The sequence below is a fragment of the Dermacentor albipictus genome, chromosome 1 (assembly GCF_038994185.2).
Source record: "Dermacentor albipictus isolate Rhodes 1998 colony chromosome 1, USDA_Dalb.pri_finalv2, whole genome shotgun sequence".
Classification (NCBI taxonomy): domain Eukaryota; kingdom Metazoa; phylum Arthropoda; class Arachnida; order Ixodida; family Ixodidae; genus Dermacentor; species Dermacentor albipictus.
In genome coordinates, this window is record NC_091821.1 from 374400712 (window position 1) to 374465892 (window position 65181).

The 65181-nt window shown below is 44.3% G+C and overlaps 4 protein-coding genes across 6 annotated transcripts in view; 3 read left to right on the forward strand and 1 right to left on the reverse strand.

Moving 5' to 3' along the window:
• LOC135901770 (pyridoxal phosphate phosphatase PHOSPHO2-like) overlaps positions 1–4563 on the forward strand; it is a 15252-nt gene extending 10689 nt beyond the window's left edge. For all 3 annotated transcript variants that reach the window (XM_065431622.2, XM_065431621.2, XM_065431620.2), the window contains exon 4: positions 3219–4563. In XM_065431622.2, the coding sequence (XP_065287694.1) occupies positions 3219–3623 (405 nt within the window). In that variant the 3' untranslated portion in view covers positions 3624–4563. The remainder of the gene's footprint in view (positions 1–3218) is intronic.
• Positions 4564–10653: 6090 nt separating this feature from the next.
• LOC135901769 (D-3-phosphoglycerate dehydrogenase) lies at positions 10654–37427 on the forward strand. Its single transcript, XM_065431619.2, has 11 exons — positions 10654–11304; positions 11696–11847; positions 12402–12467; positions 14604–14757; positions 17594–17726; positions 19637–19785; positions 23416–23568; positions 26398–26536; positions 26686–26813; positions 29703–29928; positions 37128–37427. Exons 1-11 carry the CDS (start codon positions 11170–11172, stop codon positions 37283–37285), a joined length of 1593 nt encoding a protein of 530 aa, XP_065287691.1. The 5' UTR covers positions 10654–11169; the 3' UTR covers positions 37286–37427.
• Positions 37428–38035: 608 nt separating this feature from the next.
• On the forward strand, positions 38036–59846 carry LOC135901768 (ras-related protein M-Ras-like). The gene is made up of 4 exons (XM_065431618.2): positions 38036–38636; positions 46973–47226; positions 49972–50051; positions 51939–59846. The coding sequence occupies exons 1-4, from the start codon at positions 38450–38452 to the stop codon at positions 52009–52011; spliced, it is 594 nt and encodes a 197-aa protein (XP_065287690.1). The 5' UTR covers positions 38036–38449; the 3' UTR covers positions 52012–59846.
• Positions 59847–64710: 4864 nt separating this feature from the next.
• Positions 64711–65181, reverse strand: part of LOC135901767 (protein disulfide-isomerase A4-like) — a 23799-nt gene continuing 23328 nt past the window's right edge. The window contains exon 11 of the mRNA XM_065431617.2: positions 64711–65101. Coding sequence (XP_065287689.1) covers positions 64841–65101 — 261 coding nt within the window. The 3' untranslated portion in view covers positions 64711–64840. The remainder of the gene's footprint in view (positions 65102–65181) is intronic.

Consider the following 65181-nt stretch of genomic DNA (forward strand, 5'->3'; position numbering starts at 1 on the left):
ATGAAGTGCCGCCAGCAGGAGCCGAAGTTGCATTGGCGACGTAAGTCGGGGCTGTGAAGCTCCATGACGGGTACGGGGAACGTCCACCTCCACCAAATTTGTACATTTGCATGGTGCTGTAATAAATCTAACTCTCAATATTCTGATTCTCAATATTATTGGCTCAAAGAACAAATGTGTAAGCCAGGCAAGACACCTCGTCGAGACTGTTGGTGTAAGCTGTCAATCTGCAAGACTAAATGCCCTGGCATCACGGTTCCCAATCATGCCAATGATTTAGTACTGGGCACAGCTTTTGAGAACAGATGCACTTTTATCATAAGATTATTCTGTTAGTTACTTGTTTCATGTCAGAAATTGTAGCCAATTTCTGTGCCTCCATGAGTGGCAATAGACACGAATACCTCAGTTGTGGTGATGGACCAGCAAACAATCGACTTGCTGTCAGTGCCAGCTCTGTCGCTCATCTCGTGCAAACTGTATGAGTTGGTTGTTTGTATGCTGTCGTTCCAATGCTGCATTCCATCGTAGCTTTGGAAATTGGTCAGGTGCAGTAGTTGGTAAAAGTCGGATGCTGGATCATGCCACATGCCTCTTCAGATGTGAGCAGATGACCAGCCCAACATCGATGTGAGTAAGCAGCATCCTGTCGTGCTCTGTGCAAGTATCCCTATCCAGGACATTGACAATATTTGTGGAGCTGGCAAAGCGTCGCAGAGAGCCAAGCAGCTACTAAACATGTTATATTGATGATGTCGAGAGGTGGTGCAGTTTGAGATGAGCCACGCATGCTGACTTTAACACCAAATTAAAATATGTTCACGCTATGTTTTCCATTAATACTTGGTCAGAGGAACCTGTGTATACCGGGGAATCAAACAACATACACATCTTGAGTTTGAAATTTTGTGTCATTGGTCCTTTAAAGGGGCCCTCAAACACTTTTCAAGCCACTGGTTTTTGGTTGCGGGTTGTGCAGATTTATCATTGGAGAGATGAATGGCAGCGATAGGTGTATGCAGTACAAAGTTATTCAGCCAAGAAAGTTCAAAAGACACGAAAAAAAATGCATGCCTTAAATCGGATCGTCATTCCCCATTTCTTTCACCCACTGATGTAACTTTTCGCTGCCATTGGTAAGAGCCTGAAGCACCTACGGAGCAGAAGTTTGCACTCTGTGGTTGCCTACATGTTCTGTGTTTACGGATTCCGGTTGCTTCACTGTTCTGATGACGCTGGTCGAGCAACCTGGGGCTGCGTGACGTCTTTTCTTCAGTTGCTCATAGTTCAATGCAGCACTGCAAGCAATAAAAATGGTGCGAAAACAATTATGCACTGAGCTGAGAAATCTGCACCACGTGGGCAAAATGCAAAATGAGGCAGCAAGGCGACAAGGCTGCGCACGAGTGTACAAAAGTGAGAAACTTTTGTGCTCAGAGGCCAGAGGTATGCCACTATACCAAGGGCGAAAGAACAGCCAGCGCCCCTACCTAGTTTCGTGGCTGCAGTGATTTCTTTTATAGCTGTATCTATTCGGATCAATATAAAGATTACAGCAAACAAAAATATAATCTATTCATATTGGATTACGTCTCATTCAATGGTCATCTGCATAATTTTGTCTTTTCTTCTCCAACTACGTGAGGCTGCAGCCGGCGTACTGCATGCATGCTCATTCAAACGTTGCATGCCTGAGTTGGTAACTTGCCTTGTACTGAGTGTGCTACAACAGTACTCAACAATGCATATTGTCTCCTAGACTGCACTTGCCTGCACGTTCTAGCTGTACATGCCTTGTGCCTGCCACGTCTCACAGGTGGCCAGACACCTTGGTAGACATCAGTTTGTATTGAGCTATTGATAGTGCTTCAAAATGCACAATCTGGATTTGGCTACTACCCGTCAGTCAAGCTGGTGAAGGACAAAGCCAGTCCGCACTGCAAAGCACGGTCAGACTGGAGCACATGAGCATGCACTCCAGCCCTGCTGTGCGCATCGAAAATATTCCGCGTTTCCCTATACTACACATGACAGTTGCACGCAGCGTAGATACGATGGTCACCATGAGGTGGTGCAGCGGGCCCTCTCGCTGGTGGAATGCTCTGACAACCACATGCTCTGATTGGTCTCTCTGGGTGGCAGGTGTGTGGCGATGCAGGGCAGCTGAAGCCACTGATCTCTCCTATAGTGAGCAAAACACAGTAGAGATCAGTGACTGGAGCGCCCGCCTTGTGCCGAGGAAGCGCCGCACATGCCTGAATCGGAAGTAGCATTGTGAAGAAAGACAAAAGAAAGTGCCCAACTTTTGCACTGGGCCGTGCCTCCTTGCCATCTTTCTTGTGTAGCTTCCAGTGTGTTAGTAGAGATGAAATGAGAGGGGAAGCTGTGCATCGATGTGATAACTACCTTTAACTCCACTTAAACTTAAAGGAGTAGACAAAATTTTATGGCAGGAGATTTATAAGGCGACATCATTTAATAGTGGTGAGGCTGTTCTATAGTTATTTAGGAAAGTGTTTCAGCACTCTTTTAAGGCAACAGTTCACGCACATTTTAGAAAGGCTAATTGGAAAACTAAAATTAAAGGAACCCTAAGCACTTCTTACGAGTTGTGAATGCAAAAGCATTAATGTCCTATTGAACGGCACTGAGCAGTCAGAGTTTTGTACTGTGAGCAATGTACCATAACGGTATGTGCTGCCCGAGCCAGTAAGCAGCGCTTCATGCCACCGACATGGTGATGCCCTCTCCCCTCACGGAACACCTAACGCACTACTGCCACAGCAGGTGTTCCCTCTCGCCCGCTATGCTCTGCCGAGGAGCACTCGTGCCGAGAGCGAGAGCAACGTGGCATCATGTAGATGCCCTCTCCCCTCACGCAACACCTGGCGCACTACTGTGGCAGCAGGTGTTCCCGTTCAATCGCTCTGCTCCATCAAGGCACAGCTCGTGACCCAGCATCGCAGCCAATGGCAATGCTAATTTAGGTTCCCTTTCTTTGCTGTAGATGAAACATGCTGGCTTTTTTGCTCAATAGGCCACTTGATGCTTTTGCATCGAAAGCGGCTGTAAAGGTTGTGCCTCACATGATGGCAACTCAAGAGCCACCACAGGACTGCTTCTCAGGGCCTGTGCAGTTCGTTGGTTTACTATAGTCAGATTCTATAACATGCTTCTCTTCTGCACCCACAATCCATTGCTCCTCCTCCTTCTCACAGGCCTCTGGAGTGCGGCCCCTGGTGCACGAAATCTTCACCAACTACGCAGTTTTTGATGCCAACGGCTGTCTTCAAATCAGCGAGTACCACATGCAGAACTGGTGCAAACTTAGTTCGGTGAACCTCTGCAAGGGCTCAATCATGGAGGAGTACCTGGAGCGACGGCGAAAGCAGGGCGTAAACTTTGACACGGTCTCATATGTTGGCGATGGCAACAATGACCTCTGCCCATGCCTACGGCTACGGCCCTGCGACCTCATTTTCCCCCGTGCTGACTACCCACTTGCCAAGCAACTTGCCAAGGACCCCGAACAGGCCAAGGCCAAGGTGCACCCTTGGAGGACAGGATTGGACATTGCAAATGTTCTTCTCAAAAACTGTGTCGTCAACAATGTGACTGAGTAGTATGAAGCAGCAAGGAAGTACCATTGCGCCGTCCTCTTCCCCTATGCACTTACCTGTGTGTGTGCTTTGAAACATTAATCCTTTTCTATCAGCTGTCATTCCTGTTCCCGGATTTTTACTGTGCCTGTTTGGAGTCGCTGCTTTGGCCAAGCAGTGTTAGGGAGGTTAGTTACGCAAAAGGGAGGAAGTACCAAAGATAACTTCCTTCGTGCACATAAATGCCGAGGCATGTTACATGCATCACAGGTCACGAGAGATTCGTAGTTGGGGCACAGCTTTACATAGCAGCGAGCAAAAGGTGGGCCCACTTGTGGGCAGTAACTACATTTTAGCTCATGCTAAACAGCCATGATTAGGGAGACATTTTCACTGTTCTTGCAACGAAATCTTAAGTTAAAGTCTGTCTGACATTGTGTGCATTAACAAGCTTACTTCAGTAATTCTTTGTAAAAATGTACATTGCCCTGAAAATTTTTGGTCAATCAACTACTTATGCCACTAATAGTGTGGCTGGCAGACTGTTTTGCCCACTTCAGAACAAAAGCAGCACATTGCATGTGTCAAAATTTTTGCACATTAAATTACTATGTGACGCACATTAGTTTGATAAAAGCCATCAAACATGATGCCATCAAACAGGCTGTGAGCATGTCTTATTTTGTAGTAAACCTAATTAAGCTGCAGTCAGATATTTGTAAACCTTTGCGCAGCCATGTTCATTTATTTGAAGGAGTCTTAAGTCCTTTAGAGACAAGGTAGTAGCATAGTGCTTTACCTCGACAAAATCATTGTCCACTGCATTACTCTCTTGGTGTTCGCTGCAGTGCGCAATGGCCACCTTGATTTCGTGATTTTTCTTGCGTGCTGTATCCAACATGTTCAATGGCTATGTCAGTCTGCATAAATTTGAACCTATGCAAGGGTTCAAAATTGCACTTAACAGTTCGCGTTATTTATCACCATCAACATGCCCATGGCAACTAGTTTGAGCATCTGTGTCATGGCGTCATATCTCTCCTCAAAATGATCGCACAGAATGTGCGAGTAATGCTGTTTAGTGTTTTGATCAAGTGCGTGTTACGTCTAAACAGTCTCTATTGGAAATGCCATTTTCAGTTTTAGGGGGATGAGCAGTCTCATCGTGAATTCCAGTTGTTTCAGAGGAGCTACCATAGTACTCAAGTAAGCGGTGCAGTCACTTGGATTTTGCTAATCTAACATTCTCATTGAAGCTCCACACTGGGCTTGAGTGGAATTTGTTACCTGTAACCGACATAAATGACTGCGACTTGCAATACCATCCCTGCAGTGCGGTCAGAGAGAGCTATTTCAGTCAGGTTGGCGTGAGAGGGTTGCATAAGGCTACAGGCATTCAAAGTGGTAGGTGAGCCTTAAATAAATAAACAGAGTATTTTCCACCACGGACAAATAAAGGTGCTCCAGATTGACCAGTGAAATTCTGTGTTGGCGGGTGCAAGGAAGTACAGCGCTTGTTCTAACTTCTAAATTCGAAATGTTGGTAGGACCTTCTTTCTTGCTGCTCAAATCTTAGCTGAGGGCTCAGTGCAAATTGGAGAATTTCGTGCAAGGAATGCTACTCAAGGGAGAGAGGCCCAAGAACCATTGGCGCTCTTGCTCGCACTGTGTTTTTGGTGGCCCCTTCCTGCTCGGTACCTGTGGTTTGGATGACACTTTGAATGCAAGTGCTTGTGTGTGTGAGTGTAAGAATCCTGGGCTGTTTCTACTCCCAGTGGTGAAGAAGGATGCCTTACAGGCACTTGTTTGCTAACAGTGTTTTCTTTTTTTAAAGATTTGTGCGTTTATCTTTCAGATCTGGGACAATCCCTGTGACTGGTCAAGTAGCCTGCCCCCTCATTTTAGGAGTGGTGCACTAACAAAATAGCTAAACCCTTTAAGTGTGTCACATTGTATGTCATGAACTCATTCTGTTTGTGAGAAGCAAAATTGAAAGGGGAAGGGGGGCTTTTTAGTTGAGCTTGAACAAAATGGCCTTTTACAAGTTTGCTTCCAAAGATCTACACTTTTTTTTCCTAACCTATGCACATTTGTGAAAATGCAGCTCACATGTCAGCGTTTTTGCAATGTTAAAGGCATGTAGTGAGTATGTGTAAGAAGCGTGTATTTTGGGATGGTGCACATTTGTGCATTTTGTTGCCAACAGTGGCAGGTCTGGTTTGAACTGTATGTGGTTTGGATGTGACAACTTGCTGCAGCTGATCATTGCAGAAGCATGTAAGAAAAGGCAAGGCAGGAGGCAATGAGGATACATCATTCTGTATAATGCCTATTCGCTTCCAACAGATTCCTGCAATCAAAGATATAGCTGCACCGGTCGTGTCACTGCCAGATGCACATGATTGGAAAAACGTTTGTAGGCTTGATTGTGCATTGGTTCAGCAAAAATGTACGCCAAAGAAGAGCTTGTTGATGATCTCTTTATCTAGTTTAGCCTGAACAATCTACCTCCTTCTGCAACCAGTTGTTGCAGAGGGAGAGAGAATAATGCTAGGTCATGTGAATTACCATAGTTGTGAGTTTATGGTTGGCAAATCCAACACAAGTTTGTCAAAGGAGCTTGTCACGGCAGGGTTGGCATATAGTATTGCTTAGGCTTGTCTTTCGAGCAGCTATCTTTTTATACAAGTTTTAGAAGCTTATGTATGAAATCGAGTTGGTGGTGTTAACACTTATTGTATGTGCATATTGCTTGACGTATGCACCCTGCCTATTCATGTCTGTTCAGAATGCAAGTGAGAAAATAAAAACATTCCTTTACAAAGTTTGCTTTTGAATGCTGCTATCCAGCTCAGTGAAAGAAAAAAAAACAAAAAACAAGGGAATTAATATGAGCCGCAATTTCGCAATGACACGCATCGCTGATAAAACACTAAAATTGTTCTAGCCAGTGCTCTAGCTTAATATGAAACCTGTGTTATAAGAAAGGTGCAGTAGCCGCTGAACACGAATTTGTGTATATGTGCATTTGTTAAAATGTGCGTCTGATGCCACTGTCAGGGCCATGACACCACGCATTTATGTATGAATTGTAGAGAAGATTGAGCAAGCCGCACAATATTGCGCTAGTGGAACTACAGAGTGCTATCCGTAGGCGCCGACTACAGGGGGGGCTTCGGGGCCTGAGCCCCCTCCGGAGTTTTTTTTCTGAGGAGGGGCTGAGACCCCCCTCCCCACACACACACTTAAAGTGCCGTTACCAGAGCTTTGTCACCCACATCATTTCAGGTTTCTTCAGACTTCCCTCGACCTTTTCACTTGAAATTTTACTGGGGCTAATAACTTACAGCATTAGTGTTGGTGCGGACGTCCACGGCATTAAATTCATACTTTCGCTTTATTTCTGCAAATCCTGACAACAGGAGGACACGTGCATAAGGAGCACTAGCGGCAGCTGCCTCATCCGTATTTTCTCACTTCAACATGCTTTTAAATTTCCACTGTAAACACCATGTTCATACACAATATATTTAAATATGCACACAGGACAAATTTCATTACATTTTTGAAAGAGAAGGAGGTAGCCAATTAACAATTATTTCTAAAGGTATGGATAGCCTATGCCTAGAGAATGAATATGTTGCTGTATGTTCACCACACTTCAGATTGCTTTGCGTGCTTTTTTGACCATGAAAAACTATAGACGTCAGTGACCCCTTCGGCAGAGACAATGCACGTGAACATTTTGTGTCTCGCTATTGCTTCTCTTTCCAGTAAGCAATGGTCACGACTCATTACAAAAAATTCTAATTTACAACATTTATAAGGTATGGAAACATCGTCGGTTGCATGTGAAGGTCGTAAATATATATAAGGTGTCCTAATTAACTATCCTGCACCAGGCTTTTTAAAAAGAGCAATGCTTTACTCGAAGAAAACCTAGTGCATATTGTTTACAGTACAGTGGAGTAGCTGCCAGTAACTTTTTCGTTATTGAGATTTAATTTGGTCATCATATTTAATTATCTAACTGGAGACATACTATCATAATTATCAATGTGTCACTGAGCATTTGAGTGCACAGCCAAGGGACATCTAACTGCGGTATTTTCAGTGATGTACTAGCTGCGTACTCATTTTTTTCCGACCGATAAACCCCACAAAATATGGAGAATACCATGTGATTGCGCTCCCACCCGGATCGTAAAGCAGTGCCCTCAAACAGGCTCCAACTGAATTATCCAGAACGAAATAAAGGAAATGAAAACATCATGATCAAGCCAGTGCTTCATCTGCCGTGTCTCAGCCGAAGTAACACGTCACGTTTTGGTGTTGGAAACAAGCTGCGATAGCTGTTTCCTTAGCGGAGTTAAAGTGCATGGATGTTCTTCTTTCTTTTTCCCCACAATACCTACCACCACAAAAGCGAATTGACAATGTCAGTGCAAAGGTTTAAAGGTGCGTTTTGTTTCGTCCCAGTCGCCATGTGTTTCTCTAATGAGCAGAAGATAAACATGAGCCTCGCCTTGGGATCTGCAAATGGCAACAAGAGCAAGGCCGCAGATATATATATCAGTCATGTAAGTGTGGCAATAGACAAAATGCATTGACTATCATCAGAAATCATGAAAACCTGAGACAAACGAGCAGCTTCAAGAAACAGCGGCAGAGGACTCCAGTTTTGAGTCCTAGCCTACACACGGGTGTTCTAGCATTTATGGCCTCAAACCCTCATGCTAGCGTGCGGAATGTGGCCGCCCAGGTACCAATTTCAAAGTCATCAGTTTTGAGGATCCTAAATGACGGCGTTTCACCAGTACCACCTTAAGTAGCACCAATGCTTGGCAGATATGGACCTGTAGAATTGTCTAGATTTCTCTAATTAGGTCCTCACAAAAGCTGATGAGTCACCGGACTTTTTGAGCAACATCATATGCACAGAAGCTAATTGTTGCAGAAACACCTAGGTAAATTTGCATAATGCACATTATTGGAGGGACACCAATCTACACTTGGTAAAGCACAATCGGCACCAGTACCAATGGTTGCTGAATGTGTGGTTTGGAATTTACGCCGGTGCTATAATGGGTTCCATCTTCTTCGATCACATGCTGACTGGACAGCGTCACATGGACGAAACCCTTGGAGGAATGGTGGATGAGTTTCTCAGCAAAGTCCCACTGTCCCGTCTTCCACTTCTGTGGTATCAGTAAGATGGGGCACCCGCACACAGCTGCAGCCGAGCACAAAACTGGCTGGATGTGACTTTTCATACGCAATAGATCGGAAGGCACTGGCTTGTAAATTGGCCCGCTAGGTCATCTGACCTCTCTCCACTTTATTTCTTTCGTTGGCGTTATGTGAAAGATTGTGCTTACATGATCGAGATGAACATCAGATTAAGGCAAGGATAACGATTGCCTGCTGTATAATTCCAGTGTCGGTCACCAAGAAAGCCACTGAAAATGTGATAAAACGGACACAGTACTGCATAGCTGCAAAAAAGGAGACCTATTCGAACATGTCCTCTAGGCTGGTATTCAAGCGGAGCTTATGAATTCATAGATAATATGGGCACACTGCAATCTGATGTCCCCCCCCCCTCCCACATCTGATTGCCATTTCGGCTCATTTAGAAGTGGTATACTCGCTTTCTTGAACGCATCGGTTTTGCCTTTTCTATGCACATTGGTTGCTTCCCGGTCTGTTTATTCCGCTTTTATTTTTTTACATGAACCTGTTCTTGCAGCACGTATACACTTTCATGAAAAATCAAACGGTCACTTTAATTTGGCTTTGGTGCAAAGCAAGTTTGTGTCACGAAATATAGATTCACGCACAATTTTTTGATGTGGTGTGAGCAAAGCCAGGATTTTGAAAGATGCTGTGCCTAACACATTTCTTTTCACATTTCGTGCGTGGTCAGAGCGGTGCTTCGGCCACGTTATCAAGGGGCTTTTGTTATCGATGTGATCAATCGACCTTGAGAGACGGATAATAAGTGTGACATAGAAATGAAAGGAAGGAATAGCTGCGAAACCTGCTGTTGCTGCTCCTTCCATACCATTATCAAAGTGATGCACGGTCTCTTGGGGTTTGTGACAGGCAATGCAGTTGCTTTCAATCAGTTTATTTGAGGACACTGCTTTATGATGGGGGTGGGAGCGCACTCGCGTGATATTTTTCATACTTCGCGAGATTTCTTTGCCAGTCAAAAAAAATTGTACGTAATTAGTACGTCACTGGAAATACTGCAGTTAGATGTCATTTTGGGGTGCCTACAAATGCCTCATTTTCAAAGCTTCAATGAGGCATTTGTAGGCACCCCAAAATGACATCTAACGGCAGAATTTTCAGTGACGTACTAATTGCGTACAATTGAGTTACAAAATTGTGTACAAAATGAGTTAGATAATCCATTGCAATTACCAAATTAAATCTCAGTGACGAAAGAATTGCTGGTGGCTACTAAACTGTACTGGAAACAATATGCACTAGGTTTTCTTTGCATAACACAACTACTCCTTTTTTAAGTCTTGGTGCATGATAGTTGGGGAACACTGTAATTCACTCAGTAACCGAAATGCGGCCAAGCCGGACTCACTCGAAATAAGAATCAACAGCAGTAGATCATGCGCAGCAGCGCTTCACAGAAAACGAAAAAGGAGAGAGAAAGGTTGCGGTTTTGCCAAAAAGGCAAAGCAGTATTAGTGATGGCGAAGTCTAAGACAATTACACAAAGGAAGGTTATACCACCTAGAGGACTCGGGCTGTGAAGTTAAACTGTCTCCTACTATGAGGTCTTGTATATACTCGTATAACGCTGTCACTTAAGCGCTCAAATTATATATATATATATATATATATATATATATATATATATAGCACTTGCATATAGAGCTTATATATAGTAGAACTTCTATAAAGCTGGTGGAGCCCCAGCCCCCCTCCTCGGAAAAATGAAAACTCCGCCTATGATGCTATCGGTCAGCCGACTGTCTGATCAACAGGATGACGCAGCATAAGCAGTGTGCAAGTGACCGCTTTTCGCCTCCTTACAGTAGTGATAACGCGTTTTTTATGTGCGAGTGCGAGCCGCGCCGAGATAAAATGCAGTGCGCTAGGCATCCGATGCTCTTATCGCGAGCCATCCTTTCTCGCTGTCCGCCGTCTCTAGTGATAAGCACGATTAAGTAAGCGAGCCGTCTCTCCGGTCGACCGCGTGCCTGAGGAAACGGAAGGCACAATCAGTGGGTCTGTGACGCGCCTAAACTGCGGGTGCCCATAGACACTGCCTTCTGTAGCTCTCTCGCCTCTGTCGTGTCGAATATTCGTGTCGTGGTTGGCTGCTTGGCGAAGGGCCGCTCGCTCGGACCGGTCCTTCCCCACTCTGCCCATTCGCCCCGGCAAACGTCACCCGCAGACCCGCACGCAACGAAAGCAGTCTATTGTATCTTTGGGGCTCGCATACACGCGTTCATCCGCTTTCCGTAAGACCACGTCGCACGCACGTACGTACTCTCCGACTTTTCGCGTCGTTACCGGGAGTGGAACACTACAGAGCGGCAGCATGGCGTTAGCAATTAAGAAGGTCCTCATCAGCGACGCGGTCGATGCTTCCTGCGTCAAGATCCTCGAAAACCACGGCGTCCAAGTGACGCTCAAGACCGACCACACCAAGCCCGAGCTGCTGGAGGCGATCCAGGTACAGTGTACTGGAATAATCCGGGTAATCAACAAAACTGCAAGCGCATGCACGCTGGGGCAACGCCCCATACGTAAATCGCACAAGCTAATGCCGACTGCTTTTATCGAAAGTATACAAATAAAAAAAAATCCGTGCGCCACGTTGTCTTTAACACGTGCCACGAACTCGTAGGGAGTCGTTCAGTTTAGTGTTATCGTTGTCTTTTGCGCAAGTTATCGGCCTGTTTCAAACAGGCCCCGCGAAGTTAAGTGCACAGAACATGAAGGCGTGCGGCACGCGTGGCATCTTGTATGACAGCAAAAGCAAATAAGCTGGAAAGTTTTGCAGCTCACGAACGCAGTTGTTGCTGGCTCTGTTATTGTTTTGTTTTGTTTTTTTCGCCACGAAGGGGTACGACGGTATCATCGTACGATCGGCCACGAAAGTGACGAGCGATGTTATCAAAGCCGCGCAATCACTCAAGGTCATTGGACGCGCCGGCACGGGTGTCGACAACATCGACTGCGATGCTGCTACAAGACGGGGAATTCTTGTGATCAAGTGAGTAAACTACACAGGGCCAACACAGATCACAAATGGACACAGATAAGGACGAAAGGCCTCGGAGATGGGTTGATGAAAGGGCGAACCATACGCAATAACCACGAGGGCAATGTCCGGCAGTATTTTGCTATTTGCTTCACCAAATACCGTTTTTGCGGTCCGTGCCGCACATCCGAACTGCCCTTGGGAAAGCTTTGAAAATGATGATTAGCATATGCATAAGGGCCATATTAGTGTTGCTTTGTATTATGAAAAACATATTATATTAAATGGCGTACACAGCGTTGCTCACAGTAGTACCTCCGCACTCGCAAAAGGTAACATGATATATGTGATCTTTATAAATTTTCACCCAGGTCTAGCTGTATACACAGTATAGCCAATTAAGGGATACAAGAGAATGCCACTGGTGATGCAGCTGTAGGCAACAACAACAAAAAAAGACACAATGGGCAACATACCTTATTGTGTCAGAGTTGGTGCCCTGTAACTGCCATGGTAATTGAGTTAAGCAAACCAAATAGTCACCGCGTCTGATCGCTTTTTTGCAGTGCTCCTGGCGGCAATACTCTCAGTGCGGCTGAACTGACATGCGCCATGATCATCACTCTCTCTAGGTAACTATAAGGCCATTTACACAAGCATTTCTTCTTCATAGGATTGCTTTTTTCTGCAGTGTTTTGAGTACAGCCCTTGAGCTTGCAGTCATATGGGTCCTGCTTATTTAAGAACTTGTACTGTGCAGGTTGGTTTCAATCCTTGAAAAAAAAAAAAGTGTACGATCATTGCATTCTACAGGTACTAATATATGGGGCAGGAACTTGGAGCTTAACTAGGAAGCTTGAGAAGAAATTAAGGATCGTGCAGCAACAGGTTAGGTGTAACTTTAACTGACAGGAAGAGAGCGGAGCGGTGTGGGTCGGAGAGTAAAAGGGGTAAGCCAATATTCTAGTTTACATTAAGAGGGAAAAAAATGGAGCTGGGCCAGCCAAGTAATGCGGCGTGAGGCACCATTGGTCTATAGTTACAGAGTGGAAGCCAAGGGAACAGAAGTGCAGTCAAGAGCAGCAGAGAATTAAGTGGTGTGATGAAATTGGGAAATTTGAAAGTTTAAGATTTATTTTTATTCTTATTTTTTATACAATGCTACGGACAAGAAGTCCAAGCAAGGTGAGCAAAATACAAAAGATTATACGCACAGAAGAACAAGATGAAACAACATTTTTAGGCTTGTAGCGCAGCTCAGAACGAGCAAAAAGGAAGGTGGAAGAGGTAATGAATAGGAAGTTCTCCGTTCCTATTCATTACCTCTTCCACCTTCCCTTTTTGCTCGTTCTGAGCTGCGCTACAAGCCTAAAAAAGTCCTGACGTACCAACTCGTCCAAACTCCCACGCTTTTGAAGATGAAACAAGTATGTAACACATTTTTCACACAAATTGTTTGGTCATAAGGTAGACGATTAAGAAAAATTTTGACTTGATTACAATACAACTATAATTAATACACGAAATAACAAGATTATTTACACAAATTATATACAGCTCACGGGCGCTGGGGGTATGCTTCAGTTAGTTTATTCCAGTCATGTATTGTTTGTGGGAAAAAAGAGTGCCAAAAAGTATCAGTCATTGCGAAAATTGGTGTTAGAGAATAAAGGTAGTGGTGTCAAGTGGGTCTGCTTATCAAGGGGGATATGTATATTGCGGTGTCTAAGGCTAGCCTATGATTAATTAAGTTTGAAAGAAACTTTAGCCGACTTTTGTTTCTTTGAATTTGTAATAGTTTAATGCCGTTATCGGTTCGTAATGCAGTGGGGGAATCAGTAGCCTTGAACTTACTGTAAATATATCGTACTGGTTTTCTTTGAATTCTTTCTAGGTTCTTAATGTTAATTTTTGTGTGAGGGTCCCAAACTATGGAAGCATACCCAAGTTCTGGCTTGATTAAAAAAAAAGTAAGAGAGTAGTTTAACACTAGGCGGAGCAGTCTTGAGTTTGTGGCACAGAAGGCATAGTTTTCGGAAAGCGATGATATGTGATATTTATGTGAAAGTTCCATGATAAGTCACTCATTAATATTAAGCCTAAATATTTATAGCAGGCTACTTTCAGTAAAAGTGCTGCAGCCAAATTGGAAGTGTAGCCTAAGGGGTTTTTTTTGTGCGTTATAAGGAGATAGACGCACTTAGTGGCATTAAGAAGCATTCCCCATTGCTCACACCATTTTAACACATTGCCTAAGTTAGAGTTAAGGTCACATTGGTCAGTAATGAAATGAAAATGAAAGTTTATTTCCATCTTGTAAGGTAAGGTACAAGGTACAGATGGGGGGTGGTGGAGAAAGGCTGTCCACTGGACAGCTCGACAAGTCCACCATCCCTCATTTGGGCAGGGTCAGCATCACATTCTTTCATTCATTCAAAATATACACATGTATACCGTACATACATAATATTGCACATCATATTGCAATGCAGGTAACTTCTCTAAACAAAACACAATCATCAGCAAATAGACGAATTTAGTCTATAGTCTCGGATGGCTCAAGACAGGGCTAATTGGAGATCGCTGGGGGAGGCGTTCATCCTGCAGTAGACATAAATAGGCTGCTGATGATGACTGTTCAATCAATGTCAATGAAGCCACTTGATTTATTGCTTGATAATGAATTCCACTTATGTGTCACATATTCTGTAGGCCATATTATCATCACTAGTTTGTAAATTTCTTCATCTTTCTCTTTGTCCTAACAGAGAAATTCCAGCTGCCACAATGTCTCTCAAAGGAGGCAAATGGGACAGAAAGACCTTTATGGGTAACGAGTTGTACGGGAAGACACTTGCTATCATTGGACTTGGAAGGATTGGCAAGGAAGTGGCATTGAGGATGCAGTCATTTGGAATGAAGGCAAGCATGAAGTTTCGGACTTGTCATTGTTTTGCATTGGTGCGCGCCCACTGTGCATCTTGCATGACCTGCAGTGGCAGCAACTGGTCACTTTTAACGGATAAAATTTATGCATTATGTGGGTGTCGCAACCTTCATAGATACCTGCATATGCTTTGTCTTCTGAACACCAACTTTAGGCTTTATTCTGAATTTAATGTTACTTACTTTTACTTGTTTTTTAAGTAATTGCATGTGAAACAGATGGACATGGCATTTGCTTTACGTTACTTGTGTGATGAACTTGGAGGTTAACAAAGAGTGATGGAACAAAAAATGTTAGGCGTAACGTTAACAGACAGGAAGAAAGGTGTGGATGAGAGAGCAAATGGAGGTAGCCAATATCCTAGTTGACATTTCAAGAAAAAAAATAGAGCTAAGCAGGCCGTGTAATGCGTAGGCCAGATAACCAGTACAGAAATTGGGTGGGGTGATGAAATTGGGAAATTTACAGGTGCATGTTGGAACTTTGTAGCACAAGAGAGGGGTCATTGGAGATCACTGGTAGAGGCCTTCATCCTGCAGGGTACATAGGATAGGCTGCTGCTGCTGCTGCTGCTGCTGATGATGATGATGATGACTTGTGTGATATCACTCTCCTCTGATATCTCCTCTTACAGTGCTTTCAAAGGAAAGTCAATCGCATATCAAACTTTCATGTCCTCCGTTCCTGCTGTAATCGAACAAATGGCGCTTTCTTATTAAATGTTGGCCAAAGACATTTAGCCAGAAACTCCATACACAATCCCCCTTTTGCGATGCATTGTGGTGCCATCATGCGGTGGTCACGAGAAACAATTTGGTAGGCACCGCTGCACGCCGCGATAGCAGCCCCACGCAAGACTCGTGACCAAACAAGCAGCGTGCGTGACAAAACTGAAGCAACGTGTATGTGCCGTCATATTTTTCCATCGTCAGCTAGCCATGGAACCCGCTGGGGAATGCGTTGTACCCGGAGGTTTCTTCAGCGTGACGAACGGACTAAAAAAAGCGCTTCGGCAATGCTTTACAAGCTCCTTCTTGACCTGAAACCACTGCACCTGCGGTGTAAAGTGAATAAGCAATAAAACAGTATGAGTGCGCACAAAAACGTATGACTCGAATAGGGCATGAGGTGTAGTTCCTAGGGCAAATATCATGTTTTACCACTGCGTTTCTTGCTTTATGGTGTGCCATACTGCTAGGCATACATACACACACAGGCAGTGGGGAGGCCAAAAGAATGCCAATTTGCATACATTATTTACCCACATAAAGTATGTGCAAATCTACAGAAATGCCAAAAATGGTCATAATGCCCAGAATCGGTGATACCTCTTGTTTGTGGGGCACCTGTCTACCTCTTAGAATGTGCCATGGTACAAACATAGCAGTCGACCACGTCCATTCTTCTTCTTCTTCTTTCTTTTAACTGGTACGTATACACAAACAGCATCGGTATGAAGCCCAGATATCCGGGCGACAGTGAAGGTGCCCCAGAAATGTGTCGCTTACACAATAAGACGCGCTACTCGACTGCAGAAGACGCCGCACGGGAACATGAGCCTTAGTACATACGGTACTACATCACAATTCGCTAAACGAACATAAGCCTGTTCTGCAAGTAAATATCAGTAAGTGCCGACAAGAATGACGAAATGACAACTAGCAACAATTGCTAACTAGCACCATCAGCTACTTCCACAGTGCACACTTTCACACGTCAACCCGGCAGTGCAGGCCCGCTTGGGTCCGACAGATAACTACGCCGACATTATGAGTGTTCGTATGCTATAAGTGTGCACGGTGTGAAGTTGTGAAATGACGCCGTTCTAGTGGCGGCTCCACAGAGACGATAGAAAGAAAAAAAAGAAAAGAACAAACAGTTCGTGTCTCATTCAGCTGGCTAGCGTGAGCTCAGAGATCGTTTGTTTCACTAGCTCAAACATACATTTGTGTCTTTTTCTAGGTTATTCGCATGAGTCAGTAATGACAAAAACAGAGCATCTTGCCGCTTCGCAGCCCTAATACACGCTTCATGGCGTTGTCGATTGCGCTTTACCAATGGAAATTTGAAAAACCGCATTGTCCTGCTGGAATGGTCACAGGAGGTGCAACCGTAAGCGACACAAGACATTGGCATCGCGCCAAATTTTGATGGCAATAATGTTCGAAAGGCGTTCCGTGCACATGGCAGCGAGAATGGCGAGGCTGACAAGTGAGCGAAAGAACTTTATTAGAGGTCTGGAAAGGGATGTGAGCTCGTCGCGCACTCGGCTAGTCCCATGTCAGGACCAGCAGGTCTAGCCCAGCAGCCTGGTCGCGGGCACACCAGACAGCCAGGATTTGCTTGTTTACAGCAGGGCTATGCATAAGCGAGTCCCACTCCTCCTTGCTAAACTTGGGGTATCTCGACCCACACTCCCAAAGCATGTGTGCTAGAGTGGAGGTCTGCAGGACGGGCAAGCATTGTCGTGATATAAGTCGGGGTAAACTTCATGTAGAACGGCCAGACACAGATATGTGCCAGTTTGTAAGAGTCTAAGAGAAACAGCTTGTCAGCGCCTGCCACAACCGGCCTCGACTCATTCGGAGGAGAGACTCGAGTCTGGCCGTGCAGCGCACCTTCTAAATCGCTTCGGTCCTCAGCTACTAGGGCACTACGCATGCGCAGTTCGGCGTCGCAAAAGGTGGGTTCTGAAACATGGCAAGAAAAAAGATTTTCTGGTGTCTTGCCTGTGGGCAACACTCATACATAATGGTTTAACAGTGATCAATATTTTAGTGATGTAAGCGGCCGTATTTTTATCCTTTTCAGACCATTGGTTTTGACCCCATTGTTCCCAAGGAAGTCTCCAGGGAGTTCGGAGTGGAGAGCTTAAGTCTTGATGAGATCTGGCCTCTGGCTGACTACATAACCGTTCACACGCCTCTCATACCTCAAACTAAGGGTGAACAATTCAACTTCTTTGGAGAGGGAGGGAAATGAGGGTGCTGAACTTGTTGAATACGTATGCTGTAATGGTGGGTACAAAAATTGTCCCTTTGTGCATATATATGCACGCACATGCATGCATATGCACGCACCTACCAGATGTTCTTTCTTATGCGGGACACTTCAAAATGAAACTGTCATATGTGGGCCCCTGCCGTTTTTGCATTAGGCTACGTGGCTAGGCAGACATTAGCCGCTAGAAAATGTTCAATGTTAATTTGCTAATTACATGAAACGTGCTAGTTAAGTTCTTATTTACTGACCTCAGGGCACATGTTTCAATTGCAAAATTGAAAGCAGGTGTGAAATCACGTCTGCTTAGCAGGAATTCTAAGACTAGCACCACTTTCAAGATATCCATCCCCAAAGCCTTTTAAACAATGTCTTGGGGTTTTACCTAAGATCATCTTGAACTGTTAAAAGTACGTTTTTGTGTAACTGTTAATTGGGATGCCAATGTATTTCATAGTACATTTTAAGATCACCTCTCAGAAATTGTGCTAGTTTTAGGATTTATTCTACGCAGACATGACTTGCCTGCTCCTTCACTATAATTTGGAGATTACATGTGCCCTAAGGTAAACAATTAAAATGTTAATTAGCTTGTATTACTTAATTAGCAGAATTATTGAAGTTTTTTTTGCTGCTAGTGCTTGCCCAGCCACGTAGCCTATCTGCAAAAATGGCAAGAGAATACATATGGCATATAAAAGTGATCTGCATAAGAAACAACGCTTTGCATATTATGAACTGTGGCCATTTAGAACATCTATGAGAATGAGAATGAGCATGTCAGTTGATTAAGTGGATTTAGCGTGGATAGGTGACGTGTAAAAAAAGGTACTTGAGTCACCTAAAAACTGGCCATTTTGGACCTCTACAGAGGTTGTTTAACACAGAAACTAAGCTTTATATTCAGCTGTCACAAAACCTACAAGGCTGCTTTTCAGCCTTGCAAAATTTTATTCACAGTGGGGATGCAGCCCATCCTCTCTGCGTTAGTTACGTGCAGCATGTAGCGTCTTGTCTGTTTGGCTTTCGCAAATGCCTGTGCCGTATGCCAGAATCGTCTTGCGATGGTGCTATTCAAATGAAAATAATAAAATCTGCAAATTTATCAATACAGGGGCTACAAAATGATTGAACCTCAGTATGTAGGTCTTCCCACAAGCTGAATGTGCACTAGCACATGCTACATTGCACGTAACATTTGCAATGAGAACGGGTGGCACCTGTATTGCTATTTAAATTTTGCATTGCAGAAAAGCTGCCTTGTAGGTTTTTGCATGGTATATAGAGCTTAGTTTCTGTGTTACACAACCTTTGCAAGTCTGATGGAAGGCTTTTAAATGGCCAGTTGGACGTCCCACAAGTACCTTTTTCACATCTGGCCAGTCCAACTTGCCTATTGTGGTAATTAATGGGCTTCACTAGAGTAACGAAGCCTAATTATAGCTATCATAGCCTGGTTATTCTTGCAATGTAGGTTGAAGGCTGTGTTAAATTACCTTTGTGGCATTGCCAACGCAGCTTGAAACAACTGTGTGAAGATACTAGTAGTGGTTCGACTAACAAAATGCATATCAAAGGAGAGGACACCACATCAAGAGCAACAAAGTATCAAATGAAGTGACCAGCAGATTCACAGGCATATAGGTTACGTGCAGTGCACCCAACAGAGGGTACACAAAATGTAGTTTCAACACATATTTTGTTGATTGCGCATGAACAGTAGTTTCGTCAAAGTAAAATTTAGTCTGCTCATACCTTTCTTTCAGAGAAAGAGAAGCCAGTGCAGTGGTTATATTCTCATGTGGCATTTGAAGCAGTACCTCATGCCAACCCTTCATTTTCCTGTTATTGCAGATCTCATTGGCAAAGCTAGCTTGCAGAAGTGCAAGAAAGGCGTGAAGGTCGTGAATGTTGCCAGAGGTGGTATTGTCAATGAGGATGACCTCCTGGCTGCCTTGGAGTCTGGTCATTGTAGCGGAGCTGGGCTGGATGTCTTCACTGAAGTAAGGCCTTTCGCACAATGCTTACCCAAATGTACTAATCCTTAAAGCAGTTCAAATTGGTTCAGGACAGAGCATCTGATGCTGTAATATTTGTTGATCGGAAGCAGAGACCTGCTAATATAGCATGAAGCCTGTTTCTAATACTGCAGGCACTCCTACCAAAAAGTGCTTGCATTGACTGAGAAGTTTTAGCTTAGATCGTTGATTTACTTATATACAGTCTTGGCATCATAGTGATTTTCATTGGTAGCACAATATTTGCATTTGATGATTTGATTGCTTTCCAATTATTTATTTTTCTTTTCCCCCCTTTGTTTAAACATTTTATTAATGCACCTCTTAAAATTTCACTTGCCTTTCGAGACATCTAAATAGTTACGCAGCTATGGTGGTCACTGGCAGAGTCTGTCTTTGATGCAAATACCAGTAGCTCTTGTCGCAGTCGTTACTGTCGCCACTCTTACCTCTGCCTTCTTTTTTCTTTAAGTAACACCATTTTTTTTTTCTGAAGAAAGAACTGCACTGAAAATTTTTTGAAATACATGAAAGCAAAGCAAAAGGAATCTGGTTTTCAGGCATAAAACATTTATTAACGAGATTTATATAATTAAAAAATATAATTTGCCAAAACAACATTGTAGAAAAACATCGAACAGAACTTGTAAAGATGCACTTGTATATAAAAAGAAAAGGAAATGCTAAAAAAATGTTTGAAATATACAGAATGTTTCGCTATTTTATAGCCACTATCTGCAAAGAAATCAAAATGTTTTCTTGAAAACTACTTCTGTACAAAAATTCACTGGAAGCCCTACAGTTGCACTTGCCATGCAGCAAAGCAGCTCCTTGGTGTGAAAAACAGGGGAACATTGCAATTCTTGCAATAGACTGTTGTTATCTGCTGCATTTTGCTGTAGGTAACATTTTTTGCAGTTTCGATATGGCTCCATATAGCTGACTAGTGCTGAATGGCTTCAGTTGGTAGAAATCCAGGGAAAACATGGGGAAGGCTGGAGATGGAAATCCAAAACAATGAGAACAGCGAGAACAATGTGAAAGCTGAAGCCAGCATTTCAACAAGTGGACTTGTCTTTTTCAAGGCGACATATGCTTTCCTCGGCACATTATATATAGGTATGGTTGTTCTAAAGGGGAGAGCTCGGAGATAAGAAGGGTGGGCGAGGCTATGACCAAGGGTGTGTTAGCGGCGAGGGTGTAGAATTGGAAAGGAAGGGGTGCTATTTGATGTCGGTGGAGGAATGTGTGGTATCGTCATGTGTCAGCCACTTGACGTGTCAATGTAGGTTCCGTTTTTCATGGAAGGGACCTCGACAACAAGAGGGGGGGGGGATTATCTGTTCTATGGGAGGTCAGTGAGCTTATCGTCTCTCTGGAAGAGAGAATAAAAGTAGCAGCAGAAAATGGTGCTCGCGGAAAAAAATTAATGAATATATATAAACAAAGAAATGAAAGAAAGGAAGAATAAAAAAAGAAACGAAGCTGAGAAACCTAATTAGAAATAAAAATAAACAGGTGCTGTTGCCCATAACTTGAAATTTAGCATAGTGAATAGATTCTAAAGCTTCCTTTGAAACATTTATGCCTATTGGTTGCAATGTCTTTAACTTATGGTCTAGGTATTATTCTCTGTATATTGTCTCGCACAGCACGGAAATTTGACTGCAGGATGTCAAGTTTAAGTTCATCAAAGTTATAACCTGGTTAGTTTAAATGCTTGGCGACGATGGCTTTGAGAAGCATTTTAGCTGTGTTGGCGCGATGTCTATTTAACCTGATGTTCATTGATTGTCCCGTTTCACCTATATATATTTTCTTTCAGAACGAACATTAAAGCATATAAATTACATTGGAACTAGGGCAAGTAAAGCTAGTTTTCATTTTGTGTGTAAGCTATTTGCAGTGCTATTAATTTTAAGGTCACCTTGAAGGTGCCTGTAGGTTTTTTTACCTGGAGCAAGAACATGCTTTTATTACGGGGAAATGATGTTGACTGTTTTTTGCGTGCACTAACATGTCTTTAAAGTTTTTGTCAAGGCGATAGGTCACAGTTGGCAGAGGAGCATGAACTAGCAGTGCACCTTAAGTGCTGGGTTGATTTCCATTGTCGTCACTCTCAGGATCAAAGTCGCATGAAAAGGCAGTAGCCTCTTGCTCGCTGTTGCTTGACCTGTCAATTAAATCTGCTGCAGACGCAGGGGAATCACAAGAGCTCCAATGTTTCGAAGTGCACACACATCTTCAGAGCTCGTTCAAAAATCGCCACAATAAGGGAAAAAACTAGATCTATGAAAAACTAAACTTTACTTTTCCTGCTATATGTGCAGCGTGTTCATGCGCGGCGCAGAGGTCTCGAAAAGTGCAGTGTCCAATGGATGTGATAGGGAAAACGTTCAGCTACAGTAGAAGGCCGAAGGCATGATCTGCAAGGACCAAGGAGTAAAAGGGCTTGCGTGTGCTTTGAAGCACTCAGTTGTTGAAAGCAGCTGGGGAGTACTCCTCGGGAACGCCATTGAGCTGAATTATGCAGAGCACTGTTGCTGCATAACATTTCTGAACATTCATGATTGGCAGTGTAGGAAAATGTATAGCGAAATGTAGACTCTAAATAGTATTATTCAGTCTTTATATGAATAATTCTGCTTAGGTTGTGCACCTACACGTTATCTATGACTGAGCACAGATCAGAAATTATAATCTAGCATTTATGTAACAGTTTACCTTGGAAAAAAACGCAGTAAACTTGTCAGAACATTGAATCAATAATCTTTTTAACTTGAGCCAGTATTTGCACACATATAGTTCATTCAACTTTTTGGAGTGTACGGAGTAGAAGGGTTTTAAGTTTCTGAGTTTATATTTTGGAGCTTGTGTCTGCTTTGCATGTGCCTTTACTTCTATCCTCATCTTTGTTCCGTACCATTTAAGTACCTATCTCTCCTCACACTTTATGTAATATGGCTATACTCTTTTTTCCTTCTTCCTTATAACTAAGTGAATATGTGATGTGGACAGATTTATCTTATAAGCCACCATGACAAGCTACCTGCAGCTAGCCAAGAGCACCTGCCTAGGTGCAGTTTTTGTATTTTTTCTAAGTTTCATTTTGGAGCTAAATTTAAGGTTGTTTTTTTTTTTGGGGGGGGGGGTGGATATGCAAGGCAAGAAACAGTGCAAGAAAGTGGTGAGGACAGGAAGGGATATTTCATGCTTGAGTTGCCTGCAGCAGCTTTTACTTGAAACATACTTTATGCAATGTATTCTGAGAGCATAAGCAAAAGAGTTTTATAGGGATTACAGTTGGATGATTTGAAGATCGTGCTACTTTTGAACATATGTAGTCTATATTCTTTTATTTCATGTGATGGGATGCATTTCATTCTGGGGAGGTGATGCCTGAAGTTGATAATAATTAGGCACACCTACTACCTACAGAAAATATCGACATCTGCAGTATGCTGCAGCGTTTAAAGGGCCATTCTGATTATATTGCGAGAATACTTTTGTTGTCTAGGCTAAATCACAATAATGCAACAACTTTAATTGCCTTTTCTTTTCATTTTCATACTGCCTTTGGTACCTTACAATATTTATTCATGATTATATATGCAGGAACCCCCCAAGAACACCAAGCTCATTAACCACCCAAAGGTTGTCTGCACCCCTCACTTAGGTGCCAACACCAAGGAGGCCCAGCTGCGTGTGGCTCAGGAAATTGCTGAGCAGTTTGTTGCCCTCTCCAAAGGACAGACTGTTCCAGGAGTGGTGAGAGCTACTGTTCGCACCACATCTTGTGGCAATTTATGTGCCTCTCTTTTTTTTTTCTGTGAACAGCAGTTATGAACTAGAAAACTGGTTGAATGTATCCATCTATCAACAAAAATTTTTAATGTTTCTTGCAAAACACAAGAACACTGCAGGTAATGTCGTGAATTGAACCAGTGCTTCAAGCCAAGCACTTGTGGGGGTCTGATTAATCGAAGAAGTACCGACAACCATGGGTTAGAGCTTAGTGAGTCACAGGTCCCCTTCAGCTGTCACCTCACGTAATCCAGGGCGCATGTTTAGCCTGCAAAAGGGCGCAGTGTTCTGCGTGGCAATAAACACAGTATTGCCCTAAGTTATCAGTAACAGTTTATTCGCCTCGGATGACATCCAGCGCTGCATAAACGGCCACTCCCGTGGAGGTGCAGGAAACAAAGAAGCTCTTGTGACAAGAGAGAAAATACAGATAAAAGGGGGCCACCAGCCTGTTGTTGTGGGAGGATGGCTCCCCGCAACTCGCTGGTACCGAAATATATCCATGTAGCTATGTTGCATACTCTCACGATGACCAGTGGGCCCTTTGGTGAGAACTATACCAAGCTTAGCTGGCTTGGGCCTTCAACAAGTGCGGCTCAGCTTAATACAACCACACACGAGCTCTAGGCACTGCTCTTCAGCTTAGCATTCAGAAAAGGAGCAGCACCAGGTACAAGGAATTCCATGGGTGCAAGGCACTGTGGGCGAGCTCAAGTTGGAACAATGCCCAAAACAAGAGGGCCTGTGGACAAAAGAAAAAACATGTATGCTCCTGGTGTTGTCCCAGAAAAAGAAGCTCCCTCGCCAACGCCAGCAGTGTTGGTAAGGCCAGCAGTGCGAGCGCCACAGCCGCAAACTGGATGGTGGAAAAAGCCACCCCTAGCAACCATCACTGGTGGAAAGGGAGAATCCTAGGGATGACAGAATAGGCCAATGCCGGCTCAAAGGCCCGGGACGCACCTCAATACCCCCACACTTTAACTGCTGCTCCACTGATGGGTGTTGGGCATGTTGAAATAAACTTGGATAACATTTTAGTGCTAGCACACAAGAGCAATTGGGAAACGTAGACACCATGATGCAATAGGGCATTTTGGTGTCTACATGTCCCTTTTGTCCTTGTCTGCTAGTGCTAAAATGATTTTTAAATTCACTACTCCACATTCACCTTACACTTTGAACAAGTGTCATAAGCTAAAGAATGGGGTGAACGTGTCTGTTTCTGGAAGAGAAGATTCACTGGGCTGTGCAGAATTATACATGGAGGGGAGAAGAGGGCTTTCCATAAGGCCAGGAATGAGCAATTAAAAAAAAACATAAGTGTGAGAGACAGTGTCACTTTGTTACTTTCTAACAGTGGAGTATGCAGCCATAAATAAAAAAAGACTGTTACCATTGAACCAGATGACGGAGACGTGCAGCTAGAGCCTTCACATCAGCTGACCAAAGCCAAAAATCCAGAAGCCTAATAATTAACAGCCTAGAAGCACATGCATACTCTTTGAAAGCACCATGGCAGAAGAGGGTGCCACAACACGAATATAAGTAGACTGAGAAATGAAATGAGCTACAAGAAAACACCTCATAACTGCTGTTTGCAGTAATTGAGTTATTGGTAATGTAAGAGTAGCTTAAGCCTGCCAGTTGTTGTAAATTTGTTCTTGACAGTAAATTAGGCTGGAGCACACCAAACCATAAGTACTGGATGTGGAAGGGTTAATCATCTATGTTTATTCAGTATGAAACACTGTAATCATTCTGCTACTGCAGCATAATAATTCCTAGAACAGTCACCATGGTGCACCTTGCTAGCCAATATCTTGAATGAAATTTGGCAAGCAGTCAAGGATGCAAAAGTGCAAATGAACCACTCTTGTTTTATTGTGGTCACATTTACTGCCCTACATATTTTATTTATTTACTTTTTTGTGTGTGTCTTGCGTGTTATCAACCCCTGATACCATATTGTTACTCCAGCTTTATCAGCATGACAGTGTCATGCAGGCAGCAAAATTTTTTGATCAACCAGCATAGAGCTAGCATTGTTCTAGCAGTTTACATTTGCAGACTCCTATGAATGTGGGGTTCTGAATGAATGAATGTGGAAAAACTGAATATGGTATTGAGTGAGGTATATAAAACCTAGAGGGCAATAGACCAGTTCATGCTGCTGTTGCTAGTGTTCCATTAGGCCAGGTGACCTTACATATGTGTGGTTACTATGCTGATGGAGAGGCAACACGCTCATAACAAGACGCCGAAGTTGTTGACCATAATTGTCACATTGAACAGTCGGACAGTGCCGAAACTAGGAGTCACAAATCTAGCTCTTCATTGGGCGTATGTGTGCCTAGGAAAACAAGTAACACTTTATAGCTTGTGCTATTAAGGGAGTTAAACTCCCCCTCTTTCCCACGCCTCCTCCCTGTGCCTCGCGTGCGCAAGACTGTGCGGTGCACTTCCGGCCCTCTTCCCTCCCTCCCTTGCACGCGAAATAATGAGCCGCGATCGTCAACTGACCCTCGCAAGTCAGTTTCCAGCCCTTACTGACGCGGCAAAAGTCTGTTTTATACCCCTGATTTTGACAAAAATTGCCGCTAATTTCGTCCGCTGTAGCCGATAGTCCGTTGTAGCGTGGTCCACAAGCTTTGTTGCAAAAATAAAATAGGCAGACCAAACTAAGTTGAAATATGGCCTGTTATATCTGAAAGTCTGTTTTATGTGGGTCCATTGTAACAAGCATAGACTGTACACGCGGACCAAATGGTCAAGTTTTGTATACTGGTTATTCAGGTGAATGCTCCATCACTGTCCCAAACACAAGTTCCCGAGAACAAGCCCTGGGCAGATCTCTGCATTGCTCTGGGAAAGATTGCAGCTGGGCTGGCAGGCTCCCTGGCATCTGGACTGCAGGTTGAGCTGACTACAAAAGGTGATTGGTGTATTTGTGATTGTTTCATTCTGGGAGCAAATCTTTATGAATACACAAGCTTCAGTGATGCACACTGCTCTATGGTTTACAGGTACTTCTTACACTTTCTGTCTCTTTTGTTTATGTGTGTGTCTCTCCCTTTCTTCCAGGTGCTGGGCTTGAGAAGAAGGGTCAGTTCCTCACATCTGCAGCTTGTATTGGCCTTCTGAATCAATTTGGTCAAAGCCATGCTAACTTCATCAATGTCACCGTGCTTTCATCAGATGCTGGTATCAAGGTGTGTCCACACATATCGTCTTTTTAAGATGAGAGTGAATTTATTTGGTTTGCCGCATTATCTCTTGACAGACTCTAGACCATCTCTGCTAGCCATTTCATTGTGGTTAGGTGCCTGTTACGTGTTGGAGGAGTGGGACATCTCCTCTGTCTTGCTCCTGGCAGGTACATGGACTACCCCATAGCAACAGGGGAGCCATCTGTGCTTGGTGTTATATAGGATGCTTTCATTCCTGCTTACTGACCAAGGAGAGTATTGCTTAACTTCAAATACCAGATGACAACCGTCAACCATCATATTCAGCACAACATGGCCAGTGGTCAATATGTGCAAGACATTCCTTTACAAGTGCACATGCTTCAGCCGTGTCAGGCTGTGTTTGGGCTCAGATGAAGGATGCTATCTCCAGCTCCACACAAAGTCTGTGGATTTGCACTAGCTGACGATTTAACAAATGAATGTAGAGTACACACAACTGTTAAACAGAGAAGCCCTTGCTGATTTATGCAACTTTTAGTATTGCATATCAAATACAGTGTCTGCAATCTCCTCCTCCTAAGCCTTTAGCAAGCTTGCAAAGATTGTGCTTGAGAGTGTCCACCATCTAGGACCCTGCAAACACACCTGATCTATCCTTTTTCTCTTATGGCGTAAATTTCTGCATCAGATCTTTTTTCTTTTAGTTTGTTGCAAGGCATATGGAGAATAATTGAAATTCAGCAATGTAAGATCCACAGCAATCAAAGCATGTCAACAACATACTTTGTTTTGTACTAAAACATGCCATCATGCATTGTGCCACTTCTCACGCCACTACAGAAGCACCCTTACATATGCTATGGCATGATGTCAGGTGTGCCTTGCCTGCCCGCCTTTCACCCAGACCCACACTTCTCCATTGCCACAAGCCTTTGCCAAATGTTTCCTACCCCATCACTTCACAAAGTGTTTCAATCCACTAGCTCTCACCTTATTCACATAGTGATCATTAACAAATTTCAGAAGCACACTGAAGCTCTCAAAATTGCACTTTTGTTGCTTTTTTTACATAAGAGCTCCTCATAACTTGGCAACCTTAATGGTTTCTATTGATAGTACTACAGATGCTTGTCATGTCTTGTGTGGTTATCTTTTAGTAACTGTTTAAAGGGGCTCTGAAACACTTCTTCAATAAGGTAAAGAAACATGCCCAATATGTATACCATGCTTCTCTGAACATACTGGCCAGATATCTTGCTGCATGCAACAGGGAACCTACAATCTCGCATATTAGATTGTGTGCTCTCTACTTCAGCCTTCTGAAAACAGCAATTTTTTCCCCCACCTTAGAGGACATCAGCAATGATGTGACATAAAGTGCAGTAGCCCATAGATGCCAACTATGTATTGGGCACACACGTGCACGCCCTTCCACATGATTTTTAATGGACAAGCAATAGTTGTTAACATGTACTCTCCCCATTCGTTTTTGGTGCTTCAGTGCTGTTTCCAGATGCCAGCCTTGAAGGGTTAAGCCTAGACCACATGTACGCTTGCGGACGCGTGCAAGCTCGCATCCGCGTGCCTACGCATGTGCAGACGGTGCTACATGGCTCGTAGGTGTCGAAATGTGGCGTGATCTCAGGGAACAGCACCTCTCTGTTGTCACGCGCTCGGGCTGCCTTCCATCTGCACTCCTGGCTACGCAGCTACTGTACATTCAACTCTCAGTGAAGCAGATTTATATCATGCAAAGAAGTGCTTCTTTCCTTTTTGTGCTGGTCTAACAGCTATAAAAATATAACAATTGCCGTTATAGATGTCGAAGCGTGTTGAAGCACTGTCAATAACGAAGTACAAAGTGGCGTCTGCTAGGGCATCTGTGAGTGGGCGCTGTCGTGCGTCTTTGTGGATGCAAACTGCCGTTCCTTGCAAGGTGCGTGGGCGCGAGCTTGCGCACGTCCGCTAGCATATTTGTGGTCTCAGTTTTACAATAAGCATGCTGTGGTAAGAACAAAAGAAAGGAAGGAGTGAAAGATGGGGCACAGCACTGCTCCAGCTTAGAGGAATTGACGAGTTGAGGTGGAATAAGAAAATGAATGTTACGGTCAATATTATATTACTCATATCGGGTCCTTTCCAAACATTATTGAAACCCTTCTTGGTAGCTTAGTGGCTGCTGAGGTCACGGGATTGATCACGGCTGCAGCGGCTGCATTTTGATAGAGATGAAATGCAAAAACGCAGCCCAAGTGGTCAAAATTTAATCTGGAGTTCACTACAATGGCATGCCTCATAATGCGATCATGGTGTTTGGCCACTAAAACCCCTAATTTTAAGTTGTAAACATTTTTGAGAATACTGTATTTCTTAAAGAAGTGTTGCACCCCTTTCTGCATGTTGCTTAGTTTCATGAAAGGTGTTTCAGTGCCCCTTTAAGCTTTGCACATCTTTCTCAAACTCGGCCTTTCCACATAGTGTGCCAGATAGGCAAGACACCTTGACTTAAACTTTAACAGCTGACGCTGTAAGACATAGAGAATTTATTGGCACTTCATTGAATGTTCACTAGGGCTTGTAGAAGCCACAGCCCATGCACACAGATGCTGGACTGCCAGCACATCAACACGTGTCTCACCACACTCTTGGTGGCTCAACTGATTGCCACGGAACTCTGCGGTCATGTTATAGTACCAATCAAACCATCCATAGGGAAGTGGCAGCCAATATTGAAAGGCGGCTACTGCTACAATAAGGACAAAGATAGAGATGTTGATGGCTTTTGTGGCATTGGTTGATGGCCACAATTTCCATGTGTGTTACAAATTGAACAAATGGCATCTCTACACTGTTGCCTTAAATAAGTAGCTGCCATTTGGGTAAACATTCTGTGCAAAATTCTGTCTGCAGGCTTCCCACAAGCATGTGCCACAAGCAGCATTTGGCGAGGCTGAAGTTGTCCTGTCTGTGAAGAGTGGGTCTGTGGGCCACACTGTCGCAGGCACCGTGAGTGGCCCCACTCTGCTGCTGTGCGCCTTGGATGGCGCCGCTTTTCAGCCTACGCAGCTTCTGTCGCCTGGTGGCATGCTGGTTGCAATAGGAGACAACAGCCCGAACACATTTGCCGAAGTCATCGGTAAGTGCATGTTGTAACTTGTGCAGCCTCCCATTCATTGCCTGGCAGCTTATGGGAGATGCTGAACATGCGAAACGCCAACTTCAGGCAGCATGCTCGAGCGAGGCTGTCGCGATCGGGAAGCAGTTCAGACACCTGGGCCAGCTTCCACAGGACAGGCGACACCAGTGGCCTTCCATCACACGGTCCCCCGTGGCTCGACATAGCATTTGTAGAGGACGTGTGTCTCTGCTTGTGTTGAGCTTTGTTGAGTGTTGACTATTGACCGCTGTGCACTGGCGTTCATTCCAGAAGGGCAAAGCTTGCACCTTTGTGTCCTGATATAGTTTCGTATTGTCATGCTTGTACTCGTAGAATTACCGTCCTGAGCATGTGAAACCATCATTGGAAATGGCCTTGAGCCTCATCTGTTACTCTAGGAGAGCCTTGTAGGAGGTGGACATTTCTTGCCTTTGGGAGTCTTTGCGATGCCCCTATTGGGCTTGGGTTCCTTAGGCGCCTCTATGGCAGCTGCTTTAGGTGGCGTTCCATGATCGGCAATCTTGCCACTCTTGTGTCTCTTGAAGTCTTCTGTGTTCTTTGCATTTCCCTTGTTTTTTTTTTCTTTTCTCTTTCTTTCTTTCTTTCTTTTCTTTTTTTTTTTTCTAGCTGAATTTCTTGCTGCCCTTCTTAAGCATGGTGATAGCTTGTTCTCTGGACAGGAGCACTCTTGTATGGAAGCTTGGTAAACAATGAAGGAGCTGTGGCACTGTCCTGGGCCCTTCCATGAAGAGGGGAGCTTCGTACTTGTATTCATTACTTTCCTGAGCAATGTCTCGTACGCTGACTGTATTCAGGTGCAACATCAAAGAACTGTCTGCTTTCAATGGTGCATTGTCTCTGGGAGGCTTTCCAGTACCAAAGACCGGACGTGCTTTGTACAGTTGAACCTTGGGAGAAGTCGTGAAGGGTTCCCTGAACTGTCCATCCAAGATTGGTTTCCACTGCAGTAACTTGAGGCGATAATCGAGATATCTGGCCAGTTACAACGTCCTGATAGATATCGGAGCCAATGAGAAGGCTGATCTTGTTTTCTCGGAAAGTAGCTGCTTCAGGACTTGCATCACTGTGAACAAGGCCGAGGTTTGTGATCATGGTAAAGATTGTGCCATCCACTGGTGGATTGCTTACCGCAGAAATTTCCGGCACTTTGAGGGCATCTATAGTGGTGTCATTGGTACAGTGCTGGCTCCGGAGTGTGATGGACACTCGGTTATATGTAAAAGTCACAGGGCGATGCGTTTTCCCAAAGGTGAACAGGTTGAGGTGCTCAATGCCTTGAAGTAGCAACATCCCACCGAACAAAAGTGCACTGGCTGCCCTTGTCTAAAAGAAACCGCAGCAAAATTGACCTTGCTGGTGCGACAGCCCAAGGTCTGCTGGTCTGCAGGAATACAGCCGTGAATCTGGTGCCACTCGTTGACATGGAAGTTGCACAAGGCAGTGCGTCGATGGATTCCGGCAGCCTGTGCATTGCATGGACGGTGCTGATACATTGCCCAGACATTTTGAGGGGCAGCTAGGTACAGTGTCAAGTAAAGCTGTGCTGCAAGACTCGTGGTGGAGTCGACGGGGACGGGATTGGTTGATGTATGCGGCTCGGTGGTGAGGCGCATGATTTTCTTGGTAAAAGTGACCTTACCTTTTGTTCGTACTTAAAAGCTGTGGCCAAGTCTGCGTCCAGGTCTTCATCCATGAGCGTATCTTGTGTGGCACAGTCGAACTTGATGAGCTCGGTCCGCTTCACTAAAACGAGCTTGAGATGCTGGTGCGGCTCCCGTGTAGGGGTGGCCTCATCTGTCAGCAGGGCATCGATCATAGCAGTGGCTTTGGTGATGGCGCTCCGGATGAAGCTGTGCTTGGTGCAAAGTTTCTTCATTGCGGGAACTCGAGGGCCAGACAGCAGTGTGGATTTCATCACCACTTGAAATGTAGCAAACAATGACGAGGATTAGACACAGACCCAGACGTTTGACTCGTCCGTCATCTGGCAGCAACCGCGTGAGCAGTGCCCGTGGCTGATAATAATAATGATGATAATGACCTTAATGTCTTTGGCACATAAGCACTCTGCTGCTCGTGCTTGGTGCTTCTTTATCTGCAACAATGTCCAAGGCTTTTCCCTCAACAAATAATAAATGATTGCTTTATGAATGTCATGTTGCTACAAGAACCTTTACAGCAGTAAAATAAGTTTACCACAGTCACTAATGGCAATAATTAAGACATGGCATGACATGACAAGAACTTTATTGAGGTCCTGAAGAGCTCGCGTCTGGGGAGACACAGGATCAGCCGGTTGCTTCACCCGTGACGGGACTGGCTGGCTGAGACCCACTGCAACATCATGGGCCTTCTGGATGGCCTGGAGTTGTTGGTGTTCTGGACACTTGAGGGCGGATTTCCAAGAGTCCTTGGTTTGAAGTGAAGAGACCTCTAAGGCGGGGCACAGCCACAGCATGTGTTTGAAATTACAACATTTGTATCCGCAATTGCGGCATTCCTGTGAGTTTTCCTTGTAGATTAAGTGCATTAAGTGCGGTTAGGGTAAGATCTAGTCTGTAGCATTCTAAGCGTAGAGGACTGGGCTCTGTCAAGCTTGGTGTGTTAGGGTGAAGCTTCTACGGCTAAGCTTGTAATGAGTGGTAATCACATGATATGTATGGAGCAGGTGTTTTCCTAAATCTATGGGAACTTCTGAGGCCCCAGGTTCGGCTGTGCGGTTGTGCTTTTCGCTAATCTGGCTAGTGACCCTCTGGGGACCCAGATGGTTACGTCGTCCGCATAGATGACATGCCGTACATCTGAGATGCCAGCCAACCTCTCGGAGAGCCTGTTCATAGTGATATTAAAGAGCAGGGGTGACAGCACCGACCACTGTGGTGTGCCGAGACAATCTAGAGGGAAAGGCCCTTCGGTAACTGTCCCAACTCCAATGAATGCCATGTGTTCACTAAGGAAGGATTTAGTAAAGTTAAAAAATCTGCTGCCAAGATTGAGCTGGGATATCTCACCTAAGATGTGTTGGTGTCTGACCCTGTCAAAGGCCTTAGCCAAGTCTAGGACCAGAACGCCCAACACGTCTCTAGTGCGGTTATCAAAGATTGATTTCTTCAATAGGAGCAGCGCATCCTTTGTGGAGAGGAAAGGTCAAAATCCAATCAAGTTGTGAGGAAAGAGGCAATATCGCTCGATGTGACTTGATATGCGATTATGAACAACATGCTCCATGTCTTTGCAAAGGCATAAATTGAGCAAGATGGGCCGGAGGTTTTCCGTACTAAGAGGCTTTCCCGACCTTGGAACGAAAGCTACCTTGACCACCTTCCATTCATCAGGGACTTGCCCCAACTCCCAGACTCGATTGATCTCATTTGTTAAAATCTCTGTTGCCTTGTCATCCAAGTTCCTTAGAAGTTTGTGATGCCATCTGGTCCTGGAGTTGACTTGCTATTGAGGTTAAAGAGGACGTGTCTAACCTCTGATACTGAGAAGGCTTCATCAAGGAGTTGGGCACTCAGCCCAGTGTATTCCGGCCATGGGACCTTCTCTGCCTCCCTGCATGCTTCACTGCATGCATCAATGGAGATGCAGCACTGGTGCTGACACCTCACGAAGTTGTCTTTAAACAACATGCATGGGACTCTTAATTATAACTTTCCTTGGCAGTAGAAGTAATCCATTTGAGGGCACAAATCGCAAGTGTGCACACCAATCTTAAAATTATATCAAGGAAAAACTACACAATTCTCAGTTGCGCTGCTTGGTGCATGTAATTCAAGTGCTAAGGAAAATGCAGAATACATATTTCATTCAGATCTGCATACCTAAAAAAAGTTGACAGAGTACATGTGTGCTGCCTTCAAGGGTCCCAGAGAACTGGAAGAATGCCAACATTATACTAATCCACAAAAAGGGACACATTAACGAATTGAAAATTCATAGGCCCATTAGCTTACTTCCAGTATTGTATAAAATATTCAAGATAATTTCAAATAGAATAAGGGCAACACTTGACTTCAGTCAACCAGGGGAACAGGCTGGCTTTAGGAAGGGATAATGTAAAATTGATCACATCTATATAATCAAACAGAAGAAATCTGCAGAGTACAATCAGCCTCTTTATATGGCTTTCATAGATTATGAAAAGGCATTTGATTCAGTAGAGATACCAGCAGTCTTAGAGGCATTACGTAATCAAGGAGCAGAGAAGGCTTATATAAATATCTTGGAAAATATCTATAAAGATTCCACAGCTACCTTAATTCTCCACAAAAAAAGTAGGGAGGTACCTATAAAGAAAGGGGTCAGACGGGTAGACACAATCTCTCCGATACTATTTACTACGTGCTTGGAAGAAGTATGCAAGCTATTAAATTGGGACGGCCCTGGAGTAAGGATCAACGGCGAATATCGCAGCAACCTTCGTTTTGCAGATGATATTGTCCTGTTCAGTAACACTGAGGACGAGTTACAACAACTGATTGAGTACCTTAATAGAGAGAGTGTAAGAGTGGGGTTGAATATTAATATGCAGAAAACAGATAGTGATCTATAGCCTGGCAAGGGAACAAGAGTTCAGGATTGTGAGTCAGCCTCTAGAGTCTGTGAAGGAGTATGTTTACCTAGATCAATTACTCGCGGGAGACCCTGATCAGGAGAAGGAAAGTTACAGAGTAATAAAAATGGGTTGGAGCGCATTTGGCACACATTCTCAGATCCTGAGGGGAAGCTTACCATTATCACTAAAAAGAAAGGTGTACAATCAGTGGATTCTACCGGTGCTAACATATGGGGCAGGAACTTGGAGACTGACAAAAAAAAGCTCGAAGGCAAGTTAACAGGGTGTCTACCAACCGGGAAAACCGGGAAAACCGGGAATTCTCAGGGAATTTGGGCCTCTATCAGGGAAAATTAGCGGCAATTTTATTGAAAGGGTCGAAAGTCGCGGTCATGCTGGCTCGAGTAGCAGACAGGAATCGTAATGAATCGTCTTTGACGCCCTGTCGTTGGCAGGAGGAGTTGCCAGTGTACAGTCAACGAGCGACTTTCCGGATTCCCAATAATTTGGACGGCTTCGCGGCGCCACCTCGTACCCCATAGTGTCAACGTATCAGAACGTGTGAAATTTCCGATTCAAGAACTCTTTGCCGTCCGATTTTCCGGACGTTTTGCCGCGACTGCAGGTCCGAAACGGCATTAATCAAAGGCACCACCGCTGCCGTCTTGATTACTTCGCCGCCTCGAACCGGCACTCTCGCACGCAGATCCGCTGGCACCCGTTGCCACCACTGCGGCAACGCTAGGCCTAGCTGCTTCGACGTTCGCTATGAAGCTTCTTGCCAGTGGGTGCCGAACTTTTTATTGAAAGAATTCGCTGCTGTCAGCAATGGCACGGACTCCACCTTTGTGGTCCTCGCGATTGGCTTAGAAACCTGGAAAACACGGTGCGTTGCATAATGCCGGTTCGTGAAAGTCAGCTTCGCCTCTGTACAGAAATGTTACTCGGTAAAGCTTACGGAAAAGTATTGCAGTGAAGCATAACAAGCGTGGGAAGGGGCTATTGCCACGGAATACAGTATGTATATCTTAATTATGCACGCGGGCACCCGGCATTTCCTGTCACAGTACGAGTACAGGTATGCCTAATACGTGTACCGACAGGCCTTCAGAGCGTTTTCGAACGTGCCTGTGGCGGTTTGAGCCCCTAAGGGCAGTAAATGACACGCATTTATTTTTTTCCAACTGGCCGATTTTTCGGACGTTTTTGCGGCCCCGAGGGAGCTCGAAAAATCGGTCGTGGACTGTGCAACTGATCATGATGCTTCAAATGGTCCTTGGGGCGAACGAGTGGCGGAAGGCGGACAAGAACAGAAGTGACCTACGCATTGAGGAATAAACGAGAAAGGAAGCTTGTTGCCGCCGTTTTGAAAGAGCTTGAGCTCAAAAAATAAAGTTTTGGCTGATGCCGAGATGCAGGTGTCCCTCATCCAAACTAAAATACACTCTTTGAAGCAGTGCAACACAACACTCGGGCGTCGTGCGCGGGCTGAGAGTATGTCAGGACTGTTGAGGTTGACTTACGAGCTGTTGAGAGAGAATCTCAATTGTGACAGAGTTCAGGCCTCATTCCACTGAGGTTGCTATCAGTTGATAGAAATAGCTCATATTAGAACATATTTGCCTTTGTATGCCTCTCCTTTTTATTCGTATTTGATAATGTCCGACCCTATTTGCAATTGTTTTCGATGACACTTTATTTGCTGTGCATTTTACTAACCCCTGCCTTCTATTCTCTTTTTGAATAACATCAACACTGCTCCTTAGTATTCAAATTGGATTAAGTTGCTTTTTTTTTCATGTGCTTACTAGAGAGTGACAGCATCAGGCGATATGGTTTCAGCCCGTGTTGATATAAAACATAGTTCTGCATCACTCAGGGAAATTTGCAATGGCACTCGGGGAAAACCTGGAAAACTCAGGGAATTTGGAAATGTCAACTTGGTAGACACCCTGGTTAAGGACCACACAAAGAGCGTTGGAACGAAGAATGATAGTAGGCGTAACGCTAAGAGACAGGAAGAGAGCGGTATGGATCAGAGAGCAAATGGGCATAGCCGATATTCTAATTGACATTAAGAGAAAGAAATGGAGCAGGGCAGGTCATGTAATGCATAGGTTAGATAGGTGGACCATTAGGGTTACAGATAGGGTACCAAGAGAAAGGAAACACAGTCGAAGATGGCAGAAGGCTAGGTGGGTGTTGAAATTAAGGAATTCGCGGGCGCAAGTTGGAATCGGTTGGCACAGGACAGGGCTAATTGGAGATCGCAGGAAAAGGCCTTCATCCTGCAGTGGACTTAAAGTAGACTGTTGATAATGATGATGCTAACCAAAAAGTGTCTTAGCAGCATATCTCAACAAATCGACCAGGAAGCTATCACTTGACTTCAACAGTCATCCTCAGATGGTTCTTGCTGAATTTTTTTCTACCGTATGCCTACATGGAGTTACATTTCTCTATTGAAATCCTGCACTTCTTAAAAGCAAGAATACTGCTTGCATGGTGCATTGTAGAAACCTGGGGGTATGTATGTGAATGTCAACCTACACTAAATATTTTCTGATCATGCAAGCTGGTGATAATTTTGCTCTTTCAGGTGCACTTGTGAAAAACGGTGTATCGGTGCTGTCAGCTTCGTGTACCACTGGCCATGAAGGAAAGGCTTTCTACCTCTTCAGAACTGGCTCTCCTGTCAAGGCACAGACGCAACCACCAATCGCACCATTGAAGTTCTGGACGTACATCAACATCTGAAGTTACAAAATTCCACCAAAACAACGCAGCTGTATTTTGATATGCTTGTTTAGTGCACTTTTACGCACCACTTCTTGGTACAACACTAAGGCACATACAATAAAATTTATATAAACAATGAGCAATAAATAGTTTGTGCTGATGTGTGCAATTGTTCTCATTGAATTTTATTTTTTAGTAAAGGATGATGCTTTGGCCTAAATCTGGAAATAAGGAATATTCAGGGTAAGTGGGCGTGGGCTGTAATAGTCACACCCAATGAAGCCATCTTCCTGTAAAAACCCTGGAAACGTTTCTTTTCCAAAATATTAACTGGCTTCGGCTTTAAGAACAAGCTTTATGAATGAAAACATCTAAAAATATTATTGTAATTAGTGTGGACATAACGTAGGCATAACGCTTGCTTTGAGCATGCATTGCATTGAGTTAACTGCGCTTCCCTACTGTTGCAGTCACCAGATGCAACGATGTAACCATGATCGTAGCTTATACAAGAGGCGATGCAGCTATGGCACGAGTTATGTAAGTAGGTACTTCCGAAGAAGTAATCGACGATAGCGCGCCTGGTTTCACTTTCGTTTTGCTCGGATGATAGCCGTTTCATATGCGTAATAATTATCCTCGATAAAAGAGTGCACTTGCATTCACCTGGTAAGCTGAGTTTTATTTTATTCGATTTTGTTTTGGTTCATTGCTCGCGTAGCTATCCGAATTCTGAAATACTAGCCCAAAGGTGGCGATACCTTCGCGCGTCTGATCTCGTCTCTGGTTCAACGTCTGGTTCTTTATTCTATGTAGGTGTTCTGTGGTCTCCCCCTTGGTCTCCCTACGCGCATGATTCATTTGCGCCTTATGTGGTGATTATGTGTTGTGCGACGCTACAGACAGCTTGCGCCAGTTCATAAGTGTCGAGTCCAGTGCTTTGAAGAACATGCGTTTTGTGTGTGTACCATTTCATCTAGAAAATGTAACGTGTGTCAACTGACGTGTGATAAAATTATGCTGGGTTTAACCCTAATCGTTCCAGAGGCCTCAGCGTTTTGTGTAAGAACAGTACGGTGCCTGCCCATACCGGAAAGTACTCTTTTTATTGTTGATATGAGCCAAGGGCTGTGGTTTTGGCGCGGTTAGGCTTTCGAGTGGTATCCAGAGCTATCGGTGACAATGGCCGAGCCGCCGGGTGACAACGTTATCACCTACAAGTTGGTCGTGGTTGGTGACGGCGGGGTCGGCAAGTCGGCCCTGACCATCCAGTTCATTCAGAAACTTTTCGTCACGGACTACGACCCGACCATCGAAGATTCGTATGTACAGAATTGCAAGATTGATGGCCAGGGATGCATTCTGGATGGTAAGTGCTGCGCTGCGCGCGCTTGGAGCTGATCGACGCGCAGACTACAGCTTAAAAACAGTCTACGAGCTAAATCACTGTTGAGCCTGCCTAATGCCAACGTTGCGGGCGATATAATGAACGCCCATCGTCCATAGCCCTCGTGGTTCGCTCTTCGGGCACATAAATGACCAAGTACTACGTAAACAAAGCTATCCCATTCTCATTGTAGTTCACGAAGAAGCACTAAATACCTGAAGGTGGACGCAATGACTCACGAGCAGATCTTATAGCAGTTTGTGTGGTCACGGGTGCCTCTCGCAAGAACTTTTTTTTTTAAACGCTGCGTTGAAACGGCTTCTTTAACTTGAGAAAGTACTAAGCTGTTGCCAGATGTTTGCCAACTGTTCCTTTAGCCGCAATGCAGCCAGGTGGACGAACCACTTCATTCAGTAATGAACTCCAGTGCTGCAAGTCTGATTTAATGTCGAAAACCAAGTGGGACAAAAAAAAATATTTGGGGCTTAGCAATAGTTCTGAACTTCACAATATCAAGTGTTCTGAAGCTATTCTGTGTTTACGTGTTGCTTAAGTTAGGTTGTCTCGGGTGTGGTAAAGGGCATCAGTTTTTATTTGACAGGTCGAGACATAGGAGGCATAGTGCCACTGTAAGTGATATGTCCCATGATTTCCAGTGCTCCAGGAGAGAGATGAAAGCTGTCTCGGCTCCTTTTGAAGTCACTGTATTAATGTGCTGTGAGCAAGTTATCTAAAAACTTCCGATAGAGAAGATGAGGATGGTTGGGCTGGTGGAGGTGGGGCAGACAATGTAGCACAAACTGCCACTTTAAGTGTGCCACTTTAAGTGTGGTTCGCTATGTCATTTGTGACATCACGGTCAGTGTTGAATGATGCAAGTGTCGCACAGTGCACTTTCGATGGCAATCTAATTTTCATGATTGGCTCCTATGCTGAAGCTGTGGGAGGGAGCCAGTGGTGGTCTAGAATTTCGATTCGGACTTGGCTCGTTTGAGATCAGAAGTGGTCATGTGACACCGGTATAATAAAGGGGAAAACGGGATTGGGTTGTTGATTAAAATATACAAGACAGATCAGCCCTGACGGCTGTGCCTAGTGATTTTTTGACCTAGGGTAAGTTACAAAATTATTATTTAATTTAAAATCTTGAAGAATGAAGGTGTTGATTAGGATGTGTGCCGCTTTGAAAACAAGTACAGAAGAATATACCAAGTGTTATTGAGAATTTTGACAGCCGGAAGACAAGCCTTGGTTGAGTAAAGAATGCTCAAATGCCATATGCTTTTAATGCCTTTATATGTTGATTACCTATCCTTGTAGCATAGTGGTACAGTGTACTAGATAGGGGCAGTGTGTTCAGACGGCGCAGCGCGCCACGCATCGCTTTGAAGCCGGGAGCGTAGACAGGTCCCGGATGTATGCGGCGGCGCTGCAGTCGCACGGGCTGTACGGACGCGTTCTCCGTGTGTTGCGTTCTGTGGTGTTGCGGCCAGTTGCAGCGTGCTTGCCATATATGTGCTTGCGCTGAAGGGCTCTGAAGGAATTTCTCGAGTTCACTGTCTCGTTGGGAGTCACATGCAAAATGATTGCATGATTGCAAATGATTGCTGGGCGTGTTGGTAGACTGACTTGGAAAGCATATTTAGCGCCAGCGAACAAGGACAGAAGGGAGACGACACCACAATGCGCTAACTTTAACTTGATTGTCAGGAAACACCCGCCTATTTAACTGTGCATGGGTTAAATATGTGGGCGTTTCCTGAAAATCAAGTTGTTGAAGTTAGCGCATTCTGGTGTCGTCTTCCTTCTGTCCCTGTTCGCTGGCGTTAAATATGCTTTCCATTGCAAAAGGAATTTGCGGCTTGAGCCAGTCGACGGCAGATGAGCTCCGTGCGACATTGTGCAGCACTTTGGCTCTGTTAGAATACTTGGAAGGAGAGGGTTTTAAATACCTATTGACATCTAGACTAAGCCAATAAAAGTTGGAGAACTTCTTGTGAGGGGGGAGTAGTCGTGCGGATCCAACGATCACCCAACGCCGCCTCAATTTTTAATTGTTGTGAATTGCCTTTTTATATCTTGGCGAAGGCAATGCAAACAGGGAACACAAAGGTCAGCAAACACTTGGTATCGCTACTTCACTCACTTGATAATTCTGACAAGGAAGGGGACGTTGCGCCACAATTGTTGCGTTCGTTGAAGCTGGAAATCTTACGCTGCTAGAGCAAAGGCTAAACAATACTCCGGCAGAGCACCGGGCTTATGTGGAGGAAAGGAGCGGTGACCGCCTCATCCGTTATATATGGCAGGGTATGTCGCGAAGAAATTTTTTGCTCGCAAGAAATGTGAGGACTGCCGCTCTCTTCTTTTGCAGAACTCTAGTGTCAGTAGCAGTCTCAAAATTCACGAAATTTGTGACAGGGGAGGATTGCTGTATCCGTCCAAGTTGCTTTTCGAAGCACTAAAGAAACTTGAGGGAATATATTCACAACCTTCTTCCGCAAAGAGGAGCTTTGCAGCGACAGCATAGTTGATGTCATGATTCTAGTGAAAGCTTTAAATTTGGCTATGCCATATATGCTGCAAATTACATGCTGATGATTTCACATCAGCAGTTGTGCGTTTTTATGTCCTAACAAGGCTGCACTTTTACGTAAAAAGTGTTAATCAGTGAAGAGAAGCATGACGAAAAAAGAAATCGCACTTTAAAGTTAGCGATACTGTTCTTAGCAGGCTGGTGCAACATATGTATGCTGACCCTTCTTTGTCTTTTTCATCTGAATGCACAACTTTTTCTGGGGCATTCAAAAAGCTAATTTTGTTAATATAATTAAAAATGAATGAAGTAATTTATATGCGCATATTAATTCCGCTGTAGGTCTCCATTGTTTGGGTAGGAATGTACTTGCACTGTTTTTCTGTGTTTTGGCATACTGTGTGTAGTTTTGCAGAGATGCCTTTTACTTAGCGCCTTTCCTACCTGTTTTATTCCTTCCATAGAAATGTAGGATGTCGGTGTGTCTCATACTCGCACATGAGCCTGACGTTCAGGAATACTTCATGATGTAAATAAAAAAAAAATCACGAATAAACTTATGTAGTTGCAGGGGGCTCGCGAAACAGAACGAGGGACAAATGTTTATCGCGAAAGAAGGTAAATGCCAAGCAGGGAAGCTCTTTGGCTTTGGGCTATGTACGTACATGTTGTTTTGCCTTCTCTTCTACAACAGCGGCTGAGGAACTAAGCGCTTGACGTTGGGTCGCGGATGCCGCGGCCGCTTTTTTATGAATGAGAACCGCAAAAGAAAATGTGTGCACCTAGAATCCAAGCTGGTTTAAATCAATTCGATGTCCTTTACTACGGCGTTATTTGCAGCCGACTTTTCTGTTCGAATAATTTCTGGTTACGTGGCAACGTGGCTCAAAACAAATTTAACGGCTTTACGCCATTACTTCTGTGTCTGCAAAACCTTTGCTGTCGATCAGGTTAATAAATGCGTCTAATGGGCGTTGAGATGCGCTAGGAGTGCACATACCATTCATCTTTTATATGTAGCGAGTTTCGGGGATGCATCCTAGCATCCGCCGAGCATTTGCACGTCTATTTGATTGCAACAGAAAACGATTATCAAAATATCAGCGTGCAGCGCTGGCACTGCGCCGTACGTTCCGTACAGCCCATGTTCCTACAGCGCCATCTCGTGCTGTCTACATGAAGCGCCTCAGCGGCGAGCGCTTCCTGAACACACTGCCCCTATTCTAGTACACTGTAATAGTGGCTACGGCATTGTGCTACTAAGCCCAAGGTTGCGGCATCAAATCCTGGCCGCGTTTAGATGGGGGTGAAATGCAAAAATGCCTGTTGTGTATGCATTGGCTGCACATTACAGAACCCCCAGGTGATAAAATTTATTCGGAGTCTCTCACAAAGGCGGGCTCATAATCAAATGGTGGTTTTGGCATGTAATGCCCCAGAATCAATTTTTTAATGTTGATATCACGATCCTACACAGAAAATTTTCTAATCGCATTTGCAAGGCAAGTGCTCATTCATACACAGGTACTTAAAGAAGGGAATTGCGCTAAAAAAGACACGGACGAGTAAGGACATGGACGGGTGCAAACTCGCGACTGATTTTATTCAGAAGGAACACATATATATATACTTAGATTCTTATTGCCTAATCATTGCCTAAGCGCACATGCCAAGAACGTTTTTTCTTTCTTATACAAATTTATACTGGAATCGCTTACACAATCATCACCTGACTTATCAATGTAAAAAGCTTCTGCGAGTTCACGTGCAACCTGGTTACGACTGCGCCTTAAGATTTTAACGCGATAGCGTTAAGGAGCTCGTGTCGCAGAAAAGCCGGTGTCGTCGGCGTCGGTGTCGGCGTCCGCGGCGTTGACCGTGAGCGATAAATCACGGCAGGCACTTCATAAATAAAAAGCAACTTCCAAGATGGGCTGGGTGGGAATCGAACCAGGGTCTCCGGAGTGTGAGACGGAGACGCTACCACTCAGCCACGAGTTTGATGCTTCCAAGCGGTACAAACGCGCCTCTAGTGAATGTGGTGTTGCCTTCGAAACGAGCCGTGGAAAGTCTTACTGCAGTGTACATCGGTAATTATGAACATGTAACTTACAGAAGTCGCAATTACACGAGTAGCGAAGTGCGTTTCCGCTGCATTTCTTCTGCACTTTCCGCACACGCAGAGCCATCTTGCGGCAAACACAGAAGACCCCCCCTCTCCATGTAGGGCGCTGCCTCGACAGATGGCGCGCCATGCGCGCATTGGAGCTGTTGAAGGGCCGGTGCGAGGGGGGTCGTTGCCCGGACTCTCTCTCCCCTGACAACGCTTTGCCTTGCTCCCTCCGCAGAATCAAGCGGCCTTCCTTTCTTTAGATCACTATCTGTCTATCTCTCTGCCCGTGCCGATCACGACGTTTGGCTGGCGTGCATCATTTCCCCCTCCGAGATACCGAGTTCTTTGGTTCGTTCCCCTTGCTCAGGCGCACGTTTCGTTGCTGCGCCGAACGCCGCGTTGCTCGACCATATGGCTCAACGCTCACCGGGTCCGATGCGGGGCGCCTCGTAAGGGATGGCTGCCCTGTAGCCCATTGTCTTACACCCCTTGGCGGGTCGACGGGAACGCTGTCGCGTTCCACTCTTGAAGGCGAAGCTTAAGCGTCCTCCAATTTTTGGTTCTAGCCAGCAAAGGCTGGCATGCTTTATCAGGCGTAGCCAAAGGGCATGCGCCGCAATGTAAGGGCAAATTTGACCCTTTTTCGTTAACCATAGAGAGCTTGTGTTCCCTTAGTCGTTCATTTATACAACGGCCCGTCTGGCCAATGTAAACTTTTCCACATGTCAGGGGAATTTCATACACAACCCCAACCGAACACCTGACAAACTGGGTGGCGTGACGTTTGGTGCAGTCTCGCACGCATTCCTCGCCGGAGACAATCCGGGGGCACAAAGAGGCCAACTTGCGCGAGGCAGAAAATACCACCGGCACACCGTAGCGATTGGCTACATTCTTCAGGTTGTGGGAGACCCTATGAATATAGGGGAGAACCGCCAGTCTGGTCTTCGGTTGACCGCCACCATCTTGAGGTGTTCTAGGTTTCAAGCTTTGCAGAAGCTTCTCTGCCACAGCAGCCACGACGGAAATGGGAAAACCAGCCTTCTGTAACCTGCCTATCTGATTGTTGAGGCTGTCATTTACCAGGTGAACACATGATTTCTGCAGGGCTTCCTTCAGACACAGCATAACAATGGCGCGTTTTACCGTCTTAGAATGAGCGGACTCAAAAGGCAACAGGTCTTTCCGGGCTCGTGGTGAGTACATCCAACACGTGTGATCTGGTGTTAAAGTGATGTTAATATCTAAAAACTGCAATCTATCTTGTTCAGGTAATTCGTGGGTGAAGGTTAGACCCCTCCCGTGTCGTTTAAAGACAGATAAGGTCTCTTGCACGGTAGCCGTGTGTGTCAAACCGGGTTGCTTCTTAAACATCACCAAATAATCGTCCACGTATCTAAAAACTTTAAGAACCATCTTGTCGTCCAAATAACACACCAGATCACGATCAATGCTGGCCAGGAAAATGTTAGCCAGTATCGGCGCCACACAAGACCCGATGCAAATGCCCTGACGTTGAACATGAAAATGGTTGTCAAAAGCTACAAAAGTGGACTCAAGATAAAATTCCATCTGCATCGGGTCTTGTGTGGCGCCGGTACTGGCTAACATTTTCCTGGCCAGCATTGATCGTGATCTGGTGTGTTATTTGGACGACAAGATGGTTCTTAAAGTTTTTAGATACGTGGACGATTATTTGGTGATGTTTAAGAAGCAACCCGGTTTGACACACACGGCTACCGTGCAAGAGACCTTATCTGTCTTTAAACGACACGGGAGGGGTCTAACCTTCACCCACGAATTACCTGAACAAGATAGATTGCAGTTTTTAGATATTAACATCACTTTAACACCAGATCACACGTGTTGGATGTACTCACCACGAGCCCGGAAAGACCTGTTGCCTTTTGAGTCCGCTCATTCTAAGACGGTAAAACGCGCCATTGTTATGCTGTGTCTGAAGGAAGCCCTGCAGAAATCATGTGTTCACCTGGTAAATGACAGCCTCAACAATCAGATAGGCAGGTTACAGAAGGCTGGTTTTCCCATTTCCGTCGTGGCTGCTGTGGCAGAGAAGCTTCTGCAAAGCTTGAAACCTAGAACACCTCAAGATGGTGGCGGTCAACCGAAGACCAGACTGGCGGTTCTCCCCTATATTCATAGGGTCTCCCACAACCTGAAGAATGTAGCCAATCGCTACGGTGTGCCGGTGGTATTTTCTGCCCCGCGCAAGTTGGCCTCTTTGTGCCCCCGGATTGTCTCCGGCGAGGAATGCGTGCGAGACTGCACCAAACGTCACGCCACCCAGTTTGTCAGGTGTTCGGTCGGGGTTGTGTATGAAATTCCCCTGACATGTGGAAAAGTTTACATTGGCCAGACGGGCCGTTGTATAAATGAACGACTAAGGGAACACAAGCTCTCTATGGTTAACGAAAAAGGGTCAAATTTGCCCTTACATTGCGGCGCATGCCCTTTGGCTACGCCTGATAAAGCATGCCAGCCTTTGCTGGCTAGAACCAAAATCTTAAGGCGCAGTCGTAACCAGGTTGCACGTGAACTCGCAGAAGCTTTTTACATTGATAAGTCAGGTGATGATTGTGTAAGCGATTCCAGTATAAATTTGTATAAGAAAGAAAAAACGTTCTTGGCATGTGCGCTTAGGCAATGATTAGGCAATAAGAATCTAAGTATATATATATGTGTTCCTTCTGAATAAAATCAGTCGCGAGTTTGCGCCCGTCCATGTCCTTACTCGTCCGTGTCTTTTTTAGCGCAATTCCCTTCTTTAAGTATGTACGACCGACTCGCCCAACAACGTGCTCTCCTGAAATACACATGTACCTTTTTGGTTACCTGTAGCCCACTAAAACATTTATTCTGTAAAATGCATCTTTTTCTTCGTGAAGAATAGTAATAGCAGAGATAAAATAAAATAAAGTGTTGAGAGTCGGGTGATGCAAGGAGGCAAGCTACCTTCCCCACAGCAGAGGCTCTTTCGCATTGCCTCAACCAGTGCCTGCAAGCAACATTTCTCCCCAGCTTCGAGGCCCCATTTGACTCTCGCAACTCCTGCTTTCCTTACTAAATTTTTTTTTCAATCCCTTCTTTTGCTTGCGGTGCATTTGCAGATTTAGTTTGCGTGCTCTGCATTTCACAGGGCTTGCATTGATGTTGCCTGAATTTTTTTTTTCTTTAGTTAGAGCTGCCTTACGGCATAGTAAAGAAGCAAAAAAAAAAAGCTTGTAAAAAACCAACCCTGCATCGAGCAGGAAGACCAGTAAGACCCTGTAATTACAGTTAACTCGACTTCACTTTCTGAAGTCGGCATGCAGGTTCTGTGAAGGCCAGACTGTCAGAACAAGGTCTCCCGTTTGTGTCGTGTGCCTGTGCAAGTCCACAACAGCTGGTACACTGCAGGCAGCATGCACGTGAGAGCAGATAGCCTGTGACATCGTCTCTGCTGCAGGGAGAGTCAGCTTCTTTTGCAATGTACATTGGTGTAATACTTTCCAGACATAATTGTCACTGGGTTATTTATGCCCTGTGCATGTCTGTTTGCAGTGCCCAAACCTGCTGATGGATGAGTTAGATTTTTAATGCATAAGCTAGTATGACTGTAATCAGTGTCTGCGCTTTACATGGCTGCAATTTTACATGCTCATTTTTCAGTGTTGGATACAGCGGGCCAAGAAGAGTTCAGTGCTATGCGTGAGCAGTACATGCGCAAGGGGGATGGCTTCCTGCTCGTGTACTCTGTGACAGACAAGCAGAGCTTTGACAACATAGGCCACTTCCACACTCAAATCCTGCGTGTCAAAGACCGCGATTCTTATCCCATGTTGCTGGTGGCCAACAAAGTGGACCTGGTGCACCTCCGACGAGTCTCTGAAGAACAAGGCCGAGAGCTTGCCCAACAGCTGAGGGTCTGTGGCCTGTTGGATTTCAGGCTTTCTACTTGTGTCATGAAAAGATTGGAAGCACTAACCCAGTAGTGCCTAAACATTTTGGCCTTGGGGAACCCGGACCTCTCTCGTAGTACTAGGGAACCGTTGCTTACTTGCTCCCACCCCCAGTCCATACAAACAGAAGAGAGTATGGATAGTTGCTCTGTATAGATGAATTTCAACATTCGATCAATCAAATGTTTGCACAAGGGTTACTAAGATTATAGCAGGAATGTACACACATTATTGCAAGAGGTGCTGGTTGTACCAAATATGTGCATCCCATTGTGACATTAACCTTGTTGGACATGAGGCCTCATGGTTTCGTGGCAATTGATGGAACTGGCCTGCGTTCATTCTGTAAAAAAACTTTTAGTTGGCCATTATGACCCTTACATCTAAATTAGCCCTGTACCAGCAGACACAGTCATGACAAAATCCCAAATGCACCTGCAGGTCAAAGCTGCACTGGGCTATGCTCTTGCAAACCAGACTGGGCATTTATTTGAGCTAACTGAAAGTCTGTACATGGCTCCTTGACACCAAAAACAGTCTATGTTAGCTGCTACTTTCTACTGGTCAGAACCTATACATCTTTTGCATGGACCTCAGAGGAAGGAATATAAGAGACAAGAAAGAGGGTTAGTATGTATGCAACTCCTTGGGTGGCTGTAGCACACGATGCACCAACATGCAGAACGTGATTTGGGGAAGCATGTGCTATGCCATTCTTAACCCTTTAGCTCCCAAATTTTTTTGCAAAGAAGGTTTACTAATTTTACCATTCCTTTTATTCTAGCAAATTATTGCACATTTTATATGTGTATTCAAAAAAATATATTACATGTATGGCTTATCTTTCTTGTGTTCACATGCTTGTGTAAATTTCAGATGGAAGACATCTGCAATGAAAAAGATACTTTCCCTCGTTACACGCTCTAGGTCGGAGCTTAATTGTTTGAATGAATGATACCAAGAGAAATCGGGAGCATAGACTAATGTGGTCAAGCGCCGAAACTCAAATGTGCATGCAAGCTGCACGAGCAAGTGCTGCCCATCTGGCAATTAAAGCAGGTGTGGCCTAGAAGCGTATGGCTCATCCTTGGCCATATTCTCCAGAGACCTGAAGGCATCCCAGGAACGTAATCATTTTATGACTTGGCTCTTATTAGTGAAAAAAACATTATTTTGTTTGCATGCCACTGTTAAATGCCAGAAGTAGCATCTCTGTGTATGTGGACAAAGTAACCATCTCCTCATGTTTGATGATATGGTGCAAACTCATTTTCTTTGAGTAAACAAGGAATCAAGATGCAACATTGTTTGATTGGTTGCCACTTTGATGCCGCACCCTCAATTTTCACATCGGTTTGGCACATTCAAGAACGATTTCATGGTTGCTTTTCCTAGTCTATGCCAACGCAACAGCCTATGTCAATGTAGTGGCAAATTTCTCAAAATCTGGTGGCAAGAAATTGATTAAACTAATTTCACACATGAATCTTAATCATATCCAAGGCACATATATAATTGCTTCAAAGTTGGTTTCGAGAATGATTGAAGTAAATGTGCAGTGTACGAGGGGTCTTGGAAGGATATTGGTACAAACAGCAAGGACAAGTGCAGCTCCGGCTTGGTCTATAAAGGGGCCTTAGAGTAGCCGTGTTAGCAACATTCTGCATTTCTATTTTAAGTTTTGAATTGAGCCCCTGGCCACAGCACTGTGATACTTATCTTGATTCCACTATGTCAATACTCTTGTATGCTGCAGCTCTGGTGTTCTACTACAGCTTGCCTTGGCTAATTCTTAGTGTTGAAGAGAACACTCAATTGCAGAAATATGGCAAATCAGTTCTTCCATATTCCACAAGATGAAGCTGAGCAGAGTAACTAGGTGGGCTTTTTGGTTGAAGGAAGGCTACAGCACGGGAACTGCGCTGTAGTGCAGAAATTATCCGAGGCTACTGCAATTTCTCGTGCGGAAAATAACTGTCAGTTGTCCCTCGGTAGCCTTGTGTGAAAAAGAGCTGACCTACCTTGATTCTAATGCCAGGGTGTGACAGCGGTATGAGCAGGCTTTGTGCGCATGTGTGGTCTTGTTTTTTTGTCAAGTGTTCCCTTTAAAACTAGCAGCGCACCGGCAAAATAAACATTTTTGTTGAAAGTCAGTGCTGTGTCTGTACTTCGTGTGCCTCATTTGTCTCCGTCGGTTCCCACACTGTAGCCTTCCTCTATCCATGAGATTGAAGAAGTTTCATGAAAGAAAAACAAAGTTCACTTCCATTAAATTGTTGGTTCCTCTATCCACAAGATTGAAGAACTTTCTTGAAAGAAAAACTAAGTTCACTTTCATTAGATTGTTGGGTTGGCTCAAGAGTTTGAAAACCACCATAATAACCTATAATAGTTCTCTTGAGTACTTGGGATTGCCGTTAATTGAGAGCTGCCCACGGTGGCACCCTTGCGGTCCCATAGCCTGTAACACGTAGTTCAAACAAGGGTATTAACAACTTAGCTTGCAGTCATTGAGGGGTGTGACATCTGATGGCATATAACATAAAAACTCGCATGTATTCTATTCAGTCTCCTTTACTGACAGTGTGGGTTGTAAACGTGACGAAGTGCTGGTCAGCCATGTCACACACACTTGTGGTGAAACACTGCATACCTTTGTGAACTTGTAGTGCATGTAGTTCACAGTAAGAGGACTCTTGCATCTTGCAGATAAGCTACATTGAGACAAGTGCCAAAGACCCACCTCTAAACGTGGATGCTGCATTTCATGAAGTGGTGAGGATAATTAGGTGAGTGCTGTGGAATGAGTTGTGCATGCTAATGCCAGCATTTACCATTAACTCTAAATGGAACAGGCTCTTTTTCGTCACGCATGCCTAAAAAATATGTATGTGCATTTGTTGATCTCATTAAATGTTTATTGAATGCAAGATAACAAAAATGTGTTAGTCTGCTCTCTTAATAAGACAGGAATTTGTTCTATTCAAACTCATCCTGCAATAGAACATAATACAATTAATGTCTGCAAAGGCTGAAATTCAATGCTTACGGTGTCCAACTGTGTTTCTTTGCTTTAATCTGTAATTTTCAAATAGGCCTTTGCCTATTTGTTCAGTCTATATATGCTATCTGTATTTGCTATCTTTGTTCAGTCTATATAAAATGAAATTTTAATCCTTCAGTACTACATTTGTGGATTAAAGCTTTGGTCCATGACATGGCCATTGAACTAATCATATCTAATAATTATAAACTGAGTAGAGGGGCCAATACGCGACGTGACGGAGTACAAAAAGTTACCTCTTGGAGTACATTTTAACTCACAATGTCAATTTAAAATCTCTAAGCCCCTTCCACTGACAGTGACTGCCGTTTTGGCATGACATGTGTGACGTAAAAAAATGCAAGGCAGCCGCTGAATTGTCAGCTCCAAAACAATGTCTGCACCGTGCTAAAAGTGGGCACGCCCACACTCTCACTGCTGGCAGGCTCCAGCAGACACCAAACTCGGCAAGAAGGCCCAGGCTTGACATGTACCTTTCTGGTGTGAAGTGTTTGGAGCACAACATTGAGGAGTCCAAAGCCTACCAGTCATTTTGCACCACGTTCAGCTCCCATGCCCTATGTTTCGTATGCTCTTTTCGAAGAATGATGTCAGACTTGCCTTGCACATGCTCTGGCAGCCAACGATGCAGCATGGGTGTCACCATTGCATTGTGCCCACAATTGTTTCATTTACGTGAGAGATATAGCGCAAACCAGAAAATGGCTGTAGAAACTATCTCGGGCTGACTGCCGAGGCAGAAATGCAAAAACGAAACCAAGCGCATTGACCACAGAGCGCGCACCATTTTGTCTTCCATCAGTGTTGCCTGACTCCTGCACATTTCAACTGATATAAAACAATTCAAGTACAAGTCTTCTTCTGTATAAAATGCACTCAAATTTTGCCAGCTTGCTCTGAGGCACGTTCAGTTTATGCGCAATGCATAATTAAAGCTGACAAATTTGGTGTCATAGCCAACAATTTCGGAGTAACGACATAAAAATTTTGTCTGGCCTTTCATTTTTTTTTTTGCATTTTAGGTAGCTTCTGACTGTAATTACGATTGGAACCTGAATTTTTCAAGCAAACACCAAATGTTGAATTGTATGGCATCTTTTATGTGACGAATTCAATACGCACCTGAATGGATGGGTGCAGCTTTCTTGGTGTTGGGTGTGTCCTGAAAATCGGTGTGAGTGTGGACCACATGGTACCAGATATACGCAGGTCAGTACAGGTGTCAAAGCCACATTGTCATCTTGCTGAAAGCGTTAGACAGTGGGATAAAATGTGAGAATATGTGGAACGGGTGAATGTGTGTGAATGTGGAAAGAATGTGAGAAGCGCACTGCACATTGCGAGAGAAATGGCAGCAGAAGGCCAAGCTTATCCCATGTCAAATGCAAAGCGCAGAGTGAGAAGGGAAAGAATTTGGAGGATTACATAGCTTGCAACAGATGTACTAGGCTGACATGACACATGTAAGCATGAGAAATGGCTCACCGTTTATTATGAACAACAGCCAATGCAGAGTCCATTAGCTTAAAGAGAGTGGTCCTTCTCTCCTATTCTTCATGCCCCACTCGTGCCTGCTGACCACCTATTGTTTATCCTGACTAAACCCATACAGAAATCAACCGCCACAGCTCAACCAGAAGCGACGGAGAAGGTGGTGGAGGAACTCCCGCTGTGCCCTGCTGTAACGAGCCTGCCATGTGCCACTGGTGTGACCTTTCTTGAGTGACAGGATGCAACATTTTTTCCCCCCTTTTTTTTTTGGTCTTGTGGGTCTTTTGGGGATGTAGTATGTTATTTTGAACACCGGGCAATTAATTTCGCAGCTAAAGAAAATCAATCCAAATGAGTTCAGGCAGCATTGGGGTTATCCTTGGCGTACTTCCCAAATCACACTGCACTGTGATCTTTTCTTTTTCTTTCTTTTTTCTAACTGTTGCAGCCACAGTCACTCTTCCATGTGCAGCTGTTATTGCCAGTTTTTGCCAGCACAGCCATTTTCTCTAGGCCTCTGTTTGATTGAGGAGGAAAACAAACGAACCAAAGATCAGAACAGAGCTCCATGGCAGTTGCATTGATCATTTTCAAAGCATAAAGCATTGTCAACAAGACTTTGTACATAACTTGAGTGGCCATATTGAATGAGCACATCTATGAGCTTTGGAACTAACCGTATTGATCTCTTCATTCAACTGTGCTTATTGTTTTCCATTATGCCTGACTTCAGGAGGCAATTTATCGGGATTCATCTGTGCTTCATATAAAGTTTCAACAGAAGCAGGTGATCACAAGAGAAACAGATCCCCTTCAGGAGCTGTGCGCACAACTGTGCACACCAAGATAGTGCATCAAAAGAAAAAGCACTTATGAAAATAATCATATCTAAAATGTGTCGCAAACATTGTGAAATCCTTATGATTGGACCTATGTTGCAAGTTTGAGTAAAATATGTAAGGTGTCTTGGTAAAAAACGAGTTGGAAGGTAGATGTCTGGGTATTTGCTCTTAGTATGTCGTCGTGTAGCGGGTCCACTTTTAGAGTGCACCTGTTGGGCGCCCATTCCTGGGTAAAGTGTTGGCGTCCCTCGGGGTAACCGTGCAAACGTGTTCGTTATCGTCTTCTGTCACAGTTGGCTCCGATGCTGCTCATCGTGCCAGCATTCACATACTGCCCCTCCCTCTGTGAAGGCGCTAACGGCACTGGCCCACTGCCAGTTGTGCCGTGATTTCGGTCTCAAATTCATTGTCTCAGTATATCGCAAAATGAAAATGCGTATCGAGCTGCGCTCACATTTTCCATTAGGACGACCGTAATCATCAGACACTTTGTTTCATTGTTTTTTACAGTGTTTTACATAAATTGTGTGTTTCAAGCGGCTGGACCGATGCTTTTCAATTGTGCTAGACTAGAAATAGTTGGTGCCTTTATATCAGATGTTATATAGAGTTCTTGCATGAAGTCCACATGCTGTAGAGTTGACAAAACTGAAGAATTTAAAATTTATAGTCTGTTATGCAGCAACAGGCTTTTCATGTTTCTGAAGATACAGAAAAATCTGATATAACTAAACTTTAAATGGAAAGACTCAATTGATGCCTGAAGGGGATATGGGATCAATGCTCTTCCGTCAGGTGTTCACTTTGAGCAAGACATTTAGTGTCTAAAGCGTGAGATGGATGCCGTTCTTCCCCCTCCGACTCTCTCTGTGGTCATATGTAATAACTTATTCATTAAAGTGTTGAGACGCAAGGTACCATTCCTGAAGGCAGCACACTTGGTTAGCTGGTGGAATGCTATCTTGATGGAACCTTGTTGCAGGATGTCAGCATTGTTAGCAAGCACACCTCTTCCTAATGAGCCAAGCTCCAATTTTACAATGGTGCGTATGCCTACTTGCTTTAGATCTGGCTTGTAATTTCAGTGCAGCATCTTTAATACTTCACATTTTTAATGCCACTGTGTCATTTAGTGACTGAACTTGTATGCAATCACGGCAAGTGCTATTTTCTGTTCTCTTTTTTTTGGTCTACAATATTGAGGTATCCTTATGGAAGGTTGGCTGCCAGTTATATTAAAGGCCAACATGTGTACCAAAACGGCAGAACCAATGTTTAAGCATTGTAAAAACTAGTCACTCACTTGGTGACTTAGCAAAATCTGTGTCGTTATTGTTGCTTTTATGTGAAAATTTTATAGTAGTTTTATGGGAAACTCTAATGGAGTGTGTAGGTGTGTGCCATATGTTAATAGTGGTTTCCTCAAATCATCAGAATCTGTTAAAGTATGTAACAAATTTATATAAATCTCGTTTTTCTTTTTTCTTATTTTTTCATTATTTTGTGCAATAGAACTTAAGTTCTCTTGCAAATGTGCTTGGTTATAGTTTCTTGTTTGCAAAAAAAAAAAAAGTTATGCAATAAGCCAACTTCTGTGCACTCTTGAAAGTATTTTCCTTAGCAGTGGAATGAAAGAAAGAGCTAAGGATTTGGTCCCTTTCTTTAAAGTAATACAGTGCACAGATCATTGCAGTAAACTCTCTAAACCTGGGAGGCAATTCTGTAAGTGTCTACCTAGTGGACATGTCCATTTTGTCTGCTGCTGAAGTGCTGATTGGCTGGGGGTGCCCGTCTCCTTGTGACAGGTACCCCAGCCCAGCCAATCATAACTCCAGCAGCCGAGGAAATGTACATGTCCACTAGGTGAACACTTGCAGAATACCCCCCCAGCAGCAATTCTACTGGAGACAGCGTGAAAAATTGTCTGAATTTTATAATTGAAGAAATATGCTCTACGTGCAGGCATGTGCTGTAAACAATCATTGAGAGTAATTAATAAAGGGAAAAAGACATCTACCCAAACGTAGCAAATTTCTACAAAGGAAACCCATATGGGCTTTACGAAAAAAAGCCTCGAAGTAAAAAAAAATTCATCCTGGTCAGGGACTTAAACCCGGGACCACCGCCTTTCCGGGGCAGCCGCTCTACCATCTAAGCTAACCAGGCGTCTAGCAGATGGCAGGGTGAAGTTGAATTTGTCAACAACTCAAAGTGAAGGCAAGAGTTTGATGTAATAGTTCTGTGGAAGCCAACCCGCAAGGGCGCGAGTTGTTGACAAATTCGACTTCGCCCTGCCATCTGCTAGATGCCTGGTTAGCTTAGCTGGTCGGCTGCCCTGGAAAGGCGGTGGTACCGGGTTCGAGTCCTGGGCCAGGACGAATTTTTCTTCAACTTCGAGGCTTTTCCTTCGTGGAACCCGCACGAGTTTCCTTTGTAGCAATTTGCTACGTTTGGGTGGATGTCTCCTTTTCCCTTTATTAATTACTTCTTTCACCTTGCGCGCTTCCACAGAACTATTACGTCAAACTCTTGTCTTCGCTTCGAGTTGTTGACAAATTCGACTTCGCCCTGCCATCTGCTAGCTTTAGCTTAGAGGGCAGAGCGGCTGCCCCAGAAAGGCGGTGGTCCCAGGTTCGAGTCCCGGACCAGGACGAATTTTTCTTCAACTTTGAGGGTTTTCTTTTGTGGAACCAGTATGGGTTTCCTTTGTAGCAATGTGCTACATTCAAGTGGATGTCTCTTTTTCCCTTTGTTAATTACTTCTCTCCACCTTGCGGGCTTCCGCAAAACTATTACGTCAAACTCTTTGCTTCGAGTTGTTGACAAATTTGACTTCGCCCTGCCATCTGCTAGCCGTCTGGTTAGCTTAGATGGTAGAGCGGCTGCCTCAGAAAGGTGGTGGTCCTGGGTTTGAGTCCAGGACCAGAATGAATTTTTCTTCAACTTTGAGGCTTTTCTTTCTTGGAACCCATATGGGTTTCCTTTGTAGCAATTTGCTACGTTTGGGTGGAGGTCTCATTTTACCTTCATTAATTACTTCTCCCCACCTTGCAGGCTTCTGCAGAACTATTACATCAATCATTGAGAGTGATAGCAATTGCACACAGCTTGTTTGGTAAGCGCTGTGCCCATTTTACATGCATTGCTTTCTGGGTTAGCTTAGCAAGGCTCCATGGTTCCTCCATGCTACATTGGAGCAATCGAGGAGCTTTTGCAGCCGTTATCTGATGACAGCTCCGTAAATCTGAAAGTCTCTCTATAATAGCAGAAAACGCATTGAAAATAATTGTTCATGTGACATAAAGGGAAGTGAAATCTTTTCATGGACAAGTACCTGGTGCATTCAATTACAAGTAAGCAAATTGCATTGGTAGGTGGTTGGTAACGTGCCACTTGTACACAAGTGATGACAAAGTTTATCCATAGGCCATGGATTCTCTCATTCTTGGGAACCATGGTATATTCGGTTATCTTGTAATTTGCTATTGTACTTGGGTAACAATGCAACTGTAGGACCCCGCGATTGGGTCCATCAATGTAAAAATAACGTTTCAATTTATGCCTTAAAGGGACACTTAAAGGGAGACATTAAATCAAGCTAAGAGTAGTAGATTGGGGTCCTAGAAACTCCTCAGTGTTTGTGTCCTGCTCCAAGAGATAAGCTGCTAATAATATTGCAGTTGACAAGAGCTTGCCCTTAAGAGTGCAGTGGTTCTGCTCTGCACCTATGATCTCCGAGCTCATGCCCATCTAAATTCTGCTGCCCACACAGAGTGGAGTGCTGCACAGAGGGGGCCAGTCATCATCATCATCAGCCTATATTATGTCCACTGCCGGACAAAGGCCTCTCCCTAAAAATCTCCAATTACCCCTGACCTGCACCAACCGATTCCAACCAGCGCCTGCAAATTTCTTAATTTCATCACCCCACCTAGTCTTCTGCCGTCCTCGACTGCGCTTCCTTCCTCTTGGATCCCATTCCGTAACCCTAATGGTCCACCGGTTATCTAACCTACGCATTACATCACCTGCCCAGCTCCATTTCTTTCTCTTAATGTCAATTAGAATATCAGCTATGCCCGTTTGCTCTCTGATCCATACGCTCTCTTCCTGTCTCTTAACATTACGCCTATCATGCTTCGTTCCAATGCTCTTTGTGCGGTCCTTACCTTGGTCTCAAGCTTCTTTGTCAGTCGCCTAGTTCCACTCTCTGCCCCATACGTTAGCACCGGTAGAATGCACTGATTGTACACCTTTCTTCTTTTTGTGATAATGGTAAGCAGTCAGTCAGGATCTGACAATGTCTGCCGAATGCGCTCCAACCTATTTTTATTCTTCCATAAGTTATCTTCTCCTGATCAGGGTCTCCTGTGAGTAATTGACTTAGGTAAACGTACTCCTTCACAGACTAGAGGCTGATTGGCGATCCTGAGCTCTTGTTCCCTTGCCCTGCTATTGATCATTATCTTTGTCTTCTGCATATTAATATTCAACCCCACTCTTATATTCTCTCTGTTAAGGTCCTCAATCAATTGTTGTAACTCGTCCCCAGTGTTGCTGAACAGGACAGTGTCATTTGCAAATCGAAGGTTGCTGAGATGTTCGCTGTTGATCCTTACTCCTAAGCCTTCCCAGTTTTTAATGGCTCGAATACTTATTCCAAGCGCACACTAAGGGCCAGTATGCTGCCATAAAATATTCCATTGTTGGACAGTGTTGAAAAAGTAGCATCTGCAAGCTTTTCAACAGGAAAACCTGGTTAGATTGGCCAGACTGTATTTTCATTCATGGTCATAAGTAATGTAGCAATCTTGTTTTATCGTTGATTGGCTACTATTTCACATTTAAACATGGGACTTTAGACATCATTGGGATCAGAAAGAGGTTAAACTTTATTTCAAGAACTCGGGTCCGGCTTTACCTGCTTTGTTCCATTTGTTGTCAGCCAGGTCGAGGTTTGTAATCTGTCTGGTCATGGCTTGTACGTAGTAGGCGCACAAGTCCACCACTTCTCAAGATTATGTAGGCCTACAAGAGAGCACAAGCTTGGCCAGGCATGCCTCGATTGCAAGGTGCTTTGGGAGCAGGTTTTGCATTTTTGCAGTAGTGGTGCATATCCTGCCTTGTGTTCTTCATGTTCTCAATTTCAATATCGCTGTGCTTGGCAAGTGTGACATTTTCAACTCTGTGTTGTAATCTACCTACTAGCTTCAGGCGGTATTTTTATCTTTAGTGCCTCTTTGTGTTACATATGTGTTACAATCAGCTGTGGAGAAAAGCTTACACATCAATATATAATAAAATAGTTGCTGTAGCTGCTTGCCTGCTTTGTGGCTGCTTTGCAGATATTTCATTCTATCACTCTCATTATTGCTTGGCAAGCGTGCTGCATATTCACAGTATGGTAGTTGTCTTTGGGCCTTTGCCTTCAGCTTTGCCAAATGAAGCAGCACCCATTGGCCGGTGTAATGTAAGTGATCTCAGATATGTGCATGTGGTGTGTATTTGTACCGATTTTCGTGCAGTATTGTGCGATGCTGAGGTGTCTTTACAGTTGTCTCTCTCAATGTTACCCCTGCCCCTTTCTTTTTCATACTTTGTTATGTATACACAAGCAGCGCACGTTTTCTTGCCTTTAACACATATTGAAATGCAGCTTAATACTTTCCATAGCCATTTGCTTTCTGTGCTATACGTTTTGTTCTCAGTGATAAGTGTTTCTCACAGAAGAAGTTAGTGCAACATACCTCTTGCCTTGCTTAGTTTTTCTAATTCTTAATGCAAGGCAGTCATAATTAAACACAGACTTTGCTGGGGGCATTTTAAACAGCTCGAGTACGGGAATGAGATGAGCCCCTGTAGTCTTGCCATCTTGAAGTTCACAGTAAATTTTTTGTTGCTGTATTTTTGTTCCGTGGCACTGCTGCCTCGTATCGCTAATCGTTGTACCACAAGGGCACAAAAATCGTGAAACGATTGGAATCCGTTCTATTTCTTTAACCTCCTTACCTAAACACAGTAAGAAAGTGCTTTTAAGAGCCTTTTGAGTTCCTTGTTGGTTTTCATTCCAAAGGTGAGCTGACTTGTCGCACGTGCAGTTTGTGGCTATAGCTGGACAAAGCATACAATTCTGGGAGGTATCTATATAAATATCAGTCAGAGTGGGATGACACTAAATACTATTTTCCTTTCACTACACAATACATTGTTGATGACACAGGTTTAGCCAGATTTATTGCAGCTAATTGTCAACTGAGAAATCACAATTTTTTACATTCGTATCTGTGCAACATATGTTGGTGATATTTCCTTTTCCGGGCATTTTTTAGGGACAACATTGTCTGGCTCCCACCCAACAGTGCATAGAAAGAGTGGGTTAGTTCAGAATCACTTGAGTGTTCCCGAAGCTCTGCAGTGTTTGCAAAAAAAAACTAGTTTATTTTCGCAAGTGTCACTACAGCACTGAATATACATTGTGGCTACGGCTCAACTTTTGACGAGCTCTAAGCATATTTTCCCCCTTGTCTGATTGAACAACTACATTGCAATCCAGTATCTACTGCTGACCTGAAGTAGTACAGTCTTATCTTTCTTGATGGTACATGCTTCAGCTTTGTACAATATTATTTACATCAGCTGTTTGATGATGAACCCTGATATTTTCATTTCTGCTTCTTGTCTAGTCTGGCTTGGATGTTTGTGGTTAAATTAATATATTTATTAATCTTTATAATGGCTACATTTGTGCTGTGTACACCAGTGTTCTTTGGTCATGTGTGCATTTTAAGCATTTTGTTAGAATTTTATTTTTGGCTTAAGGTCAGAATGAACAGATGATGCAGAGAGCCGTCTTAGACTTTTGTTGTCCTCTAAGGAAGGAAGGCGCCATTTTTTGTACATGTGGTTTCCAGAAATGAAGACCTTGATGTTGACCTTGTGTTGAAGTGGCACATGCTGTCATCTTAACAGAAATTTGAGGTGAGAGGATTATTAGCACACATTTTAGTGTTACATATCAGCTTAGCAGCTGGTTGGTGGTATTTATGTTGGTGTATGTTTTCTTATTAGTGGTTAATAATGTAACTTATGCAGCTTGTTTATCTTTACATTCTCAGCTCTTTGTAAAGTGGCTTGTTGTCTGTGTTACAGACTGTAATATTTAGTTCATAAAACATACATTGTCTTAATGTATTGTGTGCTGTTTTATTTCCATTTATTTATACATTTACACAAACGGCAGTGTCATGTTAAGTGACTTGCTCAAACATAATATGCTGATTACCATGAAAGCTCAGATATTGCATAGAAATTGAGCTGTACATGAATGCCTGTGAGCAGTCATGAGGTTCTGATTACATTTTTTTGTGATACAGGGATGCTTTGATTAAAGATCAACAATTAATGTTTCATATTTGTCCAAAGTTGCTGTTTTAGCACTACATGTAAAATCATCATGCCCAAAATGCACATGATGCATTTGAGTGCACTATCAATCTTTTGCAGTTTCATACCTAAGTGCATTTAAGTACAGCAACTGTCAGCATACCACCTTGCGACGTAAGAAGGACTGCTGACCACACCACCTAAGAAACATTAGCAAAACAATATATAATTTTTACTCTAAACACCAACTGCAATGAAACCTTATATAGCGTAAAAAGCCTATTTTCAGATAGTGTATATGCACACAGCCTCTGCCCAAAGTTTTATGCTTGAAGTGCAGTCAAATCCGAATATAACAAAACTGGGTAAAGTGAATTATTCTCTGTGACACACTCAAAACGTACCGATCGATGCTCATGTAAAATAACCCTCTCGCAGCAAACTGTACATCGATTCAAGCCTCTTGCATGCTACTATCCCGCGCCACCACTCCTTACACACATTGCTAAAGCACTGCCAAATCAATCTTGAGACTTGACAGCTATTCTGTGGGCAACATTTTTGCTGCATTTTTCACTCCTTTGGGATGGCGGTAGTTATTGGCATCTCCTGGGGGTGTGAAGGCCAGTTTTCACATAAATTCGGTGCCAGCGCGATTAACTCGAGATGCGTTCAGTTGTCACCATCTATTCCAATGGTAGCTGTTGCTTCGTTAGTTGAACCTTTGTTTAGACTGATTCAAGGACCAGGAAAGGGATTCGGTTCGTAGTCAGCTGGCCTGTAGGTTCGTCGAGCGTGTTGCGGCCGGAGACAGCGCCATTTGTATTGAACTTTTCCTTTTGCTTCATTATTTTCTTGAGTGACAGCTCGCCGCGACGCTAGCATATCCTCTGGACCATGTACCCATGATATAAGTTTGATAAGGTGGAAAATAAAATCATGTGAAACGGCGTCTGTGATCAAACCCTGCAGTAACCGTCAAACCCATAAGGAATATGAATGTCACCTGTTACCTCGTCTGGTTTTTCCGTAATTGTGCAGCACTTGTCATGCAAAATTGGTAACTGGAAAGAAGAGTCGCAAGGAGTTGAGAAATAAGCGATCTACTAAGGGAGGGAGCCGAAGCAACAGCCAAACAGGAAAGAGCGAAAATTAACAAATTTAACCGTTGCTTGTGAAGCTATTTATAGATCATCTTTTTATTTAAAAATAAGTAGCGAAAACACCACCAGAAGTGGAGAATGACCCCGTGTGTTTTGGATTACACTGCTACCGTATCAGTCTAACCGTCTCACGTATCCATTTCTCAGCTTTGCGTATGTGGTGTTTTTCTAACGCTCCGCGGTGGGCGCAGTACGTCTAGAACCGCAGCATCCTGCGTTCTATGCGATTGTATGGCACTGGCAGCCACGCACCATTACACAACTTCCCAAATAACAATACGAGTCGGTTTTGTCACTTAACTTGGTAGAGCAGTAAACGAAGGCCCAAAATAACTGTGATTGTTCCGCAAATATATATTTGTATGTATTTCTTCCAGAGGCAATTAAAAAAAAAAACGCTATCTAGAAATCTTTATTTTACACTTTAGATTGTTCACTTGTTCTTGGCATTGTTCTTCCTCCGCGGTCCATTTGATGTGGTTCCTTGTTTGTCAAGCAAAGGAGAGGTCTATCTCACAGGCGTGATATAGACCTGTGAGATGCACCTTATTTCATTTCTCTTTTGCGGGTTTACGCGTTTTTATGGCGAACGGTGGGCATTATTCACATTTACACTAGTAAATGTGCGCGATTTTTTCGTGAGTTTCGACCTGATCTGCTTTTTGCGAGTCCGTTCGAGTTAGCCTGGTTGGGTATAATTTCGGGCGAGCGAGTACGCACAATAGGCCCAGTAATGTTGGTGTTCCACTTATTTTCCAGACCTATATGTGCTTAAACAGTCTCTCACAGGTTTAGACATTCCAAACACGCTGATGATCCCTTCTGCAGAGTGTATACCAACAATGCACGGCGCGAGAACAGCTGAAATTTCTAACAAGAACAGGCGTGCCCTTTTTCTCAAGGAAGCCCTGCTTCCAGCTGGTAAGTCAAGACGGCGCTGATAAAAAAAAAAGTGTGGCTTGCCGCATGCATCGAAAACGCTGTGATCCGGCCTGGCGCTACCAGTCGGGGACGGTTCTTTGGGGAACGCGCTTCGAATAAAGCTTCGAACGCCGTCGCCCTTGGAAACCGACGCGTCTTGTCCCCGAGAGCTAGCGCCGTTCGACCCAGCCAAGCGGCCGAGACCGCCCGCCTGACGTGGCAGGCCGCACCTTTTTTTTAAAGCGAAAGCTTTATTGGCCGCGAACTTGATTTCGCCGTGGCCGTGATCAGACGAGGCACATGACGTCACACCGCGTTCCTCGTCATTGCGTTCGCCTCCGCTCGCTTCGCCAGCTGCGTCGCATGCCTGATATGTCGGAGGATTGAAAAGGAGAGCTCGCGCGCGCCGCAATTAATCACGGTTGAGGCGGCAGTATGGACGGCGACAATTCTGATAAGCAGGAGGAGGCCTGAAATCGGCATGGGAAGGAGATGAAGAGGAAACGAATCACCCAGGAAACAGACGAACAGCGCGCCGTACGACTGGCTAAACGCCGCAACATAGCTAAACAACTAGACTAACCTGGACTTGCAATCAAGATTAACCAAGGCTAACCATGCTATGCCTTAGCTTTCGCTACGTATGTCCTGGTATAGCCGAGCTAAGCTACTGCCAGTTTTTTCTCTATTTTTATTATCCAGCGGTCGTGGTCAAGGTAACGCACAAATATATACATATATGCTCAACCTTTGCCAGCTTGCTGTGGGACGCGTACAGTTTAACACGCGATGCACAATTTTAGATAAATTTAGTGCCATGATTCTTGCATAATAGCTGAGAAGACTTGTAGGTAGTGTTGCACCCGCCGCGGTTGCTTTAGTGGCTATGGTGTTGGGCTGCTATAAGCACGAGGTCGCGGAACTGAATCCTGGCCACGGCGGCCGCATTTCGATGGGGGCGAAATGCAAGTGGCACTTAAATTTAGGTGCACGTTAAAGAACCCTAGGTAGTCGAAATTTCCGGAGTCTCCCTCTACGGCGTGTTTCATAAAGTGGATTTGGCACGTAAAACCCCGTAAAAAAAAAAAAAAAGGTAGTGTTGCCAAATAGTGGGAGATTTCTCATATTGGTAAAATCAGGTAAGAAAAGGAAAATTTTCGGTAATGTGAACCCCTCTCCCCATGTGCCGACGATAGCAACGATAACTGCTTTTGTTAGTAGCCAATTGAATTTGTCAATCCGACAAGCCTAAACGTTCGCGGAGACGCCATTTTACATAGTTTTGACATCCCATCGTCCTGCATGCTGTTCACTCTAGTCGCGTTTTTGTGAGAGCTGGATACAAGGACTGTTGCAAAGACATGGCATTCTCTCGAGCTCGCGTATGCAGCCTCTCATTGACCGTTCTGGTGGTCGCAGCGAAGGTAAAGCAATGTTGGAAGAAGTTTCCGGGAAGGTGGCTTGAGAATTGTTAAAGGGCTGACTTGCTTCAGTTAAATTGACTGACGACTACCGGAGCTTCATACGTTTTTGTGCCATCAGCATGTGTTAAGCAAGGACCTATCCGTGTATCGAAAACAACGTTTGAGTGATCGCATCGAAGAAACATGCACATTGGAGCGAACAGTATAACTGCTCATTTATGAAGTGCCCGCTGGATTAGCATAATTAATAAAGTTTGAAAGCATGGAAAGCTTACAGCAATATCCTTATGTCGGAGGTTTACAATAGGAACGTTTTATCAAGTCACTGTACATGGTTTTTAAACTTTTCTTCGGGCTGTCACTCGCACTGCAGCATATGCGGGACTCAGCGTAAGTTGGGTGTTGTTTATTTGGGCCGTCCAGCGAGGCCACGTTGCGGCCTGGGAAAAACTCCCGTTACTAACGTGGGAGTAAGACCACTCTATGGGGCCTTGCGCCACGTAGCTCGCAGGACCTTTTAGTAAAGTTATTCCATCCATCCATGTGGGAAAGAAATTTTACCGTTGAACAAGAAAAAATGTTACCTCAAAACGTGGGAAACATACACGTGACAGTGTGGGTGCGCGCTAAATACAGTACAGCTGTCTCAACGAGACATGGGCCAGGATATGATGTTCTATACACATTCGTTTTCTGGTTTTGTCAGGTTCGAGCGGCGCTCAGCCTACGTTATCAACTAGAACGGAATTTTGTTAGCGCTAAATACTAAGGACCGGTAAATAGAACAATTGACCGAACGGGAGTCTTGCATTTTACAGACCATCATTAGCGCACCTACGGGGGGAAACGGGGAGGGGACCCCCGCCTTCTCCGGAAGGTTCTTTTGCTCTTTTGTGAGAATGTGTCCTTTTAGAAGAAGCACGTACCCTATGCATCCAGGTTGAAATCGACCAAGGCAGCAGTGTATTGAGCCAATTTCTAATTTGCACAGCTGTTCTAGAAATTTATATTTTTTCTTGGTGCCGTGTTCCACAGGCTTCTGCTCCCGACTGTACGTACGTGCTCGCGTGCCTAATGCATCTCTGCCACGCCACGCGCAAATAACTTGAAAAATTGTGCTAAAGGGTAACAGTGACTACAGAGCATCTATTGCACATTCATGCAGGGAAAAAAAATATATTTGTGATGATGCAACAAGATGCCTTTTTTATTGGGGAGGGGCCCCCAGGCGATGGTAGAAATGAGAATGTAAGAACAAGGGTGAGAGAAATGAAACAGAAAAAAAAAAAGCTACAGCTCTTCCTTTGGCTTGGCGGAAGCGCCGCTTTTCTCGTCCTTGGCTTTGTCGTCCTTCGCCTTTTTGTCGTCCTTGGGCGGCTTGGGCCGCTTGAAGGCGGGGAAGACACTGAAGTCTGAGCGGTCGGGGATATCGTAGGAGAAATTTTCCTTGACGAACTTGATCAGTCCGAAAGCCTTGCGGATGCCCTGGAACAACTTGGGGTGCATCTTGTCCTTAGCTGACACAAAGTAGATGGTAGGGAAGTCGTCGACCTGTGGAGAGGAAATTATGTGTTTGAGGTGGTGCCAAGGTTCGGCATGCGAACGCGATATCAAGGCCTGTTATGCGGCTG

Bases quoted from the DNA above. Each gene is read 5' to 3' on its own strand.
- LOC135901769 (XM_065431619.2), top strand. From the start codon at position 11,170: ATGGCGTTAGCAATTAAGAAGGTCCTCATCAGCGACGCGGTCGATGCT. The intron at 23,569-26,397 runs GTGAGAGCTACT...CTGGTTATTCAG, and splicing joins GACAGACTGTTCCAGGAGTG to GTGAATGCTCCATCACTGTC. The intron at 26,814-29,702 runs GTGTGTCCACAC...TTCTGTCTGCAG, and splicing joins CATCAGATGCTGGTATCAAG to GCTTCCCACAAGCATGTGCC.
- LOC135901768 (XM_065431618.2), top strand. From the start codon at position 38,450: ATGGCCGAGCCGCCGGGTGACAACGTTATCACCTACAAGTTGGTCGTG. The intron at 38,637-46,972 runs GTAAGTGCTGCG...CTCATTTTTCAG, and splicing joins CCAGGGATGCATTCTGGATG to TGTTGGATACAGCGGGCCAA. The intron at 50,052-51,938 runs GTGAGTGCTGTG...AAACCCATACAG, and splicing joins GAAGTGGTGAGGATAATTAG to AAATCAACCGCCACAGCTCA.